This window comes from Xenopus laevis, chromosome 2S (genome assembly GCF_017654675.1).
Source record: "Xenopus laevis strain J_2021 chromosome 2S, Xenopus_laevis_v10.1, whole genome shotgun sequence".
Classification (NCBI taxonomy): Eukaryota; Metazoa; Chordata; class Amphibia; order Anura; family Pipidae; genus Xenopus; species Xenopus laevis.
Window position 1 is genome coordinate 168,208,471 of NC_054374.1, and position 72,089 is coordinate 168,280,559.

At 44.3% G+C, this 72,089-nt stretch overlaps 4 protein-coding genes across 11 annotated transcripts; 2 read left to right on the forward strand and 2 right to left on the reverse strand.

Moving 5' to 3' along the window:
• Positions 1–9,948: 9,948 nt before the first annotated feature.
• lamtor1.S (late endosomal/lysosomal adaptor, MAPK and MTOR activator 1 S homeolog) lies at positions 9,949–13,938 on the reverse strand. Its single transcript, NM_001086729.1, is given in 5 exon segments — positions 9,949–10,748; positions 11,400–11,526; positions 11,935–12,012; positions 12,168–12,316; positions 13,829–13,938. Coding segments are annotated over 5 exon segments (489 nt in total). The 5' UTR covers positions 13,871–13,938; the 3' UTR covers positions 9,949–10,655.
• On the forward strand, positions 13,846–27,695 carry sfrpx.S (secreted frizzled-related protein S homeolog). 8 transcript variants are annotated; one of them, XM_041582932.1, is made up of 5 exons: positions 13,846–13,983; positions 15,272–15,467; positions 24,045–24,560; positions 25,393–25,470; positions 26,393–27,695. In XM_041582932.1, the coding sequence occupies exons 2-5, from the start codon at positions 15,362–15,364 to the stop codon at positions 26,695–26,697; spliced, it is 1,005 nt and encodes a 334-aa protein (XP_041438866.1). In that variant the 5' UTR covers positions 13,846–13,983; positions 15,272–15,361; the 3' UTR covers positions 26,698–27,695.
• A 2,420-nt stretch (positions 27,696–30,115) lies between these two features.
• LOC108710088 (transmembrane O-methyltransferase homolog) lies at positions 30,116–34,662 on the forward strand. Its single transcript, XM_041584679.1, has 3 exons — positions 30,116–31,963; positions 32,228–32,424; positions 33,780–34,662. The coding sequence occupies exons 1-3, from the start codon at positions 31,702–31,704 to the stop codon at positions 34,098–34,100; spliced, it is 780 nt and encodes a 259-aa protein (XP_041440613.1). The 5' UTR covers positions 30,116–31,701; the 3' UTR covers positions 34,101–34,662.
• Positions 34,663–46,527: 11,865 nt separating this feature from the next.
• LOC108710089 (paired mesoderm homeobox protein 2A) lies at positions 46,528–56,813 on the reverse strand. Its single transcript, XM_018250488.2, has 3 exons — positions 56,248–56,813; positions 48,212–48,399; positions 46,528–47,984 (listed from the first exon to the last, which is right to left on the reverse strand). Exons 1-3 carry the CDS (start codon positions 56,468–56,470, stop codon positions 47,550–47,552), a joined length of 846 nt encoding a protein of 281 aa, XP_018105977.1. The 5' UTR covers positions 56,471–56,813; the 3' UTR covers positions 46,528–47,549.
• Between the last annotated feature and the right edge of the window lie 15,276 nt (positions 56,814–72,089).

Sequence of the window (72,089 nt, forward strand, 5' to 3'; positions counted from 1 at the left end):
CCCTTCATTTACTGCTGTGGATAGGAATTGTCAGACGGTCCCTAACTGCTCTGCAGGGAAACAATCATACTTATGAACAGCAGGGGGAGCCCCCACCTTACTTCCCAGCCATGCAGAACTCAAGCAGCTTTGTTTATGACGATCCCTAAGCAGCCCAGACCACACTGAGCATGTGCACAGTCTTAGTCTTGCAAAGATGTATAACAAAGTTACAAGATGGTGACTCCCTGTGGCCAACTTTGAAAGCATAAATCATTTGTTTGATTAGGCTTGTGGTGCAGTAAATTCATGTTTATGTTTAGTATACAAAATACAGCATTTCTAGCCTTATTCTATTTTACACTTTCCTTGTCCTTTAAGTAGGGGGACTGGATTCACCTAGTGATAGGAGTCGTTTCTGTGAGCCGGGGTCGTGTGGCATCTAATGGGCAACTGTATTGAGGAATTGATTGCATTAATTAACCCTTCCCTGGCTGTGAGGTAGAAACACATTGCCTCAGATGTTCTGTAGCCTAGGGGTTAAGTGATCAGTCTATGCCGTGGGATCTCCTGTTAGACACACTGCTTACATCCCTGTGACAACTCCCAGTGACCCTGCACAAGTCACTGAATCCCCCAGTGTCCCAGCATGCTTAGTGTGCCTGTAATGGCTGCCTTGTTTGTTGTAAAATTGATTTGAGTCCCAGGGGACTGAATGGGCCTCTCAATAGGCTTTCAGGAGCAACTTGTTATTCTGTGTCACATTGTGGCTTGTGAAGTGCAATTATTTCACTTACACCACTGCTGGTCACTTATACATGTTATATGATATTTGTGTGTATATATATATATATATATATATATATATATATATATAAAGATAAATAAATGTTATATACAGATAAAGGTTATATAGTGATAGATAAAGGTTATATAGTTACATGTTATATGGAGATAGATAAAGGTTATATACAGATAGATGTGGAGCTGATACAGATAAATATATATATATATTTCCCTACATGTGAATAAATTACCCCCTCTTGTAAAATATAAGGATATTATAAGTTACCGAGGAGTTTCATGACCATATAAAAGTACGAGGCCGAAGGCCGAGTTATACAGGTCATGGAACTCCGAGGTGACTTCTAATATCCTTATATTTTACAACTGGGGGTACTTTATTTATTATAATACACAAGTTTCAGTGAGTCATGTGACAGAAATGACATCAGAACTCACCGTTTATAACTGATGACATCAGAACTCACCGTTTATAAGGATATTATTTACAAGATATTCATGGCTTTTGTGTATTATTGTAGAGCTCAGCAAGTAGAAGGGTCTGTATCTCCTATGTGTACAGTTCATATGATAGGAATGGGCAGGTATGATGCAGGCAGTATGGCAGCACCCACAAATATGCATTTATATACAGACACAATGTTACTGGTATATGCAGGGCAGGAGGGTGCAAGGGGGTGGGTTACAAGCCAGAAAGCACTTGGACTAGTAAATATCATACTTACATTTTCCTTTCCTGGACTGGAACATGGCAGTGGGCAACAACAGGTTAATCCCCTCCCACCATGCAATGGGACAGGAAATACAACATAAAAACCTGCTTCCGCCCCCAGCCGCCATCTTTGTACTCCTGGAGTCTCCCTCAATGAGGGTGGGAAGCCGTGCCCACTGCCATGTCCCAGCCCAAGAAAATGTCAATTATGATTTGACCTATTCCTGTTCTTTACACACAGCAGTGAGAAACAACGGGATGTAACAAAGCCACAGAACATAAATGAGGGAGAAATTAGAAATTAAACAGAATAATGCCACGCACCCCCTAGTCTCGCCATTCCACCTTCACTTGCTTTCAGCTTATTTGCCAGAAATAAAGATTTTTTTTCCAATGACTTTCCATTTTTTTTAATGTTTTTTTTCCAAAATGTAAGTTTAAAGTTTCTGTTCCTGTCTCTGGTATGTGAGTGTCAGTGACAGCTCATTGACTCCCAATTGGCTGATCCATGAGTTGATCCATTGCTCAGTAGGATCTATGGGGAATATAAGTGTAACTATTGTATCAATTCTAACAGTTGCCTTTAATGACACTCAGGGATTCTGCTCAGCAGGGACAAACACATGGATCAACTCATGGATCAGTTACAGGGTCGCTGACCCCCATCCCACAGCTGCTTCAGAAACACATAAGAAGGGGAAATATGAAACTTTACACTTCTATATTAGAAAAACGGTCACAAATAGAAATAGAAAGTCTTTATTTCTGAAACCAACTGAAGTGAAAGGTTTGGAAGGGAACAAGTCCTAAATTTGTAAAGCTCCAGCCAGTGGCGTAACTACCACGGGTGCAAGGGGTGCGGCTGCACCAGGGTCCATGGCGTCTGCACTCCCTAGGGGGCCCGCATGCCTGGAGGGGGAAGAATGTTTTAAAAAGAAATCTACGGTCTATTTTATATTTAGTTAGGGCCCCATAGTTTAAACGTCTGTGATGGGCCCTTGGTGCCCCAGTTGACATCAAGTACTTTCATGCCAGGGGTTAATGTGCTACAAATCCATTTCCCACAATACAGGCATGCATGAGGTTAATTATGTGCTGGTCTATTTCTGTAATAACATGCTTTTATCTAGTGCTTGTATTGTATTGTAGTTCCACTATATTTATTATTGTTTGGCTTTTAGTTGTAAAGCTTCAACAGGAGAAACCAGGCAGCAGCAAAAATGAAGAGCAGAGTGGAAATTACTGTGTCAGAGCAAAGAGCAATATGTATTTAGGCAGTTACTCTAAAACTAATGTTTATATGCCGTGCTTATAATATTTACATATGTACATGTCACATCATTTGACAATTTGTGCAAGAGCCACTGGTGTTTGGGCAAAATCATGAAAACGATACAATTAATACATGTTAATTGGTAGTAAGTAGTAAGTAAATACATTGTTACTTAAATAGCTCATAGTACAAGTTGATGCAGGGAGTCATCTTGGAGTCAGGAAAGAATTGTTTCCCCTGTGAGGCAAATTGGAGAGGCTTTAATATTGTTTTTTTATATTCAATTTGGAAATCTGACATGGGGCTAGACATTTTGTCAATTTCCCAGCTTCCACTGGTCATGTGAATTGTGCCTGCACTTTAGGAGAGAAATGCTTTCTAGCAGGCTGCTGTTTTTCCTTCTCAATGTAACTGAATGTGTCTCAGTGGGACCTGGATTTTACTATGGAGTGTTGTTCTTAGATCTACCAGGCAGCTGTTATCTTGTGTTAGGGAGCTGCTATCTGGTTACCTTCCCATTGTTCTGTTTTAGGCTCCTGGGGGGAAAGGGAGGGGGGTGATATCACTCCAACTTGCAGTACAGCAGTAAAGAGTGATTGAAGTTTATCAGAGCACAAGTCACATGACTGGGGGCAGCTGGGAAATTGACAATATGTCTAGCCCCATGTCAGATTTCAAAATTGAATATAAAAAAATCTGTTTGCTCTTTTGAGAAATGGATTTCAGTGCAGAATTCTGCTGGAGCAGCACTATTAACTGATGTGTTTTGAAGAAAAAAAAACATGTTTTCCCATGACAGTATCCCTTTAAGGCTTTAAAGGTTGTCCAGATAATGGATCTTTCTGTAATTCTTCGTCTACTAGAAAATCGTATAAACATGAAATAAAGCCAATAGGCTGGTTTTGCCTCCAATAAGGATTAAAAATTATATCTGAGTTGGGATCAAGTACAAGCGAATGTTTTAATATTACAGAGGAAAAATTTAAATCATTAAAAAAAGTATTTGATTATAATGGAGTCTATGGGAGACAACCTCAATCCGTAATTCAGAGCTTTCTGGATAATGAGTTTCCGGATCATGGGTTCCAGATACATATTATGGGGCAGATTTATCAAGGGTCGAATTTCGAAGATAAAAATACTTTGAAATTCGACCATTGAATTAAAATACTTCAAATATCGAATTCGAAGTTTTTTTTCAGTGAATTTGGGTATCCTGCGGGCGTAGTAAAATCGTACGACTCGAAGGATTTCATCGATCGAACAAAAGTTTTTACTTCGACTTCCAAAAACGTAGAAAAATGCTCTAGAAGGTCCCCATAGGCTAATATAAGACTTCGGCAGGTTTCATTTGGGCGAAGTATTGAAATCAAAGTTTTTTTTTTAAAGAGACAGTACTTTGATTATCGAATATACGAACTATTTAACTTCGAATCAAAGTCATAGTATCCTATTCAATGGTTGAAGTACCCAAAAAATTACTTTGAATTCCCTTCGAGCCTTGATAAATGTGCCCCTATATGTATGGGGCAAACTTGCAGCTAATCGCCAGTGACTGGGGTAATGAGAATATACACAGCTTCCTATAGGATTAGACTTTGTAATTACTAAACTGAAGGAAATTGGCTCCGTGTATCCAGGTGAAATGTAACAGATTTGAGGCAATTATAGAACAAGTGTCAGTATCGCTGTTTTATGGCAATTTAAAGGGGTGATTTGCCTTTAAGTGAACTTAGTTTGTTATAGAACGGCCCATTCCAAAGAACTTTTCAATTCGTCTTTATTATTTATTTTTTATCGTTATTGAATTGTTTTCCCTCTGACTCTTTCCAGCTTTCACTGACCCCCATCTAAAAGCATATTATTATTATTACTACTTTGTATTACTTATGTCTCTAGTCAGCCCCTCTCCTGATCATATTCCAGTCTCTTATTCAAATCAATGCCTGGTTGCTAGGGGAATTGGTAGCCTAGCAACCACATTGCTAGAATTGTCAAACGGAGAACTGCTGAATAAAAAGCTAAATAAAAAAGTAAAAGCAATAGGAAATAGTCTCAGAATATCTCTCTGTACATCAGACTGACAGTTCATTTTGAAGTGTATAAACTGGATTTCACTTTCAATTTTCATTCCATTTTGGAATATTTATTTCCTGAGTTTCAGACTCTGGGATAACATTGAACTGGATTCTATTTTATCCTAATTTTATCAGTCCAGGAATTCATGTCTAGTTTAAAACCGAGTAATTAGGAAAGTTGTTTAGTGAAGTCATTTATTAAAGGACATTTCAGCCCCTCCCCCGAATGTGGGTGGGGTGTACATGGCGGCATGGAGAGCTGTAGAGCCTGCAGCACGACAGGAAGTGCAGGGGGAGGGGTATCACGTGTAACCAGACTGAGGAAGTGACGTAGCTATGAGCGCCTCTGCTGGTCACTAGGTGTTTATACACACACACACACACACTGACAATTCTGAGAGAACAGAGTTGTAGAACTTAGGACCCGGAGGCGCATAGAGGCTGGTGACGCGACGAGTGATGCCGGAGGTTTCCAGGAAGTGACGTCACAGGCGTCCTTAGAGCAGCAAGATGGCGCCCAAAGGTAAGTGAGATGCAAAGCAGCGGATAGAGTCGCCCCGGACTGTGCGGCTCATGTTACGACACTTACAGCTTCTCTCTGACTGGAACTAACTAGCTGCTCATTATTTATACTCCTGGCTGCCCGGACATCTTATACAACAGCTCCCTGTGATGAGCCGGACAACTCCCGGCATCCCTTCCTCCCAGACTCGGCTCAGTTGCTCGTCAGTAACACTGAATAGCGAATAAGGCGCGGGGCTGGTCTCCATGGCAACGTCTGTAACGCCCCCGGCACGGTAATGTGTTATAGGTCCAGACATCAAGGACCAATGAGGAGTCACTTCCTATTTACTGTCACTTCTCATTTACTCACTGACTCACTCCTGTATCACTTCTACTGTCCCCTCATTGTCTCTTTACTTCCCACCCACGGAGAAGCCGCCGACTTCTGTCCTTACTTACATCACTTCCTCTTATACACTGGCCCCGCCCACTCGTACACTATAACACCTCCCTCATTATTCTACCCACCCACTGACTTCTAATATCCTTATCATTTACAGTAGGGGGTACATTATCCCTTATAATACATGAGTGATACTCAGAGTTCCCTGTATAACTCAGCCTGCAGCCTTGTGTCTTTATATGGTCACAGAACAACCCCTCAGTGACTTCTAATATCCTTATTATTTACAGTAGGGGGTACATTATCCCTTATAATACATGAGTGATACTCAGAGTTCCCTGTATAACTCAGCCTGCAGCCTTGTGTCTTTATATGGTCACAGACCCCTCAGTGACTTCTAATATCCTTATCATTTACAGTAGGGGGTACATTATCCCTTATAATACATGAGTGATACTCAGAGTTCCCTGTATAACTCAGCCTGCAGCCTTGTGCCTTTATATGGTCACAGAACAACCCCTCAGTGACTTCTAATATCCTTATCATTTACAGTAGGGGGTACATTATCCCTTATAATACATGAGTGATACTCAGAGTTCCCTGTATAACTCAGCCTGCAGCCTTGTGCCTTTATATGGTCACAGAACAACCCCCAGTGACTTCTAATATCCTTATCATTTACAGTAGGGGGTACATTATCCCTTATAATACATGAGTGATACTCAGAGTTCCCTGTATAACTCAGCCTGTAGCCTTGTGTCTTTATATGGTCACAGAACAACCCCTCAGTGACTTCTAATATCCTTATCATTTACAGTAGGGGGTACATTATCCCTTATAATACATGAGTGATACTCAGAGTTCCCTGTATAACTCAGCCTGTAGCCTTGTGTCTTTATATGGTCACAGAACAACCCCTCAGTGACTTCTAATATCCTTATCATTTACAGTAGGGGGTACATTATCCCTTATAATACATGAGTGATACTCAGAGTTCCCTGTATAACTCAGCCTGTAGCCTTGTGTCTTTATATGGTCACAGAACAACCCCTCAGTGACTTCTAATATCCTTATCATTTACAGTAGGGGGTACATTATCCCTTATAATACATGAGTGATACTCAGAGTTCCCTGTATAACTCAGCCTGCAGCCTTGTGCCTTTATATGGTCACAGAACAACCCCCAGTGACTTCTAATATCCTTATCATTTACAGTAGGGGGTACATTATCCCTTATAATACATGAGTGATACTCAGAGTTCCCTGTATAACTCAGCCTGCAGCCTTGTGCCTTTATATGGTCACAGAACAACCCCTCAGTGACTTCTAATATCCTTATCATTTACAGTAGGGGGTACATTATCCCTTATAATACATGAGTGATACTCAGAGTTCCCTGTATAACTCAGCCTGTAGCCTTGTGTCTTTATATGGTCACAGAACAACCCCTCAGTGACTTCTAATATCCTTATCATTTACAGTAGGGGGTACATTATCCCTTATAATACATGAGTGATACTCAGAGTTCCCTGTATAACTCAGCCTGCAGCCTTGTGCCTTTATATGGTCACAGAACAACTCCTCAGTGACTTCTAATATCCTTATTATTTACAGTAGGGGGTACATTATCCCTTATAATACATGAGTGATACTCAGAGTTCCCTGTATAACTCAGCCTGCAGCCTTATGCCTTTATATGGTCACAGAACAACCCCTCAGTGACTTCTAATATCCTTATCATTTACAGTAGGGGGTACATTGTTCTACAGCCACAGATCAGTACCATTATTATGTAACAGTTGAACATTGGTTCTTTTTGGTTTTGAGTTTCCTTGTGTTTGTCCTTTGCTTTCATAAAATAATTTCTATATTTATACACTACATTGTATCATGAGTCGTGTTCATACAGTGCATTATAAGATTTTCACAAGCAGCTTTCCTGCACCCACTGGAGGTTCTCTTCTTGCTTAATGGGTGGTACTGTGCCTCCTACTTCCTCATTGAGACTCTCATTTTTATCTATAAAGGTGAGTTCCTATTGGTTGGGCAGATGCCGCAGGGAAGCAGTAAATGTGGGTGACGACATTAGGGTGACTATGCCAATAACAGAGTTATGTAAAAGCACAAATAGTTCTGTCTTTAGTAGCCCTGATGGGAGGGGAAGAAGTCTGTGACGCCAGCAGTGGGTGAGGCTAGAAGAAGGTTGGGAAGTCAGTGACTTGAGTAGTGGGTGGGACTAGAATGAGCAGTGGGTGGGGGCCCGTGGGGCTATAAAAAGGCGGGGAAGTCAGTGACTTGAGCAGTGGGTGGGGCTAGAAAAAGGCAGGGAAGTCAGTGACTTGAGCAGTGGGTGGGGCTAGAAAAAGGCAGGGAAGTCAGTGACTTGAGTAGTGGGTGGGACTAGAATGACAAGCAGTGGGTGGTGCTAGAACACTGATGATAGTTTACAGAGGGGACTGGAGCCTGTGACTTAAGAGGAGGTGGGATTAGGAAACTGATGGCACTTTACAGGGGGAGGGAGTGTGTACCAGACAGAGGATCATGGGAAGAATATGACCCTTTTGCACCCCACCATGTTGTTGGTTCCTATAGGTCTGATCCTGCCATACCCCACGTCTCATCTGATCCTTGAGTTGTTCCTCCTTTTCCTCTATGTGGGCACTGAGGTCTCTTGGCTGTTTCTGGGTGAATATGAAGGAAACTGAGGGACTTGTGTTCCTCCTCTACATGCCCATGTACTGGCACTGCCCATCCTCCCTGCACCCATCCAGTGCCATTCTCTGTTGCCAGGGTGTCGGGGGAACCTGTGTGAGAGGAAACTGCCCTTGGTGGTGAGTCTGGGCCTGACTGTACCCACCGGACTGCTAGCACTCTATTTCCTGTTGACTTATGCCCTGAGGCTGGAGACTGTGCTGAACTGCATCCTGCTGCTCTTCTATGGGCTGGAGTCAATACTGTACAGCCCTCATCACTCTCTGCAGGTAAGTGACTGAATCACACCCATCCTCATTAGTACTGCCCTGTACTGACTAACCTCAAGGGCATTTCTTCTCTAGCCCCTCCCCATGGAGCTCATTGATAGACAAGCTGCAGGTATTTATGTGACACTCCATTGGCTAGCTGCCCCTGTACTTGGCTTCCCATTGGGTTATGTGACCCACACAACTCTACCCCCATTGGTCAGCTGCCCGTATACCTGGGCTCAGGGTATGTGAATGGCGCCCCTAAACCTTTCATTGGAGCTTTGGACTGTGTATGAGCTGCTCCTGGCACTTATCTGCCCCATGTTGTTCCCACAGGGAACCAACGTACTGACCAATCCTGTGTGTTTCCCCGATGCCCCCGCACTCTCACATCTGTTTGCTGTGCAAATTGCCCCTAATCAGAGTGCGGTGATGCCCCGTTACTCTTCTACTCCGGAACCTCAGAGGGGCGGAGCTTCTCATTTTAATCTTTGTCACTGGGACCTGAAATAATAAAATGTATCTTTTTGTAAAAAAAAAAAAATAATTTTATTCCCTAATATTCTGATCTTGAATTCTCAGCGATCCTATAGGTGTGAAGTGCTCAGAGTTTCCTTTATTTACCATTAAAGGAGAAGGAAAGCTATGGAGGCTGTACCATTGCAGCTAATCTATTGGCAATAAACTATCTAGAATGCTATATTTATTCTGTAGAATGCTTTACCATACCTGAGTAAAAAGCTCTAGAAACTCTCTGTTTGTTTAGGATAGCAGCTGCCATATTAGCTTGGTGTGACCACTTCCTGCCTAAGTCTCTCCCTGCTCTGGGCTCAGATTACAGTAGAGAAAGGAGGGGAGGGGGAGAGGAGCAAACTGAGCATGCTCAAGCCCTAGCCCTGGAGGTTTAAGCAGAAAACAGGAAGTCTGATACAGAAGCCCATGAGTACACAATAGAAGGAAAGAAATGTGCTGTTTCTTTTGACAGAGGACTCAACATTACTTTGAGGGGTTACTGGTGTATTTATATAGACCTTTCTCATAAAGCTGACTTACTTTTAGCCTTTCCTTCTCCTTTAAGATTCCCTTTACTGCAAATCCCTATAATTCCCTTGATGTTGTGCAACTCCCAGCAGCCTTACTCACTGATACTGCAGCTCACATGGACCTGGAACCAGGGGCCCCACTCACTGCAATAATTAATTCTTAAAGACAAAGTAAAGCGCGGGGAACAGTTTGAGACAAGTAAGAATTTTAATGTTACAGAGATTTCCCACAATTTATATAAAAAAGAAACCGAATAGAGTTTGTTTAAAGTAAATCTTTTTCCTTGTAGGATGAGTCAGGGCACCCCCATTTCTCTGCGCAGATGCCCCCGCACGACCCATTAGCATTACCCCTTGTGTGATCATGTGTGCGGCACCCCAGGGTAACCCTTAGTAATGGCACCACCTAGGGGCAATAACATCCTCTGCTGTATGAGGAGCCAACAATTGGGCACTGCCACATTCACTCCCTCCTCTAAGTACTGGCAGGGCATTTGGGACCATGAAGGGTTAAGGAAACAGAACGTTATTGTTACTATAGGGGAGCCTCGTGTTGTACAGAAGCACAGACCCCCAAATGTGCCAAGTCTGCCCCTCAATCCTTCAGTGACAAAGAGAGAGTTAAATGTAAGTGACAAATCTAGATTTGCATTGGTGGGAATAATATGGACTCACCTGCAGGGGGCGTATTAGTCACAGCTGTAAGGTCTGGGCAAATAGTGCTGCAAATAGTGCTGCTAATGGCCAGTGCAGACATCCAGGACTGTACCAAGGTGGCGGGGGGAGGAGGGTGAGTGAGTCCAGAGCTAAGACAATATATAAAGAAATCTCTAAAGATAAATAAAGATGGAGGCGACGCTGCGTGAGTCCAAGAGAAGCACAAGTGCATCCGGGGGTTACGGGATCCCAAACTGTACAACTAAATCCTCTTTTGCATCCACTCGTATCTGTGAGAGCGCACTGAAGGCGTAAGCAGCGATCTTAGACACCTGCGGGGACAAACGGACAGGCTGGAATATTGGGGGGACACTGGCACCCTCATGTCTATCAGCACTAGTGCAGCCCCCCTATAAACCCAGTGCACTCAGCGCTGCTACTGACAAGCAAATAGATCCTCCCCCGGGGGCACATGTAGGCATTACCTACTGTATATAGTGAATAAAGTCCCCCCTCTTGTAAAATATAAGGATATTATAAGTCACTGAGGAGTTTCATGACCATATAAAAGTACGAGGCCGAGTTATACAGGGCATGGAACTCTGAGGTAACTTCTAATATCCTCATTTTACAATAGGGGGGACTTTATTCACTATATACAGTAGGTAATGCCTACATGTGCCCCCGGGGGAGGATCTTCTGTCACATGACTCACTGAAATTTGTGTATTATAATAAATAAAGTTCCCCCAGTTGTAAAATATGAGGATATTAGAAGTTACCTCAGAGTTCCATGACCTGTATAAAAACACTCGGCCTTCGGCCTCGTACTTTTATATGGTCATGAAACTCCTCGGTGACTTATAATATCCATATATTTTACAAGAGGGGGTAATTTATTCACTATATATATTTATTGAATTGTACTGCCTGGAGGAAGATTGTCTTTGTCCGAGTATCTGCTCCACACGTTCCTGTCATTACCTGCTGTATGTCTGTAAAGGGAACAGGGTCACTGGCGAGTATTTGGTGCGGCTGAGAGGTCAGTGAGGGGAGGGGGGGCACGTTCTTCCAGTCCATCAAATTGCTGCTGAGTTTTGCCAGCCTCGTGCTGTGTGGAGACAGGGAAGGGTTAATAAAGAGAGGGAATCACCATAAGCCCCAGAGCAAGGCACCCCCACCCTTGTTCATTGTGTGTGTGTAGGTGTGTGAGTGTGTTTATATGGGTGTGAGTTAGTGCAATAAACAAGATGTGGGACCCCCAGCTGTACCACTGGCCCCACAAATGATGTGAAGTGAAGAACAGTTTAAACTGAATGAAAGTCTGAGGTGTAACTGTAACACACACACACAGCTCTCAGGACTCTGCACATGCTGATTAGTAACAGGGTGAGGGCAGGGTGGGAATTATCCTGATTGTACATCTCATACAGGGGCAGCAGACTATTAGTCACTGAGTGTCAGGGCTATATATATATATATATATCTTATCTCTATCCAGCTCTATATCTGCACTCACCTGTACTGCCGGGCTCTGTCCATACATTCGTGCTGCTCCATCCCCTGTGACTCCACCGCTGACACATCAATAATGTTCCTGTAGGGGAAACACTGGCTTTTAGTTACACAATGGGTTAATATAGGGACATACCTGTGCCCCCCCTTGTTCTGACACAAAACCTACAGACATTGCTGCACCTCTGGGCCCCCCCATTGCAAGTGAAGCAGCCGTGCCGGGGGCTCAATACTCACTGCGCGGTCTTGGCCAATATGCGGGAGAGCATGGCCTGTTCATCAGTGCGAGCCGAGGGGTTATTTGTGGGGTTCTGTTCTGATCCATTCTGTTTATTGTTGGGAAGAGATTGGTTTTGGGGCAGCAGATGTTCCCTCTCTCCCTGATCCTGGTGGGTAGAAAAGACATGATCAGTATCAATATACGTCTATATCACAGCCCGACCCCTACATCCCCAGCAACTCCCTGCAGCCTACGCTAGCACTGGTGGGGAGTGAGTACAAAACACTGAGCAGCCAAGCAGGAGTCACTGGAATCCTCACGGCTCATTCCCATTGGCTGCTAATAGTGATGTGAGCAGCCAATCAGTTGCTTTGAGACAGAGGCTAAACTGATGAGTTCATACAGAGACAGTGGGGTATATCTATAGGGGCAATTACATCCACTGACCACAATTTACCTCCCTAACTGTTAACTAAAGGCAAGAGACATAGGGAACCTTTTAGCCACTCCCCCAATCTAAAGTAAAAGCTCAACAACTGCCCCTACATTGTGCCCCCAAGAGAGCACAGCTCCTGCCCCCACTCACACCAGTCTGGGGGTATAATGGCCAACACTACATCCCAAGAACAACAGAGAAGTATTCGCACACCCTGGCCTTCCCGAAAAATGGAGATCCCTGGTGCGCGGCAAAATGGAGGAAACGGCAACCTCAAATTCAAATGGCGACAAGAAATTCACCGGCACACAGGTAATGCAAGCAGGTTATACCTTGCTAGAAGTTTATTGCAGCATGCAACGTTTCGGGGTTACCGAAACGTTATGCTTGACAAAGGGGGTAACCCCGAAACGTTGCATGCTGCAATAAACTTCTAGCAAGGTATAACCTGCTTGCATTACCTGTGTGCCGGTGAATTTCTTGTCAACACTACATCCCATTAATACGACTGCTGCCTCTGTGATCTGGGAGCTGTAGTTGAACAGCAGGAACATGAGGGATCAGACCATGTGACAGTGTCACTATAAAGAGGATGTTCAGTTGCTCTTATTATGTGGCAATTGACGTGTTGTTGGGTTAGTTATATAATTTATATATAACCGTCTTTATGCTGAGAGTCTGAAAGTGGTTCTACTGCCCCTTCCTCTTTCTTGGTTGTTCTACCTGATCTTTCAGATTTTCACACAGTCCAGCCTTCTACTTACAGACTGTAAACTGCCATCTCTCTCCTAGTCCCACCCACTGCCCCTCCCCCTGTAAATTCCATCTCTCTTCTAGTCCCACCCACTGCCCCTCCCCCTGTAAATTCCATCTCTCTCCTAGTCCCACCCACTGCCCCTCCCCCTGTAAATTCCATCTCTCTTCTAGTCCCACCCACTGCCCCTCCCCCTGTAAATTCCATCTCTCTCCTAGTCCCACCCACTACCTGAGTCACAGACTCCCCGCCCCTCCCCCTGTAAGTTCCATGTCTGTCCCACCCACTAGCTGAGTCACAGACTCCCTCCCCTGTAAGTTCCATGTGTGTCGCACCCGGTGCCGCTCAGCAGGTGACTTTCTCTCTTTGCGCCTTTAAAGAGCAGGTGTCACGTGACGTGAGCAGTACAAGGAGGTGCCTCGTATTAACCCCACAGTGACAGTTTCACAACAACCAGCCCCTCCCTATTCGCTGCCCCGGTGTCTCACCCCTTTGCCGGTGTCGGTCTCTCCGCTGTAACAACAGCCCATGTCCGACAGAACAGGACCAGCCGAGCCAACTAATCACATGACCGGAGGAACCCGCAGTCCTCAGCGAGACTTCCGCTTCCGGTTGATGCCTGGGAACAAGCTGCGCACAGGAAGTAGGAAACTGGGGGTGTGGCGTAACCGGGGCAACGTCACTTGTTGTGTCTCTTCTCTTTAGCTTCTCTCATTTGTCTTCTTCCGGGAACTGACCCTGCTCCGGCCTCTCACTAATATCCCACAGCTCTCCCTGCCCCAGACTGACACTTCAGCTGAAATGTACAAAAGCAGCTCAGAACTAGGCCAATATGTGAGAGATAAGTCTCAATAGAAATGAATATGTGTGAGAATAGGTCTTTTTAATATGTCACAGATATTCCCTTGGGGTAAAATGTGACAGAGAGACCAGGGGAGATATAGGGGGGGGGGCAGGAGATATAGGGGGGCCCTGGAGGTCTAATAGAAATACAAGTTCAGTAAATATTGGTAAAACGGCTCAAACTCTTGGCATTTTGGTGACCAGCTGATTTTTGGCCCAAATTTGTGTGAAATTGAGGAAAGTGAGTGTAAAATGTGAGAATGTGAGGGGAGACTGGGGACAGAGGCCTAAATATGACAAGTACCATTGCATTGTGGGTATTATAACCCGGTCACTGTATCAGCAGCCAGTGAATATGATACTCGATATCAATGTTAATAACAATAGGGAAAACACAGCAGATACTTTATTTCCAGGAAAGCTGCTAATCCTAATTGTAGTCTTACATTCAACTTGCCAGGGGGCAAATTGTTACACAAAAACCACATTACCCAACATGCACTGGGAGACACAGGCACATCAGGGCAACAAAAAACAAACCAGCCATAAGCCCAAAATGCAGCCCAAATCTCTACCTTGTCTAGTTTGTACTTTCAAAACCCGCCTGGGCATTAAATTAGTAGCCCAATTTCTCTGGAAAACAGCCAACCTGGCAACCCTGGCCACTTTCTACTTCCGCTGCCCCCAGTCTGGCACATTTACTGGCAGTGCCATATGTGAGTCATTGAGAGATCCCTGACACCCCCTACTCACACCCGAGCCCATGTACATCCCCTGCCCAGCAGCCAATTAGAGCTGATATACACAGCTTGTGCATGGCTGCTTAGTAATCACTGCAGTCTGCAGCATATCTTTTCTAAACATTGCTACTGAGTCGCTTTTTGCTGCAGGGGGTGCAGTTCAGGGGCCCAGGCTAGTGGTGCAGGTTGGGTTGCCACTTGGCCAGTATTTTAAAGGCATGACCAGTAAAAATGATGGTTGATGCCTATTAATAGGAAAAAGTCTATATAGATGGCAACCCTAGAGGTGCAGGTTAGGGGCCCAGGTTTGCACTGTGGGGCTAATACATTGCTCTTTATGGCTAACAGGGCAGGGCTCAGCTCTTTGATCCTCCTGTAATAAAGGAATTGCCTTCAGCTTTGAAGAAGAGGAGAGACAGAGCCATAAAGAAGCTGTAAATGGGCAGAGACCCTGCGAGCTCAGCCGCTCACTCATCAATATTATTATTATTATTGCCCCCAGCGGGGCCACCAAAGATCTTCAAAATCCTTCCCGTGACTGAAGGTAAGTTCTTACACCCCCACGGGAATCTACACAACAATCTCATACTTGTCACTGAACTACAACTCCCATAGTGTCCACTTATCTATTTATTCTGGTCTGTGTGAGGCGACAATAGAAACCAGGGGGGATTTGGGGATGTTTAATGCTGAAGCTAAGGGCCATGGGAGTTGCAGATCCCTGCCATAAATATTACAAATATCTCATGATTATGAAAAAAACCTCATATTGTGTTTGTATTTTGAGACATGGTGCATGGCTTGCACAGAGCCAGTACAGGCTGCAGCAGGCATCCCAATGAACTCTGATGTAGGCAGGTGAGATGGGGATTTCACTGCATCTGCTTTTAAAGGGCCAGTGCAACAAGGCCTAGGCATTTATTAAGGGAGGAAAGTTGCCATGCAGTAAGAGCAGTATGGGAGGTGCAGGTAGTGGGTGATCCTGGCAGGGGGTGCACCTTGCTACTCATGGGGCCAATAAAAACATCCCAATAAGTTTCACTTGTGGGCCCCGGATTTACTACCAGTATTTGTATGGGACACCCACTGATTACTTGTCCTTTCTTTTATCTGCACTTCTGTCAATGTACTAAGCACCTTGTTCCCTGCACCTTGTTCCCTGTTCCACTGTCTGCACCTTGTTCCCTGTTCCACTCCCTGCACCTTGTTCCCTGTTCCACTGTCTGCACTGTGCACCCTGCAGCCTTCAGACTCCCTGCAAGCACCTTGTTCCCTGTTCCACTCCTGCACCTGTTCCCTGTTCCACTCGCCTGCACCTTGTTTCCTTCCCTGCACCTTGTTCCCTGGCACCTTGTTCCCTGTGTGTGCACCTTGTTCCCTGTTCCACTCCCTTCACCTTGTTCCCCTGGGCAACTGTTCCACTCCCTGCACCTTGTTCCCTGTTCCACTCCCACTGTCCAATGCAACCTTGTTCCCTGTTCCACTCCCTGCACCTTGTTCCTCTTTCACTCCCTGCGCACCTTGTTCCCTGTTCCAGCTCCTGCACCTTGTTCCCTGTTCCACTCCCTGCACCTTGTTCCCTGTGGCACCTTGTTCCCTGACTCGCCTGCACCTTGTTTCCCTGTTCCAACTCCCTGCACCTTGTTCCCTGTTCCACTCCCTGCAACCTTGACTGCACCTTGTTCCCTGTTCCACTCCCTGCACACCTGCACTTGTTCCCTGACTCCCATGCACCTTGTTCCCTGTTCCTCCCTGCACCTTGTTTTCCACTCCCTGCACCTTGTTCCGTGTTCTACCTCTGTTCAACCTTTCCCTGTTCCACTCCCTGCAACCTTGTTCCCTGTTCCACTCCCTGCACCTTGTTCCCTGTTTTTGCACTCCACCCTGCACCTTGTTCCCTGTTTCCCACTCCCCTGCACCTTGTTCCCTGTTCCACTCCCTGCACTTGTTTCCCTGTTCCACTCCCTGCACCTTGTTCCCCTGTTCCACTCCTGCACCTTGTTCCCTGTTCCACTCCTGCACCTTGTTCCCTGTTCCACTCCCTGCACCTGTTCCCTGTTCCACTCCCTGCACCTGTTTGTTCCACTCCCTGCACCTTGTTCCCTGTTCCACTCCCTGCACCTTGTTCCCTGTCTGCATCCTTGTCCCTTCACCTCCCTGTTCCACTCCCTGCACCTTGTTCCCTGTTCCACTCCCTGCTACCTTGTTCCCTGTTCCACTCCCTGCCCTTGTTCCCTGTTCACTCCCTGCACCTTGTTCCTGTTCCACTCCTGCACCTTGTCCCTGCACCTTGTTCCCTTTCCTGCACCTTGTTCCCTGTTCCACTCCCTGCACCTTGTTCCCTGTTCCACTCCCTGCCCTTGTTCCCGTTCCACTCCCTTGCCACCTGTTCCCTGTTCCCTCCCTGCACCTTGTTCCCTTGTTTCCACTCCCTGCACCTTGTTCCCTGTTCCACTCCCCTGCACCTTGTTCCCTGTTCCACTCCCTGCACCTTGTCTTCCCTGTTCCACCTTGGTTCCCTGTTCCACTCCTGCACCTTGTTCCTGTCCTGCATCCCCTGTTGCCACCTTGTTCCCTGTTTCCACTCCCTGCACCTTGTTCCCTTTCCACTCCCTGCAACCTTGTTCCCTGTTCCACTCCTGCACCTTGTTCCCTGTTCCACTCCCTGCACCTTGTTTCCCTGTTCCACTCCCTGCACCTTGTTTCCCTGTTCAGCACTCTGCACCTTGTTCCCTGTTCCCTCCCTGCACCTTGTTCCCTGTTCCACTCCCTGCAACCTTGTTCCCGTTCCACTCCCTGCTTGTTCCCTGTTTCCACTCCCTGCACCTTGTTCCCTGGTTCCACTCCCTGCACCTTGTTCCCTGTTCCACTCCCTGCACCTTGTTCCCTTTCCACTCCCTGCACCTTGTTCCCTGTTTCCACTCCCTGCAACTTGTTCCCTGTTCCACTCCCTGCACCTTGTTTCCCTGTTCCACTCCCTGCACCTTGTTCCCTGTTCCACTCCTGCACTTGTTTGCCTGTTCCACTCCTGCACCCTGTTCCCTGTTCCACTCTCCCTGCACCTTGTTTCCCTGTTCCCACTCCCTGCACCTTGTTCCCTGTTCCACTCCCTGCACCTTGTTCCCTGTTCCACTCCCCACCTTGTTCCCTGTTCCACTCCCTGCACCTTGTTCCCTGTTTCCACTCCCTGCACCTTGTTCCCTGTTCCACCTGCCCTGCACCTTGTTCCCTGTTCCACTCCCTGCACCTTGTTCCCTGTTCCACTCCCTGCACCTTGTTCCCTGTTCCACTCCCTGCACCTTGTTCCTGTTCCACTCTGCACCTTGTTCCCTGTCCACTCCCTGCACCTTGTTCCCTGTTTCCACTCCCTGCACCTTGTTCCCTGTTTCCACACCCTGCACCTTGTTCCCTGTTCCACTCCTGCACCTTGTTCCTGTTTCCACTCCCTGCACCTTGTTCCCTGTTCCACTCCCTGCACCTTGTTCCCTGTTCCACTCCCTGCACCTTGTTCCTGTTCCACTCCTGCACCTTGTTCCCTGTTCCACTCCCTGCACCTTGTTCCCTGTTCCACTCCCTGCACCTTGTTCCCTGTTCCACTCCCTGCACCTTGTTCCCTGTTCCACTCCCTGCACCTTGTTCTGTTCCACTCCCTGCACCTTGTTCCCGTTCCACTCCCTGCACCTTGTTCCTGTTCCACTCCCTGCACCTTTGTTCCCTGTTCCACTCCCTGCACCTTGTTCCCTGTTCCACTCCCTGCACCTTGTTCCCTGTCTGTTCCCTGTTTCCCTTCCACTTGTTCCCTGTTCCACTCCCTGCACCTTTGTTTCCCTGTTCCCACTCCCTGCACTTGTTCTGTTCCACTCCCTGCACCTTGTTCCCTGTTCCACTCCCTGCACCTTGTTCCCTGTTCCACTCCCTGCACCTTGTTCCCTGTTCCACTCCCTGCACCTTGTTCCCTGTTCCACTCCCTGCACCTTGTTCCCGTTTCCACTCCCTGCACCTTGTTCCCTGTTCACACTTCGCCTGCACCTTGTTCCCTGTTCCACTCCCTGCACCTTGTTTCCCTGTTCCACTCCCTGCACCTTGTTCCCTGTTCCACTCCCTGCACCTTGTTCCCTGTTCCACTCCCTGCACCTTGTTCCCTGTTCCACTCCCTGCACCTTGTTCCCTGTTCCACTCCCTGCACCTTGTTCCACTGTCTGCACCTTATTCCCTGTTCCAGTCCTTCACCTTGTTCCCTGTTCCACTCCCTGCACCTTGTTCCCTGTTCCACTCCCTGCACCTTGTTCCCTGTTCCACTCCCTGCACCTTGTTCCCTGTTCCACTCCCTGCACCTTGTTCCCTGTTCCACTCCCTGCACCCTTGTTCCCTGTTCCACTCCCTGCAACCTTGTTCCCTGTTCACTCCCTGCACCTTGTTCCCGTTCCACTCCCTGCACCTTGTTCCCTGTTCCACTCCCTGCACCTTGTTCCTGTTTCCACTCCCTGCACCTTGTTCCTGTTCCACTCCCTGCACCTTGTTCCCGTTCCACTTCCCTGCACCTTGTTCCCTGTTCCACTCCCTGCACCTTGTTCCCTGTTCCACTCCCTGCACCTTGTTCCCTGTTCCACTCCCTGCACCTTGTTCCCTGTTCCACTCCCTGCACCTTGTTCCCTGTTCCACTCCCTGCAACTTGTTCCCTGTTCCACTCCCTGCAACTTGTTCCCTGTTCCACTCCCTGCACCTTGTTCCCTGTTCCACTCCCTGCACCTTGTTCCCTGTTCCACTCCCTGCACCTTGTTCCCTGTTCCACTCCCTGCACCTTGTTCCCGTTCCACTCCCTGCACCTTGTTCCCTGTTCCACTCCCTGCACCTTGTTCCCTGTTCCACTCCCTGCACCTTGTTCCCTGTTCCACTCCCTGCACCTTGTTCCCTGTTCCACTCCCTGCACCTTGTTCCCTGTTTCACTCCCTGCACCTTGTTCCCTGTTCCACTCCCTGCACCTTGTTCCCTGTTCCACTCCCTGCACCTTGTTCCCTGTTCCACTCCCTGCACCTTGTTCCCTGTTCCACTCCCTGCACCTTGTTCCCTGTTCCACTCCCTGCACCTTGTTCCCTGTTCCACTCCCTGCACCTTGTTCCCTGTTCCACTCCCTGCACCTTGTTCCACTCCCTGCCTATTCCCTAAATCACATTATGCTGTAGATGGAGAGTATGGAGGAGATTGGATGTGTGTGACTCAGACCATGTATATATGTTACATATATGTATTAACCATGATTTCCTATGAAAGAGAGATCAATACGAGGCTGTGTAATCTGTGGCCCTCCAGCTGTGTTTGGCCAACTCCCAGCATCCTAAGGTATCAGGGAATCCGGAGGTGTGAGGGCTGCACATCAGGGAGAGTCAGCTAATACAAACAGTATGGCAGCTCCCGCTAGTATATGTGAGCACTGTATACAGATTGTGATTAATATAGAATGTACTAAGTCCCAGCAGTCTGTAGATTAGGGGTGCAGCTTCATGGGCTCTATTATTGCTAGGGGCCACATTGTGTGTAATTGTGTGTGTGTAATGGTGTGTGTGAGTGTAATTGTGTGTGTGTGTAATTGTGTGTGTGTAATGGTGTGTGTGAGTGTAATTGTGTGTGTGTGTAATTGTGTGTGTGTAATGGTGTGTGTGAGTGTAATTGTGTGTGTGTGTAATTGTGTGAGTAGAAGTCATGTGAGTGCGACTGTATCAGGGTCTCTCCCTCGGCTCATTCTGTTGTTTCACTCAAATTCCTTTGCCTGGAAATGTTTATGATCCTGATGCTGCCGGGGAATTCCTGTGCCTGTAACTCCCAGCCTGTAACTCCCAGCATGCAATGGGACACTAATTGCTCTACCCCCCCCTCTCCCACCCCCCCCCCCCCCAGCAGCTTCAAGACTGAACAAATCTCACACCCCCGGGCCTCCCCTCTCCAGTTCACACATGTCCAGGCCGAGCCCAAACTGCACCGCCGAGTGGTTGGAGTTGAAGTTAAACTTGAGCATTTGCTGTGTCTCTGCCTGTACGGGCATCTCTGTGCCACTCTTAATGGGCAGCTCTTCATTTAAAGGCTACTGAGGGGCACAATGGCCGGCACTTGCTGATGGGAAATATCTCCATTACTGACCCGTTACCTTCTATGGACTTCTGACTCTCTATTGTACAACAGCCTGGCACAACCAGGAGCACCCCGAGGCACTAATACAGGTAACGTGTGTCCTATGGCAGTTGTGTGGCTTTTATGTGGCAGTTGTGTGGCTTTTATGTGGCATGTGGGAGCTGCTCAGTTGTGCCATGTGCAGGGCCCCAGTATGAGTTGTACAGAGGGAAGTAATAGACTGGGGCAGTTATATAAGAGTTGCCATAAAGCTGTGTAAATACAAGGGGGCAGCAGACAAAGGGCACTAGCAGTGTTGGCTCTCAGAGAGGTCACATATCATTGCCCAAATGGCACTTCTCTGCGATGATTCCCCTCACTATAAATGCACATACCACCCAGACACATCTGTAGGGCAGAGGTTCCCAGACTATGGGGCCTCACTATTAGGATAGTGTAGTACAACCTGCCCATGAGAAACTGCCACTACCAAACATGAAGCACCCTGGGCATATTGCCTGCACCAACTGCCTCTTCTGCAACTGCATCTACTGCAACTATCCTCCTGCTACTGCAACTATCCTCCTGAAACTATCCTCCTGCAACTACATCTATCCTACTGCAACTGCATCTACTTCAACTATCCTCCTGCTACTGCAACTATCCTCCTGCAACTACTACTATCCTACTGCAACTGCATCTACTGCAACTATCCTCCTGCAACTACAACTATCCTCCTGCAACTGCATCTACTGCAACTATCCTCCTGCTACTGCAACTATCCTCCTGCAACTATCCTCCTGCAACTACATCTATCCTACTGCAACTGCATCTACTTCAACTATCCTCCTGCTACTGCAACTATCCTCCTGCAACTACAACTATCCTACTGCAACTGCATCTACTGCAACTATCCTCCTGCAACTACAACTATCCTCCTGCAACTGCATCTACTGCAACTATCCTCCTGCTACTGCAACTATCCTCCTGCAACTGCATCTACTGCAACTATCCTCCTGCAACTACAACTATCCTCCTGCAACTGCATCTACTGCAACTATCCTCCTGCTACTGCAACTATCCTCCTGCAACTACATCTATCCTACTGCAACTGCATCTACTTCAACTATCCTCCTGCTACTGCAACTATCCTCCTGCAACTACAACTATCCTACTGCAACTGCATCTACTGCAACTATCCTCCTGCAACTACAACTATCCTCCTGCAACTGCATCTACTGCAACTATCCTCCTGCTACTGCAACTATCCTCCTGCAACTGCATCTACTGCAACTATCCTCCTGCTACTGCAACTATCCTCCTGCAACTGCATCTACTGCAACTATCCTCCTGCAACTACAACTATCCTCCTGCAACTGCATCTACTGCAACTATCCTCCTGCTACTGCAACTATCCTCCTGCAACTACATCTATCCTACTGCAACTGCATCTACTTCAACTATCCTCCTGCTACTGCAACTATCCTCCTGCAACTACAACTATCCTACTGCAACTGCATCTACTGCAACTATCCTCCTGCAACTACAACTATCCTCCTGCAACTGCATCTACTGCAACTATCCTCCTGCTACTGCAACTATCCTCCTGCAACTGCATCTACTGCAACTATCCTCCTGCAACTACAACTATCCTCCTGCAACTGCATCTACTGCAACTATCCTCCTGCTACTGCAACTATCCTCCTGCAACTACATCTATCCTACTGCAACTGCATCTACTTCAACTATCCTCCTGCTACTGCAACTATCCTCCTGCAACTACAACTATCCTACTGCAACTGCATCTACTGCAACTATCCTCCTGCAACTGCATCTACTGCAACTATCCTCCTGCTACTGCAACTATCCTCCTGCAACTGCATCTACTCAACTATCCTCCTGCTACTGCAACTGCATCTACTGCAACTATCCTCCTGCTACTGCAACTATCCTCCTGCAACTGCATCTACTCAACTATCCTCCTGCTACTGCAACTATCCTCCTGCACCAAGAACGGAGTCCTGCTGTTACCCCACCATTGCACCAACTGCAGAGTTCAGCCCAACAACTGAATGTGACTTTTTTTTTTTGTTTGTTTAAAATTGATGCAACATTTCCATTTTGTGTTGGTTTTTAATATTCACTGCAATCTGCCTGATAAGGAGTTTTGGTCACTATTAAATAATAGAAATTGGGGATATGGGGGGGGAATTGTCAGTATCAGGGTGATGGTGCCGGAGAAATAGGAGCACAGGGCACCAGCAATGGGCACGGAGATAACAAATGTTCTGATGAATTAAAGGGGTGGTTCACCTGTAAGTTAAAAGTATGTTATACAGTGGAATGTTTCAATTGGTCTTCATTAGTTATAGTTTTTTAATTATTATCCTTCTTCTTCTGACTCTTTCCATCTTTTAAATTGGTGTCACTGACCCCATCTAACAACAAATGCTCTGTAACGCTACAAATGTATTATTATTGTTACTTTTTATTCCTCATCTTTCTATTCAGGCCTCTCTATTCATATTCCAGTCTCTTATTCACAATGCATGGTTGCTAGGGGGATTTGGATCCTAGCAACCAGATGGCTGAAAATTACAAACTGGAGAGCTGCTGAATAAAAAGCTTAATGTTGTGGGCCAGGGCTGCAGCCTCTCTGCTTCTATACGTCTGTATTGTTTCACCCCCATGCAGTGTGTTGCTTCCAGCCACATGGGGGCTCTCAGCTTTATTTAAGGGGATCCTTCTGGCTCTGGCTGGATTTGGAACGGACATGAAATCTTTCAGAACCATTTCATTTGTTAAGGTGCACAAATGAAGAGAAGTGTGACGTAGTGATGGGGGATCCCCAGGAAGGGGCATATTGTGTGACTCTGGGTGTGGTGCTTATAGTTTGGGGTGCAAGGCAGAATCTGCTAATAGTGGGGGGCTTATTGGAGGGGAGGGGTACACCGAAGATTTCACTTTCTTTCTATAAATACTAATCACTGTTCCATCTGTTCTTGTGTTGCTGCAGCAGAAAGTCCAGTGACCCCTCTTATTTCAGCCATGAGGTTCCTCCTATGCGTCTCTGTGTTCCTGGGAGTCGTGGGCCCCACACAGGCCTTACCCTTTATCCTCACCCATCTCAGTACCCGCAAGAGCAGCTGCAAATCCATCCCCGGCACTATGACCCTGTGCCACGGCGTGGGCTACACTGAGATGCGCCTGCCCAACCTGCTGGGACACGACACTATGAAGGAGGCTCTGCAGCAGGCGGGTTCCTGGGTGCCACTCCTTTCTAAACAGTGCCACGCAGACACCAAGAAGTTCCTCTGTTCTCTATTTGCCCCCGTGTGTTTGAGTGAACTAGATCAGGCCGTGTACCCCTGCAGGTCCCTCTGTGAGGCAGTGCGGGACGGCTGCACCCCCGTCATGTCTGCATTTGGCTTCCCCTGGCCTGATATGTTCAACTGCACCCAGTTTCCCCTGGGGAATGAGCTGTGTGTGCCCCCTGCTGGCAGTGAGGATAAACAGCAAGAGCTTAAAGAAGGTGGGTGCCCATCATTCATTTTCTACATATAATACATGTCATTGACTTCCTGAGCTTCTGCTATTATATAATGCAATAATCTGTGACTTCTGATATCCTTATCATTTACAGTAGGGGGTACATTATCCCTTATAATACATGAGTGATACTCAGAGTTCCCTGTATAACTCAGCCTGCAGCCTTGTGCCTTTATATGGTCACAGAACAACCCCTCAGTGACTTCTAATATCCTTATCATTTACAGTAGGGGGTACATTATCCCTTATAATACATGAGTGATACTCAGTGTTCCCTGTATAACTCAGCCTGCAGCCTTGTGCCTTTATATGGTCACAGAACAACCCCTCAGTGACTTCTAATATCCTTATCATTTACAGTAGGGGGTACATTATCCCTTATAATACATGAGTGATACTCAGAGTTCCCTGTATAACTCAGCCTGCAGCCTTGTGCCTTTATATGGTCACAGAATAACCCCTCAGTGACTTCTAATATCCTTATCATTTACAGTAGGGGGTACATTATCCCTTATAATACATGAGTGATACTCAGAGTTCCCTGACCTGTACATCACATCATTTAGGCTCACTGAGATTCCTATGGCTGTTCCTGCCCTCCATCTCTCGTTGGGGTGTTGAGTTGATAGATATTTATTGCTGATAGATATTAATTGCTGATAAATATTAATTGCTGATAGATATTAATTGCTGATAGATATTGAGCTGTGAAAGCCGGAGGGTCAGTGGTGCTCCATTACTTGGGTTACTATTGAGCTGTTGGATCTCTGGATTATTGTGCCTGGGGGTCACTGTATTTTCTTTCTTTCACCCAGAGGTGCCCTGCTCCGCCTGCCGTAACCGGGGTGACCCCGACAAGGATTTCCTACAGAATTACTGCTCTTCTGATTTTGGTAAGTGCTGCCACATGGGGATAGGGGGGTGTGAGGTCCAGGGCGAGACTGAAGGGATGAGCTTTAAGCCCCACTCTTGGGGTGCCCCGGGTATAGGTGAATACACTGTGAGGAAATGGCAGATAATGTTCCCCATGCTGTGAGGTCTGGAGCAGGTGATACTTTCTGTACATTGAGTCTGGGGCAAAAATTATATTCATGAATCTGCCCTTGGGATGTTGTTCCAGATGTTGTTAAACTACAACTCCCAGAATCCACTGTTGTGCCGGGCTGTTAAACTGGACTGGTGAGACTGGTAACAGCTGTGGGCAGCAGGGTGTTTGGAGCTGCAGGATAATAAGGATCAGATGGTGCTGATCCAGACTTTCTCATTGGGTGCAGTGATCCAGAATGAATGATTTCCCTGTCTAGACCCATGTGATCCCTGTGTGTAACCCAGCAGTGGGTTGGTGGTCTCCTTCTCTATGTAGAGTAGGGCAAGGGCAGAGACTGGCACAACTACTATTATTATGGGCCTTGCAGTAAAGCTCTTTATTCATGGGGCAGTTTCTGACCAGTGATTCAGTTCAGGGGCATTTGTGCAAATTGTCTATGGACATGAATTGATAAATATCTCTGATCTAATGGACAACTTCCCCAACTGGCCAATCAGTAAGATCTCTGTCTAGTTCCACCCATCTCCTGGCAAGCTGATGGAGCCAATCAGAGGTTGGTAATCATAAAACTCACACAAAGACTAAGTTCAGTAGGGAGTCCGGTGGTGGCCAGGTCAATGAGTGTGACTAGTTGGTACCAGCTCGGTGGGACTGAGGGGAGTCTTTATCTAATGCATATTGGGTAGAGGAGGGCACAAGGCAATTGGAGGAATATTCTGTATACCCCACTGTGGCCACTGTTCATATCCCCCCCTTGTGTCTTGTAGCTCTGAAGATGAACATCCGCTCAGTGTCCACCCTGGAAGGAGACATCATGGTGGTTCCAGAAGTGAAGAGCAGGACGGTGTATAAGAGCAAGGGCTGGAGTGATGATGAGCTGAAGAAGACGCTTCTCTGGCTGCCAGATGGAGACAACTGCCTCTGCCAGGACATTCATGAGCCGGGCACCACCGTGCTGCTTCTGGGCCACCGGGCAGACGACAGACTGGTCATCTCATGGGTCAGAAAGTGGCAGAAGAGTGAAAAGGAAACCAAGAGATTTTCCAGAACTGTGCGCAAGATGCATTGCTAGATGGGCAACGGGATGCGAGGTGGGTCCGGATGTGTTTCATTTATTTGGGTCCCTCCGGTTCCACCTGCTCTGATTGGATGGGACTGAGACTGTTCTCCTAAAATAATGGCGTCTCTCACATATAATGAGTGGGATGGATTTGCTCAGAGACCTCACCAGCTGCAGGTCTTGTTATGTCGGGTTTGTGGGTCAGAACATCCCAGTAACTGAGACTGTCCTTGCCCACTATCTCCTGATGTGTTGGAGACCCCCCCCCCGTGTGTGACATTGGCACTTGTACTGGGCATGGAGGTTGCCTGGTACCAGTGAGACCAACTGTTGGGTTTGGATCAGGTCTATGAGCAGAACTTGTGAAATAATGTGTCATCTCTGCCCAACAGCCCACCCCGAATCACTTCTTTTATTTCATTTTATCTCTGTTTCTCTGGGGGGGAAAGACTGACCCAATTGCAATGGTGACTGAACTCAGGGGGTCAGTAGTACCGACCCCACAAACCCCCCCACTGTGCTGATCCAGTCTGTTTCCTTATAGAAGAGGGACATTTGGGATTTGTAGTCACAGAATGGCCTCTTTATTTCGGCTGCCCCCCCTCCCGGCCCCCCATAAGCCTAGAACTTGTGGGTGCAGAGACCCTGTATATAATGAGCCCTCCCTGTATAAATAACCCCTTTGTCCTCTGCTCATTCATGAGTCGTGCCCCGGGGCTCAGCAGATCATTCTTTTCCCCCATTCCCATATTTGCTGCTTAATAAGAAACAGATGTTGAAACAAGTTCATACAGAGCCCAGAGCGGGGCCCCTGGGAGACTGGGGGGGTTTCATTACACACGGACTTACTGCTCAGCTATAGATCCAATTTGTCCTTTGTCTGGTACCAGGCGGGGAGGGGGGGTTGTTCAGCAAAATACTTTTATATTATCCCTGTACTTTTTATAAAGTATGTGCTTCAGTTTTATTGTTACATTAGATCTTCAGTCTCCATAAAGTGACATCTTGTAGATCAGCCGTGATTGTGGTTCCTCTGCTGCTGCTGAGCTTTCTCTTTCCTCTTCAGCCAATCAGTCTCTTTCCTCTTCAGCCAATCAGGCGCATGTAAGGGCTGCAGTGGTGTAAATAGTACAATTCCCATAATTCCCTTGCGGGTGGGCATTATTATGACAAGCTGCAGTATGGACGGTGCAACTGTCATGGGAAAACATGTTTTTTTTCAAAACACATCAGTTAATAGTGCTGCTCCAGCAGAATTCTGCACTGAAATCCATTTCTCAAAAGAGCAAACAGATTTTTTGATATTTAATTTTGAAATCTGACATGGGGCTAGACATATTGTCAATTTCCCAGCTGCCCCTGGTCATGTGACTTGTGCCTGCACTTTAGATGGAACTGCTTTCTGGCATGCCGTTATTTCTCTTACTCAATGTAACTGAATGTGTCTCAGTGGGACCTGGATTTTACTATTGAGTGTTGTACTTAGATCTACCAGGCAGCTGTTATCTTGTGTTAGGGAGCTGCTATCTGGTTACCTTCCCATTGTTCTGTTGTTTGGCTGCTGGGGGTGGTGATATCACTCCAACTTGCAGTAAAGAGTGACTGAAGTTTATCAGAGCACAAGTCACATGACTTGGGGCAGCTGGGAAATTGACAATATGTCTAGCCCCATGTCAGATTTCAAAATTGAATATAAAAAAATCTGTTTGCTCTTTTGAGAAACGGATTTCAGTGCAGAATTCTGCTGGAGCAGCACTATTAACTGATGTGTTTTGAGAAAAACATGTTTTCCCATGACAGTATCCCTTTAAGGTTGGGCTTCCACGGCATTATGGGAAATAAGGAAAGCGGATGGATAACGGCTCTCGGGAGAGAACAAGGAATTCTCCCCATTCACTTTCTGATTCATTACAGGCCACAGGTTGTATTAGGGGGCAGTATAAAGAGGGGGGGGGGTAAGATGACATTTCCGTATGGGGGAAAAAAAGGGCCACGTTAGCTCCAGTGTCTCTAAATCATTCACAGAAAACAGGTTCATTTCTGATTCATCCCCATCCAGCCGACCTTTGATTGCTTGAGCCGCTAATTCCACACTTTGGTCATGGTTTGGCGTGCGGCTAAGGAAATATCAGTTAGTCATTTGGGCTAACATCCCCTAAAATAATTGGGGTTGTCAATTTCTACACTTCGAGCAATTTTGTGGGAAGTCAAATACCACAGAATTTTTTAAGAGGCTTCCGGTAATATTGTGTTGACTGATAATGGACCAGTCCTCTGGGCTAATGGATCGACCAGGATCTGTTTCCCAAACCTCCACATAAGGCTGGTCCTGAGGACGGGTTATTGTACTAGAACTTCTGTATAACAGGGATATCATGTGATCATTTTATAGCTTGATATGGGAAGTGAGAGCTGAATGATCTTCTCAGATATGAAATCTAGTTCCATGTTTGTTGCTTAATGGGCTCATTCCCACTAGGACCAATCCAATCTCCCCCAGTACTTACCCAGGTACAGAGCTCTGATTCTCTGTACTTCCTGCTCCTGGGCTGTTCTCTTTCCCATGGTCAGACAGGAACCTCCCCCTGGGTAAGTGAATCCAATCTCCCCCAGTACTTACCCAGGTACAGAACTCTGATTCTCTGTACTTCCTGCTCTGGGGCTGTTCTCTTTCCCATGGTCAGACAGGAACCTCCCCTGGGTAAGTGAATCCAATCTCCCCCAGTACTTACCCAGGTACAGAGCTCTGATTCTCTGTACTTCCTGCTCCTGGGCTGTTCTCTTTCCCATGGTCAGACAAGAACCTCCCCCTGGGTAAGTGAATCCAATCTCCCCCAGTACTTACCCGGGTACAGAGCTCTGATTCTCTGTACTTCCTGCTCCTGGGCTGTTCTCTTTCCCATGGTCAGACAGGAACCTCCCCCTGGGTAAGTGAATCCAATCTCCCCCAGTACTTACCCAGGTACAGAGCTCTAATTCTCTGTACTTCCTGCTCCTGGGCTGTTCTCTTTCCCATGGTCAGACAGGAACCTCCCCCTGGGTAAGTGAATCCAATCTCCCCCAGTACTTACCCTGGTACAGAGCTCTGATTCTCTGTACTTCCTGCTCCTGGGCTGTTCTCTTTCCCATGGTCAGACAGGAACCTCCCCCTGGGTAAGTGAATCCAATCTCCCCCAGTACTTACCCAGGTACAGAGCTCTGATTCTCTGTACTTCCTGCTCCTGGGCTGTTCTCTTTCCCATGGTCAGACCGGAACCTCCCCCTGGGTAAGTGAATCCAATCTCCCCAGTACTTACCCAGGTACAGAGCTCTGATTCTCTGTACTTCCTGCTCCTGGGCTGTTCTCTTTCCCATGGTCAGACCGGAACCTCCCCCTGGGTAAGTGAATCCAATCTCCCCAGTACTTACCCAGGTACAGAGCTCTGATTCTCTGTACTTCCTGCTCCTGGGCTGTTCTCTTTCCCATGGTCAGACAGGAACCTCCCCCTGGGTAAGTGAATCCAAAACCCTCCCAGTTCTCTGTTCATCCTTATTCTGGGATGTTGTCTTTCCCCTGGTCAGAGAGGAATGTACCCCAAGGTAAGTGAATGTAATACCCTCCCTAATTGCTCACACTCTACTCTGGAACCTGCCTGTTTGCCAAGTGGAAGGTGATTATAATATAAATATCATGAACATCCAACCTGCAGCTGTCGGGTAATGCTGGGAAGTGTAGTTCTCCCCATCCCAACATACAGCACTGCTATTGAACTGTATCCCACAATGCACTGCTGCTCCTTCATAGAGAACTGGCCATTTTGCTTCCAGTAACCTGTTAAAGTGTCAGCAGCTCCCTGGGCACCATCTGTGAGACACAGGTAATCTGACCTCCCCCTCTCAGGTAACGTCAGCCTGTGACTGGCTGGGGCCCCTCATCTATAATACATGGTAATACATAGGCACTCAGCTGCCCCACAGAAACACAAGACAGGACTGGGCCCCTACCAGCCAACAAAGTTCTACAGGTAAATCTCTCTCCAGGTAAGTTTTGTTCTTTGTATTTAGGGATCTCTATTGCTAATTCCCTTTCCACCTTAATTCTGCTCTTTGTACTGAATCTCTATTGCTAATAATTCCCATTCCACCTTAATTCTCCTCTTTGTACTGAGTCTCTATTGCTAATAATTCCCATCCCACCTTAATTCTGCTCTTTGTACTGAGTCTCTATTGCTAATTCCCATTCCACCTTAATTCTGCTCCTTATACTGAGTCTCTATTGCTAATAATTCCCCTTCCACCTTAATTCTGCTCTTTGTACTGAGTCTCTATTGCTAATAATTCCCCTTCCACCTTAATTCTGTTCTTTGTACCGAGTCGCTATTTCTAATAATTCCTATTCCACCTTAATTCTGCTCTTTGTACGGAGTCTCTATTGCTAATTCCCATTCCACCTTAATTCTGCTCTTATACTGAGTCTCTATTGCTAATAATTCCCCTTCCACCTTAATTCTGCTCCTTATACTGAGTCTCTATTGCTAATAATTCCCCTTCCACCTTAATTCTGCTCCTTATACTGAGTCTCTATTGCTAATAATTCCTATTCCACCTTAATTCTCCTCTTTGTACGGAATCTCTATTGCTAATAATTCCCCTTCCACCTTAATTCTGCTCCTTATACTGAGTCTCTATTGCTAATAATTCCCCTTCCACCTTAATTCTGCTCTTTGTACTGAGACTCTATTGATAATAATTCCCATTCCACCTTAATTCTTTGTACTGCGCTTTGCACAGAGGGATATGCACTGATATTTGCACATAGACCCCTTGGAGCCCTCCTGCAGTTGCACTAACCAGAGCATTTGCCCCACGTTCTTAAAGGGACAGGATGGCTTTGCAGCCAGTTATACTGATCTAGATTTGCTTTACTACAGACTCAGTCATGTTGGTCGCACAGTTTGCCCATTTGCTAATAGAAATCCCCCCAAAATCCTATCAGTTTGGTCCTTAACTATTTTCCTGCCCCACCTCCCAGGCAAGATGGTGTCCCCCGCCATAGCGTTGGCCTTCATCCCCTTCATCATCACTCTGATAATCCGCTACCGTCACTACTTCCTCCTGTTCTACCGGGCGGTGCTGCTGCGCTGGTTCCAGGACTACACGACGGGGATCCCGAGGGAGGAGAGGGCCCTCCAGTATGTGCTGACCCACGGCATCCCCGGCGACCCCCAGCACCTGCTCAACACCTTCGACCAGTACTGCACCCACTGTGAGCACCTCAGCAACATTGGGCCCCACAAAGGTAGGAATAAAGTGCTGCTCCGGCCCCGGGGCCACAGCATGAGCCCAGTCTCCCATGTCAGTCTTGTACCCCCTGTTGTAAATAGAAGGTACCCCATACTTTCCTGACTCTAGTCTACCCTATAAATCCATCCCCTCTATGGCTGAACCCCCTGTCCTTAATTAATTTGTTGCCTTTCTCTGAACCACTTTCCATTGTATGGGCCCGAGTGCAGCAGGATGGCAAGTGCCCCCCAAAACTTCACTCTGTGATACTTTTCCCCAGGGAAGATTCTGAACCGGCTGATATATGAGAATGTGCCGCTCAATGTGCTGGAGTTGGGCACCTACTGTGGCTACTCCACCATCATCATCGCCCAGGCCTTACCCCTCGGTGCCCGACTCTACACCATCGACTTCAACCCAACAAAAGCAGCCGTGGCAGAGAAGGTCATACGATTGGCTGGTTTTGATGATGACACGGTGAGTGATGCAATTGGCAGCCATGATGTCATCCAGTGTGACATCACAGCTAGTGAGGAGGAGTCTGACTTTGATTGACAGTTATGTCTAATGTATCTTTTGGGTGGGGGGGTCCCTTCCCTATAAATGTGCTGAAAGGAATCCTGCCTCTCTACATGTAGGGTTTGTGCTGGAGTCAGTTATGTGAGTGACGTCTGATACATCTGCTACTGATTATTTCACAAACTGCTCACAATTTTCACCTGAATACTGAGAATTTCTTATTTCATTATAATGAAGTTTATATTCAAGTTTCATCTTTGTCATATTCTACTTAACTTCCCCTTTTCTGGTGATACCAGAGATGTGATCCCCCAGATAAAGGCACCCCTGATTTTATCACTGGAAACTATTTCCTACAGTGAGAACTGAGATACTATGGAGTATCACTCATGTATTATAAGGGATAATGTACCCCCTACTGTAAATGATAAGGATATTAGAAGTCACTGAGGGGTTGTTCTGTGACCATATAAAGGCACAAGGCTGCAGGCTGAGTTATACAGGGAACTCTGAGTATCACTCATGTATTATAAGGGATAATGTACCCCCTACTGTAAATGATAAGGATATTAGAAGTCACTGAGGGGTTGTTCTGTGACCATATAAAGGCACAAGGCTGCAGGCTGAGTTATACAGGGAACACTGAGTATCACTCATGTATTATAAGGGATAATGTACCCCCTACTGTAAATGATAAGGATATTAGAAGTCACTGAGGGGTTGTTCTGTGACCATATAAAGGCACAAGGCTGCAGGCTGAGTTATACAGGGAACTCTGAGTATCACTCATGTATTATAAGGGATAATGTACCCCCTACTGTAAATGATAAGGATATAAGAAGTCACTGAGGGGTTGTTCTGTGACCATATAAAGGCACAAGGCTGCAGGCTGAGTTATACAGGGAACTCTGAGTATCACTCATGTATTATAAGGGATAATGTACCCCCTACTGTAAATGATAAGGATATTAGAAGTCACTGAGGGGTTGTTCTGTGACCATATAAAGGCACAAGGCTGCAGGCTGAGTTATACAGGGAACTCTGAGTATCACTTATGTATTATAAGGGATAATGTACCCCCTACTGTAAATGATAAGGATATTAGAGGTCACTGAGGGGTTGTTCTGTGACCATATAAAGACACAAGGCTGCAGGCTGAGTTATACAGGGAACTCTGAGTATCACTCATGTATTATAAGGGATAATGTACCCCCTACTGTAAATGATAAGGATATTAGAAGTCACTGAGGGGTTGTTCTGTGACCATATAATACTTATATATAATTATAAGGGATAATGTCCCCAAACTGCAGGTGGAGCTGCTGGTGGGACCCTCTGATGAACTGATTCCGCAGCTGAAGGACAAACATGGGCTACAGAAACTGGACTTTATCTTGATGGATCATGGCAAGCGCTGTTACCTGCGGGACCTGAAGCTGCTGGAGGAACTGGGGCTCCTGCAGGAGGGAACCATTATTCTGGCTGACAATGTGCTGTTCCCTGGGGCCCCCCATTTTCTCCAGTACGTCAAGTCGTCGGGCAAATACAACTGCCGAATGCACAGGGGGAACCTGGAGTATTTCCGTTATATTCGGGACGCCATGGCAGAGCTGACTTACACGAAACTCAAATGAGCCCCTCACACCCCTCTAGGGCCCGGCACATGGACCCCCTTACTTAAAGCAGAGACACAAAGTCCTGGGGGGATCAGGGGCCATTGTAATGTATGAACCCCCCAGACTCCACTGACATTCTCATTTACCCCATTCTGGCCCATGTGCCCCCCCCCCCCGACACCCTTGGGTTCTGATTAGTTACAGTCAGAGGAAATGAAATGTATGGGGGCAATAAAGGGTTTGTCTCTGATACTGAACTGACTGTGTTTGTACATTACTGGCCCATGGGGCAGAGTCAGATCTATACAATATATTTATTTATATCACTGCTACAAGAACTGGGGCAATTATGCCTCCCCGGGGGCAGCTCATGTTCAGTCTCTGGACTGTCCCTCTGATTGGAGGAGAAGGTGCCAATCATACTCTATACACCAATCCTCAATGCATATAAAGGAGGCCATTGGAAAAGATCTTTCATTTCAATACAAACGTGTAGAGCTGAATTGTCAGATAAACTGATAGAAACAATAGAATTCTACCTGTATCTGACCATTGAATAGTAACAACAGTAACAACAGTAACAACAGTAACAACAGTAACAACAGTAACAATAGTAACAACAGTAACAACAGTAACAACAGTAACAATAGTAACAACAGTAACAATAGTAACAACAGTAACAACAGTAACAATAGTAACAATAGTAACTACAGTAACAATAGTAACAACAGTAACAACAGTAACAATAGTAACAATAGTAACAATAGTAACAATAGTAACTACAGTAACTACAGTAACTACAGTAACTACAGTAACAATAGTAACAATAGTAACTACAGTAACTACAGTAACAATAGTAACAATAGTAACAACAGTAACAATAGTAACAACAGTAACAATAGTAACAATAGTAACTACAGTAACAATAGTAACAATAGTAACAACAGTAACAATAGTAACAATAGTAACAAAGGCACCCGATCAAACGTTTCCATCAGGCCCAATCATTGAGCTGACCAATATCCAAGCTTTCTGCCAATATTCGGCTTTTTTCCCACCAAACGCACTGAATATCGTCCGAAAATGTATTTAATGCGATATTATCTGTGCGTCTATGGCCTCCTTTACTGGCACAACCATCACTATGTGGAAGCTTTGGCCTTAACAACCTCCGTATAATACAATCTATTCCCTTCCTTGTGTTTCTTTTGACTTTTTTGTTCTTTTTTTCTTTCATTCACCTTTTTATTTCCTATTTCCCAACTAGAGAACATTAACATTATGGCCGAACCTCTGATTTACACCAAGGGCCCAGTAGGGGCACAAATCATCTGCTGCAACTCTACATGCGCTTACTGCAACTACTTGCTGCATTGTGGTGTAACCCGACACACAGCTGTTAATCACTAGCACCAGTGCAGCGGGACAGACTGATTGTGCAAGGGATCCTGTATAGAACACTGGCGGGAGTCTAATATTCTCTATCCGTATCCGTGTCTCGTATCTATTGGTGGTCACAGGGCTGGACGGGGAGTGAAGAGAAGCCCAGGCAGATAATGAAAGTATCCCACATAGAAACAGTCACCTACTCTTATATTTCACCTCACATATATTGTCTGCTTAGGGCCCACATAAAAGTTTTTTTGAATTGGTGCTCAGTGGAACTTGACGGCTTCTTCTTCAGTGGCTTCCCGAGTGCCCATTAAATAAAGTGGCCACTTAACATTAAATAAAGTGGCCCATCAGGCATTTGCCCAAACCAACAGATTGTCTGACTGTGTCTGGATGTAACTTCGGCTTTATTCTGCCTTTTTCTCTTCCTCTTCTCTTCACACACTCCTTTGTTTTCAACCATTTTATTGAGTTCCATCTCTCTCTACCCACACGTATAGAAACCTTAATGCCTTTGAACCACAACAATTATCAACAGTATCAGCACAATCCATATCTCATATTAATACTCTCTCCTGTCCCAATATGGCAGCTTCTCTCTACAACGATGCCCTTTCAACAGCACTTGACTCCCTTGCACCTTCTACCACCCGTCACAGCCGGCCAGCTAAACCCCAACCCTGACACACTAGTGTAACTCGGTACCTCAGAAGATGTAGTAGATCAGCTGAGCGATGGTGGAGAAAGTCACAAACTGATCCTGACTTCATCCACTTCAAATTCATGCTCTCCTGCTATAACCGAGCTCTATCATTAGCCAAAGAACAATACTTCTCTTATCTAATATCTACTATGTCCTCCAAACCACAGCAGCTGTTTGCCACATTTAACACATTTAACTACTGATCCAGCATCTCACTCACAACTCCCTCCTCGACCCATTGCAATCTGGCTTCCGCCCATCACACTCGACTGAAACTGCACTCACCAAAGTAACCAATGATCTTCTATTGGCAAAGTCTAAAGGTCATTATTCTAATCCTTCTAGATCTCTCTGCAGCCTTTGACACAGTTGACCACACACTCCTCCTTGACATTCTACACTCAGCTGGCATTCGGGACACTGCTCTCTCATGGTTTACATCTTATCTGTCTGACTGTTCCTTTAAAGTTTCCTTCTCTAACTCTACTTCTACTACTTTCCCACTCTCTGTTGGAGTTCCTCAAGGCTCTGTTCTTGGCCCCCTGCTGTTCTCGCTCTATACAACTTCACTAGGAAAACTTATTCAGTCATTTGGACTTCAGTATCACCTTTATGCTGATGACACCCAACTCTACTTGTCTACTCCTGATCTTTCTAATTCTGTCCTTTCCCAAGTCACAGACTGTCTCTCTGCTGTCTCCTCCTGGATGTCACACCTGAAACTGAACCTTTCTAAAACAGAACTCATTATATTTCCTCCAAGATCTTCCCCTGTCCCTCAGATATCACTCACAGTAAACAACACCACCTTTCATTCCACCACACAGGCTGCCTAGGAGTTATCTTAGACTCTCATCTGTCTTTTTCACCACACATTCAAACACTTGCAAAATCTTGTCGTATTCAACTGCGCAACATTGCTCGAATACGACCCTATCTCAGCTCAGAATCAACTAAAACACTGATTCAGTCTCTCATCATCTCCCGCCTTGATTACTGCAACTTACTCCTCACAGGTATTCCAACAAGTCACCTTTCACAACTCCAATCTGATCTAAACGCGGCCGCTAGACTCATTCATCTATCTCACCGCTCAACATCAGCTGCTCCCATATGTATGTCCCTTCACTGGCTCCCAATCTCTTCTAGAATCAAATTCAAATTACTTACACTCACATTCATTAATAATGAAACCCCTCCCTATATTTCATCTCTAATCTCCAAATACACTCCTTCACGAAACCTACGCTCTGCTTCTGATCTTCCCTCACTTCTCCTCTGATCACTTCTGCCCATTCTCATCTACAAGACTTCTCTCAGGCTTCTGCTTTTCTCTGGAACTCTCTGCCACAAGCTGTCAGACTTTCTCCTTCCTTCCAAACTTTCAAGCGCTCCTTAAAGACCCATCTGTTTAAAGAGGCCTATTCGATGTACCTTAATTAATCATTGCTGCATCAAAAATGACAAAGTGTTTATATAATCCTAATGTCTCAATTGTACCCTAACCTTTTAGTTTGTAAACTCTATTGTACTCTGTAATCCTTGTCTGTTATCCACCATTTATTCCCTGTTTGCTATAACTGCAGTAAAGCACTGTGTATCTTGACAGTGCTATATAAATAAATGATGATGATGATGATGATGAGTTTTCCATAAACACAATAGAATATATTACGCAGATTGAGTATGTCAAGATAACAAAAGAAAAGAATATACAATGCTGTATAACATGCCAAAGATACAAACACATATCTATATATATATATATACTCAAAAGCACACACACACTCTTCTCTACACTCTTCCTCTTCTCTACACTCTTCCATCTCTCTATACTCTTCCTCTTTTCTACACTCAGCTTCTCTATACTCTTCTCTACACTCATCCTCTTCTCTACACTCTCCTCTACACACACTCTTCTCTACACTCTTCCTCTTCTCTACAATCTTTCTCTTCATCACATTCTTCCTCTTCTCTAAACTTTTCTCTACACTCCTCTCTACATTCTTCCTCTTCTCTACACTTTTCCTCTTCTCTACACTCTTCTCTATATTCTTACTTTTCTCTACACTCTTCCTCTTCTCTTCACTATTCCTCTTCTCTACACACACTCTTATCTACATTCTACATTCTTCTCTACACTCTTCCTCTTCGCTACACTCTTCTCTACTCTCTACTCTTAACTCTTCTCTACATTCTTCCTCTTCTCTAAATTTTTCCTCTTCTCTAGACTCTTCTCTACACGCTTCCTCTTCTCTACACACACTCTACACTCTTCATCTTCTTTATACTCTTCCTCTTTTCTACACTCTTCTCTACACTCTTCATCTTCTCTATAATATTCTTATTCTCTACACTCTTCCTTTTCTCTCCATAAGAGCCATAAATATCTTGTAAATTATATCCGTATAAACGGTGACTAGTGATGTCATCAGTTATAAATGGTGAGTAGTGATGTCATTTCTGTCACATGACTCACTAAAATTTGTGTATTATAATAAATAAAGTATCTCTTGTTGAAAAATATGAGGATATTAGAAATAACTTTGTGGAGTTTCATGACCTGTATAAAAGCATTGGGTGATTTTATATGGTCATAGAAATTGGTTACTTATAATATTCTTATATTTTACAATAGGGGGTATTTTATTCACTATATAATTTGTACAAGTACTGGGGCAATAATGCATTTCCAGGCCCAGTTTCTGAAATCTCCTTCAGGGCATGGAGGGCATTATCAGTCCAAGGAGGAGAAGCGACCCCAGAGGAGGAGGATGACGGGTTCCATGACGGGTGATTCAGCATCTCCTGGTTGGTGGGGGTGACACTCATCACTGGGTCAGCGAGACAGACCTCAGTTTACCTGTGAAGGTAGAAAGAGATTTCTGGTTAAAGGGCAACTCAGACTCAGGAAAGGTTCCCTCTCAGGTAAGACACCTCGGTGGTTTGGAGCCAGTGTCAACTACATTGTGTTCTTCCCTCAGAGGGACAGAGTCTTATGGGTGGAGTTCTTCACCAATTGTAAAGAGTCCAGCAAATTAATTGTAGGGGTCACTATAGACCCCCTAATGTAAGTGACGAGGAGGAGGCAAAGCTCCTGATGCAAATAGAAAAGGCTGCTAGTTTGGGTAAAGTATTGATAATGGGGGATTTTAATTACCCAGATATTGACTGGAGCAACAGTACTGCCAGATCAGTTAATGGGAACAAGTTTATAAACTGTTACATGACAATTTTATGGCACAGGTTGTTGAGGAGCCAACCAGAAAAAATGCTATTGTGGATCTAGTGATCTCTAATGAGCCAGAACTTATAGCAAATGTGCAAGTCATTGAACCCCTGGGTAATAGTGACCATAATGTTATATCATTTAATGTCTGGTGCAAAAAATTAATATACACTGGGGCCCCCTATGTTGGGTTTGGGCAACGTGTGACCTGTGTCTGTGGCTTATTCACTGGTCGGCAGAAGCCCCTATATCTCTATGTCCAGGAGTTCCAGAAAGACAGGGGGGCAGTTATGGGGCAGTGATTGGGCAGCTGGAGGGATTATGGGGCAGCAATGGGGGTGTCAGAGAGGCCTTGGCCAGACGGATGGAGGAGACTGCAGAGATACACACGGCTCTAACATTTTGGGATTGTCTCACCCCCATATTTTTTGTTGCCATGGAGATCAATGTGGGTGGAGCCCAGGGCTGGGGGACCGTCCCTTATAGAAATCGTAACCTTTGGTCCAACTCTGGGGAGGGAGGCAGGTCTGGCTAATTAATTGCTCCAGCGTTGGCTCTGAACAAATACCCCCACTGTCATTTTGGGCAGACGAGGGGGGGGGGGCACTGGCAGCATCTCAGTCATTTGCCTCTGGAAGTGACAATAATGAAACACAAACAGCAGAATCAGCAGATTTTGTTCTTAAAATCCTTGGCTGGCGGGGGCAGGGGTGCACAGAGAAACCACTGATCTGATCCAAACACACAGCTCCTAATATTAGTCAGAACCCTGCCCGGGGGGTCCACATGCACCAGACACCCAGCAACTAGGGGCCACACAAACACACCCCCAGGTTCTGCTCCTTGTGGCTCCACTTACTTTAGTCACTCGCTGGGCCGAACAGACTGGGGGAGGGGAATTTATTTGCCGCAGTACCACGTCTCACTGGTTAAAGCCAAACACCAATGTCCCACAGGACTTCAACAGAACAGCGCCACCATCTGGTTTGTACTGCAACAGACAGGGAATGATAATAAAACAACACAGGAATGAGGCCACAAACAACAGCAGGTGGCTTGGCCACGGCGCCAAATGATCAGGTGTAGGGGCCAAATGATCAGATGTAGGGGCCAAATGATCAGATGTAGGGGCCAAATGATCAGATGTAGGGGCCAAATGATCAGATGTAGGGGCCAAATGATCAGGTGTAGGAGCCAAATGATCAGGTGTAGGGGCCAAATGATCAGGTGTAGGGGCCAAATGATCAGGTGTAGGGGCCAAATGATCAGGTGTAGGGGCCAAATGATCAGGTGTAGGGGCCAAATGATCAGGTGTAGGGGCCAAATGATCAGATGTAGGGGCCAAATGATCAGGTGTAGGAGCCAAATGATCAGGTGTAGGGGCCAAATGATCAGGTGTAGGGGCCAAATGATCAGGTGTAGGGGCCAAATGATCAGGTGTAGGGGCCAAATGATCAGGTGTAGGGGCCAAATGATCAGGTGTAGGAGCCAAATGATCAGATGTAGGGGCCAAATGATCAGATGTAGGGGCCAAATGATCAGGTGTAGGAGCCAAATGATCAGATGTAGGGGCCAAATGATCAGGTGTAGGGACCAAATGATCAGGTGTAGGGGCCAAATGATCAGGTGTAGGGGCCAAATGATCAGGTGTAGGGGCCAAATGATCAGATGTAGGGGCCAAATGATCAGGTGTAGGGACCAAATGATCAGGTGTAGGGGCCAAATGATCAGGTGTAGGGGCCAAATGATCAGGTGTAGGGGCCAAATGATCAGGTGTAGGAGCCAAATGATCAGATGTAGGGGCCAAATGATCAGATGTAGGGGCCAAATGATCAGGTGTAGGAGCCAAATGATCAGGTGTAGGGGCCAAATGATCAGGTGTAGGGGCCAAATGATCAGGTGTAGGGGCCAAATGATCAGGTGTAGGAGCCAAATGATCAGGTGTAGGGGCCAAATGATCAGGTGTAGGAGCCAAATGATCAGATGTAGGGGCTAAATGATCAGATGTAGGGGCCAAATGATCAGGTGTAGGGGCCAAATGATCAGGTGTAGGAGCCAAATGATCAGATGTAGGGGCCAAATGATCAGGTGTAGGGGCCAAATGATCAGGTGTAGGGGCCAAATGATCAGGTGTAGGGGCCAAATGATCAGGTGTAGGGGCCAAATGATCAGGTGTAGGAGCCAAATGATCAGATGTAGGGGCCAAATGATCAGGTGTAGGGGCCAAATGATCAGGTGTAGGGGCCAAATGATCAGGTGTAGGGGCCAAATCAGACAGAGATTCACTTGAGGCTCTTTATGTTCCTGGGCAGCTTTACACTTAAACAGAAAACACACTGACATCTAGTGGTGCTTCGCTATGTCTGCACCCCCAGTTCTTCTAAATTAAAGGGCAAATATCCCTGAATTGAGACTGAGGTCTAGTCTGTAACAGGACCTGTCAGGAGTAATTATTGGAGGGGGAGACAGAAAGGCAAAACTAGAATGAGTGGATTGTGCTGCACCCAAGGACTGGCAGCTGGAGGCAACTGAAAGAGAGCACCAGTCTTGAAGATTTGGTAAAAAAGCCTTTATTGGAACTTCATGGCTTCATCTGAACAAGCGCAACAACGTTTCAAGCCACATGGCCCTTTATCAAGTTAAAGTTAACTTGATAAAGGGCCATGCGGCTTGAAACGTTGTTGCGCTTATTCAGATGAAGCCATGAAGTTCCAATAAAGGCTTTTTTACCAAATCTTCAAGACTGGTGCTGTCTATTGTGATTGTGGGATACTGAATCTGGTGAAAGTGGACACCTATTGACGCGCACCTGGTCGTTATAACCATATATCAAAGTGGTGAGTGCTGGCTGACTATTCGTATGGCAACTGAAAGAGACACATCACTCATCAGGATTTTAGAAACTCAACAGTTTCTGATAAAAAAACAAATGCTCTGTAAGGCTACAAATGTATTGTTATACCTACTTTTTATTACTCCTCTTTCTATTCAGGTCTCTCCTATTCATATTCCAGTCTCTTATTCAAATCAGTGCATGGTTGCTAGGGGAATTTGGACCCTAGCAACCAGATGGCTGAAATTACAAACTGGAGAGCTGCTGAATAAAAAGCTAAATAAGTCAAAAACCACAAATAATAAAATATTCAAACCAATTGCAAATTGTCTCAGAATGTCCATCTGTACATCAGACTAACAGTTCATTTAAAGGTGAACCCTAACCCCAACATTTTATGTCACATGGTGATAACATTTACTCCAGTTATTTTTTTACAAAGGGTCACGTAACTTGCCCAGGGCTAATGAATGTCCCCTGCCCACTAGATCCCTCAGATTGACCAATCAAGTAGCAGGAAACTGTTATATGAATTTCCCATGCTGCCCCAGTGACATTGCGCCTATTTGCCCATAAAACATTATATATATATATATAGTATAGTATATGTAGATGACTGGGGCAGCAATGGGCTTGGGGGCAGATCCGCCATTAGGGGCCACAGGGGCAACTGTTCACCTCGCCCAGGTAATTTCAGTTTGTAAGGGGGGGGGGGCTGGCCATGCTGCAAAAGATGAATGATGAAAAAGAATGAAGAAGCCATGGCAGAAAAGAATTAAAGGAGAAGTAAAGGCTAAAACTAAGTAAGCTTTATCAGAAAGGTCTATATAAATAAACCAGTAACCCCTCAAAGTAATGCTGCTCTGAGTCCTCTGTCAAACAGCACATTTCTTTCCTTCTATTGTGTACTCATGGGCTTCTGTATCAGACTAACTGTTTTCAGCTTAAACCTCCAGGGCTAGGGCTTGAGCATGCCCAGTTTGTTCCTCTCTCCCTCCCTGCTGTAATCTGAGCCCGGAGCTATCAGTGAGCAGGCAGAGACTCAGGCAGGAAGTGATGTCACACCAAGCTAATATGGCAGCTGCTATCCTAAACAAACAGAGAGAGTTTCTGGAGCTGATTACTCAGGTATGGTAAAGCATTCTGCAGAATAAATATAGTGTTATAGCTTGTACTATTGTGGCTAATCTATTGGCAATAAACTGCATTGGTAGCTTTCCTTCTCCTGTAAGAAGCCCTGAGGGAAAAGAATGAAGTTGAAGGCTCGTTGAGGAGAATATAATAATATAAACCCCCCTATTATATTCTGGAGGGGGTCCCACACCTCATGTTGCCACCTGAGGGTCAGGCGCAGGCAGTTGCCCCCCACAAAAACAGATAAACAGTTGTACGTTGCCTGATGAGGAATGTGGTGACCTGAATGTGCCACCCCCAGACTTCGCTCCCCCCCTCCTCTGCCCAAATGTGAGGGACCCCCCGTTGTACATGAGCCCCCCGAGCTGCACCCCCACATGGGCAGGATGACAGTCAGAAACCTAATATAATGGACACACTTGCTAGCAGCAGTCCAATGGTTAATCAGCACACAGAGGGTTAAGGGCGCACAGTTACTCTCAGGATTCTGTTAGAGGATCAGGGACACGACTAGTTAATGGTAGAGATAATATTTTATCATTTACACTCAATATAATAACATAGAAAACTCGTCATTCCACCCAAAGTCCTGGAGACAAATGGGATGAATTGGGGTAAGTCCAAATCCTGAACTGGTTCTGGTACTGACACAATGAACTGCTCCTGTAATGAAATGCTATATGTTTCTGTAATCCTGAATAAGCCCCACCCACAGCCTGAGTCACAGACTCCTGGCCACTACCATTGTGTGAGTGTGAATACTCAGAGCTGCCACTAGAGGGTGCCCTAACCCCACCCAGTAATCCCTCCTGTAATGCAGCCTGTGTTTTAATTCAACAGTGGGGCCAATGTGCTGAGAGGGGCCACAATGAACTTTCCACTTGCCCACTCAGTTTCCCACTCACAACTGATACTGACCTTCACCCTGCGCCACTGATTCTCTGCTTCTCCCCCCCAGTGATAAAGTGGAGGAAGACCTGGAGGAGGTGGGGGTGCTGGATCCCACCCACAAGCAGATCCCACTGGAGAACCTGCAGAGAGCCAGCAAGAAGCCCACTCACAACTTTCCCAGCCGTGGCCTTAGCACTGATTCCGTGGCCTTACCCTGTACTCTGCGTGGCCTTCCTCGGTGTTTACACAAGTTCTTTGCACAACTCTGGGAGTTTCTGTACCTTGTGTGGTCTCAGCCCCCAGGGACCCCCATCCTTCTCCTCCTCCTGTTAATGGGGGGTCGTTGGTGGGGGGCAGCTGAGCATGTCAGAAGCAGGAGGAAAGGGCACATGGGATTGGCAGTGATTTATGGAGAGAGAACTTTGTGTAATTGCACAGTTACCCCCCAGTATGGAGATGAGGTCAGAGACCCCAATATTCCTCCTGCACCGGCAGCACAACGGGGCTCTCATCTTCCATTTAGTAAAGGGAGTCTGTAACTTTGGGCAAGATCTGAGCTCACACTAACACTAACTGCACTTTCTACTCCCTGTGCTGCTCTCTTTCCCATGGTCAGACAGCAGAAGTGATTCTTCATCCTGGTGTATCGATGTGGATGCCCAGAGTAATGGAGCGGACCACTGCTGCTGCCCCCCAGACAAATCACTACTGTGGGAAACTCTTTCAGGCAAGTGCGAGCTCTGCTGATTGGCCATGGGAAAGAGAGCAGCCCAGAACCAAGAAGAAAAGAGAATGGGAGCTGTGTAGTAAAATACTGGGGAGAGAGTGGATTCACTTACCCAGAGAGGGAAGGTTCCTAATGGGGGGCTAATGTGGGTGGGCCCAGGACTTCTCCCTAGCAGGAGGGGTCTTGTTGCTCCCCAGGATGGGAGAAAGCCCCCAGTGCCTCAGTACAGAGTTAGTGTGACGGCATCGGAATGCCTGACTTCTAGGCCAATCACATTCATTTGCTCCCTGCACTCCCTTCTGGCACCCACGTGTCTGTAAGTCTCCTGCACCCACGTGTCTTTCAGTCTCCTGCACCCACGTGTCTGTAAGTCTCCTGCACCCACGTGTCTGTAAGTCTCCTGCACCCACGTGTCTGTCAGTCTCCTGCACCCACGTCTGTGTCTCCTGCACCCACGTCTGTAAGTCTCCTGCACCCACGTGTCTGTAAGTCTCCTGCACCCACGTGTCTGTCAGTCTCCTGCACCCACGTCTGTGTCTCCTGCACCCACGTCTGTAAGTCTCCTGCACCCACTTGTCTGTAAGTCTCCTGCACCCACGTGTCTGTAAGTCTCCTGCACCCACGTGTCTGTAAGTCTCCTGCACCCACGTGTCTGTAAGTCTCCTGCACCCACGTGTCTGTATGTCTCCTGCAACAAAGAAGAATTTCACAAAGGGGTTTACCCCGAAACGTTGCACCTTCGCAAAATAAAGTCAGCCAGGGCTTGTACCTGCTTGAATGAACCTTCGAGTGCCAGTGAAATTCTTCTTTGTTGCTACAATTGAGGTTGCCAAGGCCTCCTTCACTGTCCCCCGGCTTGTCATGTCCTGGAGAGCCAGGGTGTGCAAGCGTGGTAACCTTGTACTATGGTAAGTCGCCTGCACCCACAGCACTGCCCCGTGTAACTTGTGTATTTGTTGCAGCACTCACTTTGATAAAGGGACACCCGATGCTGTGAGACCCCCAGGCCTGTAGGGGGAGCTGCAACTGCCATTGAGTAGGAGGGTGTGGGTCGCCCCTTTTTTATATTTTTTTTATTGGTTTGCTTTGTAGATTTTGTACTTAATTTGACATCTGTCTATAGGCAGCGCTCGGGGGTCAGACCCGGGTCTGAGCCAAATTCACTCATCTCCTAGTGGCCTCCTCACTTTTCATTTAAATGGGGCCCCTCTGAAGGTTTTTGGGGGGGCACCAAACTCAATAACCTTATGTCTTGAGGAACATGTGTATCCTGACAATAAAATCCTATGCTGAGACCTGTCCTGCCCTCTTATTGGCTGCTGGCTGTGTATTTGCAATGGCAGCTCTCATTGTCTCTTCCACAGGCCAGAACTTTAATTGTGAGTCTCAAATCACTGCCATAAAGCAACACTGGGCTGCTGTGTGTTTGGCAGACAGGAAGTAGCAGCAGGAAGTGGCTGTGACCCTCAGAAGGGAAGAAAATCAACAGTAAATATTCTTCCTGTGACCCATCTTTCCTTTAACCCTCACTGACCATTTTCTGTTCTGTAAAGGGAAATGAATGAGACACAATACGTGTGTGTATGAGACAGCCATGTTTAATCACGTACGTTCCTATACACGAGTACTTACATACAGTCTGACTTTATTCATCTTGTGTCACATTTCAGACTCTGATATGAAGAGAATTTACACACAGCCAACAGGATCAAGTTCATGTGTTTCCTTTCCCACAGGCTATGGAGGCGGCCATTTTGTGAGAACTTTGTTACTTCAGGCGGCCATTTTGTCAGAGCTTTGTCAGTACTTCAGGTTACAGAGGGGCCGTTTGTGGCCGTTTGCAGCCTTAATACTGAAGGTGACAGAGGCAGCTGTTCTAAGAGAGGAATCTCTAAACCTCAGGCTACAAGAGGCGGCCATTTTGAGAGAGGAATCTCCACACCGCAGCCTACAAGAGGCGGCCATTTTGAGAGAGGAATCTCCACAGCTCATGCCTGTAGTTTGAAACCTGTCACTGAGAGAGAAGAAGCTCTCGTACATCTTGTATAGTCAGTACTACCCATACAGGAATATATATATATTTAAAATAAAACAAGTTAAATACAATAAATATTAAATAAAGTAAAAGTAACAAAAGCAAAGTGTGTGTGGCCTGTTGACAGGAACAGGAAGAGGTGGGATTATGAGGGTGAAGAAACTGGATTGGTTGAGAGGAGGAAATCAAGGTCTGGAATAGGCAGAGCAGGGGGGCCCAGTAAACATGGCAACTCTATGTAAAGTTCTTTATATTTTGTCACAATCATAAAACATTTGGTCCTTCTTCTGAGTCAAGTCTATTGTACCTCAAGGGTGTCCCTCAAGTTCCCTAAAGCCCCAGCTCCCTGCTGCTTACAGTCATCTCAGCCGGGATACCTCAGGCCATGGGAATGAGCCAAACAAGTCCACAGCTTCCCAAGCAAAATGGCGTCATGGTGGGACAGTTACTTGTTCTTACTGGCTGCTGCCTAATGTTGCTGTTCTTTCCTTGCTTGGGATGTACCTGATGGGCACAGTAGGGCTTAAAACAGATTTGCCTTCAGGTTATTGGGCTTTCTATGAAATGTCGAGAGGACGCCAGCGAATGGGCTTGGCACTGCGTCGGCGGGTTGCCAGGCTTTGAGGAGCTCAGCTGTGCTGGTGCTGTGGCTACTTGGGACTCCAGGCCAGATTGGGCCCTTGAGGGTCTGCACCGTGTGGGTCGGCACAAGACCTGAAACTGCACCAGGGCTGGGGCTCAAGCTGCCCCCAGGGCTACTGAGGTTTCCTGCGGTTGGCAGAGAAGCGGTACTGTCTGGGGTTGGACTGCAGTTGGACTCCTTGGATTCATCATCCTCTGAAGAGGAATGTCCATCGGACTTCTTATTGCCAGATCCTCCATTGTTGGAACTTCCACCCTTGGAGTTGGTTGCCCTCTCCAGCTTGCGGAACTTGGCCCGTCGGTTCTGGAACCAGACCTGGTATTTCAATGAAAAGCAGGAGAAATGGGGACGTTAGAATGGGCAAGTGAGAAGAGAACAGGGACCCATTGTGGGTCATTATACCCTAATAACACGGGATGAGTGGGTATGTCTGTGCCAGGAGTAATGACATAGAGTGAGTGGGTATCTCTGTGCCAGGAGTGGGTCATGATCCCCCAATTACACAGGGTGAGTGGGCATCTCAGCAGTAACAGGTCAGATACCTGGACTCGGGCCTCCGTCAGGTCGATCTTGAGTGCCAGCTCCTCTCGGGTGTAGATGTCAGGGTAGTGAGTCTCGGCAAATACCCTCTCAAGCTCTTTGAGTTGGGAGCTGGTGAAGGTGGTCCGGATCCTCCTCTGCTTCCTCTTCTCATTAATGCTCGACGGGTCTGAGAAGAACTTGTAAGGGACTGGGGGAGAAGAAAGGAAATAGTGGTTATTGTCAAGGAACCAATATAGAGCAGACAACCCACTGTATGACATCATCAGTTCTTATATAGTGACACAAGAGAACATCATCACAGGCACATACCAGACCATATGTATTTGAAGAACCAGGAAGTATATCATTAATGTCCTCTGGTGACACAAAACGCGTCAGGCTTTTTTGTTTTAACTATGGAAAATAAACCTATTCTTTTAAATGTTAATAATTTTGTGGTTCTTCAACTACATATGGTCCAATATGTACTGTGGTTATCGATAAGCATTTACCTTGTTACCCAATAACATTGGCTATTTTGTATTAGTTCTTATATAGTGACAGACCTAATGGCAAGTCATTCTGTGTCTGGACCAATCAATTTGTTGTATAATCTCATATAGAGAATAGTCTGCCCAGTATAGAGGAACAGTTGGGTGGCCAATTTACATTCATTTCATAGGAATGCTCATTGCGCTTTCAACAGTCACTTAAAGGACAAATAACACCAAGAAATTAATATGTTCTACTGCCTGCCAGTTATTCCTATCCAGTCCCCCTCCGGCCCTGATTTCACTGCAGAGAAGAGAAAGGGACAGACACAATGACAGTTACACAGAACTATAAACCCAGTGAGAATGAGGAATGAATGGATATTGGGAAGTTGTATCAGGAGTCAGAAGCAGCAGTGCAGAGAAGAGACAGACACAATGACAGTTACACAGAACTATAAACCCAGTGAGAATGAGGAATGAATGGATATTGGGAAGTTGTATCAGGAGTCAGAAGCAGCAGTGCAGAGAAAGGGACAGACACAATGACAGTTACACAGAACTATAAACCCAGTGAGAATGAGGAATGAATGGATATTGGGAAGTTGTATCAGGAGTCAGAGGCAGCAGTGCAGAGAAGAGAAAGGGACAGACACAATGACAGTTACACAGAACTATAAACCCAGTGAGAATGAGGAATGAATGGATATTGGGAAGTTGTATCAGGAGTCAGAAGCAGCAGTGCAGAGAAGAGAAAGGGACAGACACAATGACAGTTACACAGAACTATAAACCCAGTGAGAATGAGGAATGAATGGATATTGGGAAGTTGTATCAGGAGTCAGAGGCAGCAGTGCAGAGAAAGGGACAGACACAATGACATACACAGAACTATAAACCCCGTGAGAATGAGGAATGAATGGATATTGGGAAGTTGTATCAGGAGTCAGAAGCAGCAGTGCAGAGAAGAGAAAGGGACAGACACAATGACAGTTACACAGAACTATAAACCCAGTGAGAATGAGGAATGAATGGATATTGGGAAGTTGTATCAGGAGTCAGAAGCAGCAGTGCAGAGAAGAGAAAGGGACAGACACAATGACAGTTACACAGAACTATAAACCCAGTGAGAATGAGGAATGAATGGATATTGGGAAGTTGTATCAGGAGTCAGAAGCAGCAGTGCAGAGAAGAGAAAGGGACAGACACAATGACAGTTACACAGAACTATAAACCCAATGAGAATGAGGAATGAATGGATATTGGGAAGTTGTATCAGGAGTCAGGGGCAGCAGTGCAGAGAGTGAGGAGGATATTGGGAAGTTGATTAGAATTAGATTTCATTTCATGATACAATTTCAGGTGGAGTTGCCCTTTATATGCTGCTGTATAAGGCTATGGAGGTAACATGACTGCTGTTGCCCGGGGGGGGGGGGAGTAACTGTGGGTTTGGACATCATTTCAGCCCCCACTTGTCCTGCCTGTGGGACACAAATCTATTAAAGGGGAACTGTCCCTGTGATACAATAACATAGTAGAAGTTGACTGGCTCAGTCAAAGATCTGATACCGATGTTCCTGTAGTTAATCCCAGACTCATGTTGTGCCGCACTGGCAGCAGGAGCCATAGAGTTGGTCACTGGCGGTTCTGACTCTCGGAGATGTACAGCGAGATGTGTAACTCAGCCTTGTGGGAGAAACCAGTATGACAGCTCCTACTCGCATTCCTCTGCTTGAGCGTTTTATACTGATCTTTTTATACTGAGCGTTTTATACTGAGCGTTTTATACTGAGCTTTTTATACTGAGCTTTTTATACTGAGCTTTTTATACTGAGCGTTTTATACTGAGCGTTTTATACTGAGCTTTTTATACTGAGCTTTTTATACCGAGCGTTTTATACCGAGCTTTTTATACCGAGCGTTTTATACCGAGCGTTTTATACTGAGCTTTTTATACTGAGCTTTTTATACTGAGCTTTTTATACTGAGCTTTTTATACTGAGCTTTTTATACTGAGCTTTTTATACCGAGCGTTTTATACCGAGCTTTTTATACCGAGCGTTTTATACCGAGCGTTTTATACCGAGCGTTTTATACCGAGCTTTTTATACCGAGCGTTTTATACTGAGCGTTTTATACTGAGCTTTTTATACCGAGCGTTTTATACCGAGCTTTTTATACCGAGCGTTTTATACTGAGCTTTTTATACTGAGCGTTTTATACTGAGCTTTTTATACTGAGCTTTTTATACTGAGCTTTTTATACTGAGCGTTTTATACTGAGCTTTTTATACTGAGCTTTTTATACTGAGCTTTTTATACCGAGCGTTTTATACCGAGCTTTTTATACCGAGCGTTTTATACCGAGCGTTTTATACCGAGCGTTTTATACCGAGCTTTTTATACCGAGCTTTTTATACCGAGCGTTTTATACCGAGCTTTTTATACCGAGCTTTTTATACTGAGCTTTTTATACTGAGCTTTTTATACTGAGCGTTTTATACTGAGCCTTTTATACTGAGCTTTTTATACTGAGCTTTTTATACTGAGCGTTTTATACTGAGCGTTTTATACTGAGCTTTTTATACTGAGCGTTTTATACTGAGCGTTTTATACTGAGCGTTTTATACTGAGCGTTTTATACTGAGCTTTTTATACTGAGCGTTTTATACTGAGCTTTTTATACTGAGCGTTTTATACTGAGCGTTTTATACCGAGCGTTTTATACCGAGCGTTTTATACCGAGCTTTTTATACCGAGCTTTTTATACCGAGCGTTTTATACCGAGCTTTTTATACCGAGCTTTTTATACTGAGCTTTTTATACTGAGCTTTTTATACTGAGCGTTTTATACTGAGCCTTTTATACTGAGCTTTTTATACTGAGCGTTTTATACTGAGCGTTTTATACTGAGCTTTTTATACTGAGCTTTTTATACTGAGCGTTTTATACTGAGCGTTTTATACTGAGCTTTTTATACTGAGCGTTTTATACTGAGCTTTTTATACTGAGCGTTTTATACTGAGCTTTTTATACTGAGCGTTTTATACTGAGCGTTTTATACTGAGCTTTTTATACTGAGCTTTTTATACTGAGCGTTTTATACTGAGCGTTTTATACTGAGCTTTTTATACTGAGCGTTTTATACTGAACTTTTTATACCGAGCGTTTTATACCGAGCTTTTTATACTGAGCTTTTTATACCGAGCTTTTTATACCGAGCGTTTTATACCGAGCTTTTTATACTGAGCGTTTTATACTGAGCTTTTTATACTGAGCTTTTTATACTGAGCGTTTTATACTGAGCTTTTTATACTGAGCTTTTTATACTGAGCTTTTTATACTGAGCTTTTTATACCGAGCGTTTTATACCGAGCTTTTTATACCGAGCGTTTTATACGAGCGTTTTATACCGAGCGTTTTATACGAGCTTTTTATAACCGAGCTTTTTATACCGAGCGTTTTATACCGAGCTTTTTATACCGAGCTTTTTATACTGAGCTTTTTATACTGAGCTTTTTATACTGAGCGTTTTATACTGAGCCTTTTATACTGAGCTTTTTATACTGAGCTTTTTATACTGAGCTTTTTATACCGAGCGTTTTATACCGAGCTTTTTATACCGAGCGTTTTATACCGAGCGTTTTATACCGAGCGTTTTATACCGAGCTTTTTATACCGAGCTTTTTATACCGAGCGTTTTATACCGAGCTTTTTATACCGAGCTTTTTATACTGAGCTTTTTATACTGAGCTTTTTATACTGAGCGTTTTATACTGAGCCTTTTATACTGAGCTTTTTATACTGAGCTTTTTATACTGAGCGTTTTATACTGAGCGTTTTATACTGAGCTTTTTATACTGAGCGTTTTATACTGAGCGTTTTATACTGAGCTTTTTATACTGAGCTTTTTATACTGAGCGTTTTATACTGAGCGTTTTATACTGAGCTTTTTATACTGAGCGTTTTATACTGAGCTTTTTATACTGAGCGTTTTATACTGAGCTTTTTATACTGAGCGTTTTATACTGAGCGTTTTATACTGAGCTTTTTATACTGAGCTTTTTATACTGAGCGTTTTATACTGAGCGTTTTATACTGAGCTTTTTATACTGAGCGTTTTATACTGAACTTTTTATACCGAGCGTTTTATACCGAGCTTTTTATACTGAGCTTTTTATACCGAGCTTTTTATACCGAGCGTTTTATACCGAGCTTTTTATACTGAGCGTTTTATACTGAGCTTTTTATACTGAGCTTTTTATACTGAGCTTTTTATACTGAGCTTTTTATACTGAGCGTTTTATACTGAGCCTTTTATACTGAGCTTTTTATACTGAGCTTTTTATACTGAGCTTTTTATACTGAGCTTTTTATACTGAGCTTTTTATACTGAACTTTTTATACTGAGCGTTTTATACTGAGCTTTTTATACTGAGCTTTTTATACTGAGCGTTTTATACTGAGCGTTTTATACTGAGCTTTTTATACTGAGCTTTTTATACTGAGCTTTTTATACTGAGCGTTTTATACTGAACTTTTTATACCGAGCGTTTTATACCGAGCTTTTTATACCGAGCTTTTTATACCGAGCTTTTTATACCGAGCGTTTTATACCGAGCTTTTTATACCGAGCGTTTTATACTGAGCTTTTTATACTGAGCTTTTTATACTGAGCTTTTTATACTGAGCTTTTTATACTGAGCGTTTTATACTGAGCCTTTTATACTGAGCTTTTTATACTGAGCTTTTTATACTGAGCTTTTTATACTGAGCTTTTTATACTGAGCTTTTTATACTGAACTTTTTATACTGAGCGTTTTATACTGAGCTTTTTTATACTGAGCTTTTTATACTGAGCTTTTTATACTGAGCGTTTTATACTGAGCTTTTTATACTGAGCTTTTTATACTGAGCTTTTTATACTGAGCTTTTTATACTGAGCTTTTTATACTGAACTTTTTATACTGAGCGTTTTATACTGAGCGTTTATACTGAGCTTTATACTGAGCGTTTTATACTGAGCGTTTATACTGAGCGTTTTATACTGACGTTTTTATACTGAGCGTTTTATACTGAGCTTTTTAATACTGAGCTTTTTATACCGAGCTTTTTATACCGAGCGTTTTATACCGAGCTTTTTATACCGAGCGTTTTATACCGAGCTTTTTATACCGAGCTTTTTATACCGAGCTTTTTATACTGAGCGTTTTATACTGAGCCTTTTATACTGAGCTTTTTATACTGAGCTTTTTATACTGAGCTTTTTATACTGAGCTTTTTATACTGAACTTTTTATACTTAGCGTTTTATACTGAGCTTTTTATACTGAGCTTTTTATACTGAGCGTTTTATACTGAGCTTTTTATACTGAGCTTTTTATACTGAGCTTTTTATACTGAGCTTTTTATACTGAGCTTTTTATACTGAGCTTTTATACTGAACTTTTATAACTTAGCTTTTATACTGAGCTGAGCTTTTATACTGAGCTTTTTATACTGAGCTTTTATACTGAGCTTTTTATACTGAGCGTTTTATACTGAGCTTTTTATACTGAGCGTTTTATACTGAGCGTTTTATACTGAGCGTTTTATACTGAGCGTTTTATACTGAGCGTTTTATACTGAGCGTTTTATACTGAGCGTTTCGAGGAAGGTTTTTTTCCCAGCCAAGAAAAGCTCTGGGTTCCCTCTCTGTCTGACCCCCTGTGTGTGTCCTGCTGGGGCCCCTTATATTATTATCTTGCCCTTTATTATATTTATTCTACACGAGACGCTTATACCGGTCACTAGACTAAAGTGAGACACAGAAATGAGAAATGATCAGAAATTCTAGTAAATTGCCACAGGGAACCCCCAGGAACAGACAGACAGTTCTCTCTATAAATAATATGTAACCCCCACAAACGCTGAAGAGAACAAGTGATTTGTTTTGGGCTCAATAATGGGTCAGAATCAACTGAAAAGCCCCATAGAGCTGTTTGTTAAAGGGAATTAACCCCAAACATTTAGATAAAATACATTTTTGCATCATTACATTTACATTTATCCCCAAATTCAATTCTAAGCAACTTTCCAATATCCATCACTTGGTTTATATAGATATATATATATAATTATGTGCTACTGTCTGAGTCTGTTGGGCTCTTTGCAGTCACTGCTGGTTCTGATTACTAAAACAATACAGACCAAGGTAGCTGAGGTTTTGGTACAATGAGTGAAGAGTCGGAAGCAGCAGTGCAGGGAGGGACAGACGGACAATGACAGAGCCACATAATTATAAACTCTTATAAAGAAAGAGGAATAGATGGATAGTGGAGAATTACAGAAGGTAAATACGGATGTGTTGGTGTTGGGTTTATATTCCCTTTAAACAACCAGTAGTCGCAGGCAGGACCGCCATCAGAAATCACAGGGCCCCATACGACAAAATTCCCTGGGCTGTGCCCACCGCAAGCCCCACCTACAGGTCCGCCCCCCACCACACAGTAAAAAAACAAAAAAAATATTGGTGGCTAGGGTTCCCACATGTTAATAAAAAATAAAAAGATATTGGGGGTCAGTGCCCCCCATAAAAAAACATTTGTGGCCAGGGCCCCCCCATTAAAAAATATTGGTGGCTAGGACCCCACATGAGAAAAAAAAATTGGTGGCCAGGGCCCCCCCTCCACACATTATAAGAAAATTGGTGGCCAGGGCCCCTTAAACGTCTATGCCTTCCCGAAGTCAGCAGCTCTCAGAAAGATGGGGGGCCCAGCTAATCAAGTAAGTGTGGCGTGCCTGGGGCCCCCTTACCCTCGGGGCCCCCTACAACTCTCCCCCCTGTCCCCCCCTGATGGCTGCCCTGGTCGCAGGGGTTGGTCCCTCCCCATGTGGATGAGTCAGTTGCCATGTGGAAGTGTTATTAGCCATGGGCTTCTTATTCCCAACATTCCATCACTGCGCAACCAGCTCCGCACCTGTGGCCCCACCAATGAAATGTCCCAAAGCCCCCAGTCAATACATAGATAGATACATAACTGAGAGATACACAGACAGACAGACAGACAGACAGACAGACACAGAGAGACAGAGAGAGATAAACAGCGAGAGAGAGAGAGAGAGAGAGAGAGAGAGAGAGAGAGAGAGAGAGAGATACAGTAGATAGATAGATAGACAGACAGACAGACAGACAGACAGACAGACAGACAGACAGAGAGAGAGAGAGAGAGAGAGAGAGAGAGAGAGAGAGAGACAGACAGACAGACAGACAGACAGACAGACAGATAGATGATAGATAGATAGATAGATAGATAGATAGATAGATAGATAGATAATAGATAGATAGAGGGGGAGAGAGAGAGAGAGACACAGAGAGAGAGAGAGAGAGAGAGAGAGAGAGAGAGAGAGAGAGAGAGAGAGAGAGAGAGAGGTACATAGATGATTGATGATTGATAGACAGACATAGAGAGAGACAGAGATGAGAGACAGACAGACAGTCCCGGGTGTGTGAGGTTCTACTAAATTGTCCCCATTTGTGTAGTTTGTGTATTTTGTGTAGTTGTTGTTGTTGTCAGTGTGTCGGTACCTGTAGAGTAAGGGGGAGGCTGGTGGTCTCTGAGGGTCCCCAGGGAGCAGTTGGAAGGAGTGAGGGGGGGACAGGCCGGGTTGGCCCCAAAGCTGCTCCTCATGGGATTGTACTGGAAGCTGCTGCTCTGACCGCACGAGCTGAAATCCGCATAGGCGGAGGCTTCCATTGCCGCCATACACGAGTCATACGAGTTGAGGTAAGAATAATCCATTTTGTACATAGAGGAACAGCTGGGCCTTGTCTGGGGGAAGGAGCGAGAAATTCGGGAGCTTCACAACTTGGATTCCCACAAAGTCAACTGGGGAGCGCGGAGCGGAGTTACGCGGATACTTCCTACAGCTGCGGAGCCTGACTCACGGGAAAGCGTCTGATTGGTTCTCTGTGTCCCCTCAGCTGTGAGTCTGTGTCCGGACTCGGGTTATAATGTTACTGGCGGGGAGTCTGATACAGACAAGGCGGTGTCTCTTTACTTCACAATAACAACTGAGACTATTGGGGCTCCTCCCACTCATTGATCATTCATATTAACCCCTTCAGAACACACCCCTCACAGCTCCCCACTTCTTTCTTTTATTTCTCCCCTTTATCCCATTAGCGCTAATGAAACGCTCCCGAGACCAAGAAACCCGAAACATTATTTTTATTTATTTATTTTATTTATTTAATTTAATTTATTTTATTTATTTTTAATTGATTAATTAATTAATGTGTAATTATTTTCTATTTATTTATTATTTGTTTATTTATTTATTTATATATTTCTGTACAATCGCTGCGGGTTTAGTGATGTGCGATGGAATAAAAAGCAAAATATCAAGAAATAATTCAATTAATGCGGAATGAGGAGAAAGCGGAGACTTTTAGCTGCGGATCCGATTGGATCGGAAACAATTCATCTTATAACGGAACAAATCATTTCACTCCATTTCCGCTTTTATTTCCGACACATTTAGTTTCTCTCGATTCCTCTTCGATATCAATGAGTTTTTTCGTTTAAAGAGAAAATGGAGATTTGGCTTTGGAAATTATATTTAAACATTTCCCCCTCAACGAATTAAAAACATAAATTGATACAATCAAATCAAACGATTTTCTCCAGCCACATTATAAGATATTTTGTCTGTGCAACAATCGCAACGAGATGCAGAACCGAACTCCGATCTGGAGGTTTTATCCCCCCAACCAGCAGTTTCATACAAATTGAATATTAGATTTTCCCCACAAATAAATCCCTTGAGGAGGAGGTTGTGCCATTTACCGATACAATTTCTCAAATCTCAACGATACAGTTTGGCCGATCAAAGCAGAGGTTAGTTACAAATTAGCAACCACTGAATAATAAGAATTTCGGGGGAATTTCACATCTGCGAGGATTGTGGGCAGTGACCCCCCCATATCTATAGTAATGGAAATAAATAGGGGGTGAGACAGGGGATTGGATGGAGGGGCCACACACACAGGAGACTGAGGGAAGGGAAGAGACACAAACAGACAAATGGGAGAGAAATAAAAGCTACAGGGAAATCATTCTCTGTCTGTATCATAAATATTTCTTTATCCATCTCTCTGTTGTATCTCTGTTATATCTCTGTTATATGTCATATCTCTGTTATATCTCTGTTATTTCTCATATGTCATATCTCTGATTTCTGTTATATCTCATATCTCTGTTATATCTCTGTTATATCTCATATCTCTGTTGTATCTCATATTTCTGTTATATCTCATATCTCTGTTATATCTCATATCTCTGTTACATCCCTGTTATATCTCATATTTCTGTTATATCTCATTTCTCTGTTATATCTCTGTTATATCTCATATCTCTGTTACATCTCTGTTATATCTCATATCTCATATCTCTGTTATATCTCATATCTCTGTTGTATCTCTGTAATATCTCATATCTCTGTTGTATCTCTATTATATCTCATATCGCTATTATATCTCTGTTATATCTCATATCTCTGTTATATCTCATATCTCTGTTATATCTCATATCTCTGAAGTATCTCTGTTATATCTCATATCTCTGTTATATCTCATATCTCTGTTATATCTCATATCTCTGTTGTATCTCTGTTATATCTCATACTCTGTTGTATCTCTGTTATATCTCATATCTCTGTTATATCTCTGTAATATCGCATATCTCTGTTATATCGCATATCTCTGTTAAATCTCATATCTCTGTTGTATCTCTGTTATATCTCATATCTCTTTATATCTCTGTTATATCTCATATCTCTGTTGTATCTCTGTTATATCTCATATCTCTATTATATCTCTGTTATATCTCATATCTCTGTTATATCTCATATCTCTGTTATATTTCATGTCTGTTATATCTCTGTTATATCTCATATCTCTGTTATATTTCATATGTCTGTTATATCTCTGTTATATCTCATATCTCTTTTATATCTCATATCTCTGTTATATCTCTGTTATATCTCATATCTCTGTTGTATCTCTATTATATCTCATATCGCTATTATATCTCTGTTATATCTCATATCTCTGTTATATCTCATATCTCTGTTATATCTCATATCTCTGAAGTATCTCTGTTATATCTCATATCTCTGTTATATCTCATATCTCTGCTATATCTCATATCTCTGTTGTATCTCTGTTATATCTCATATCTCTGTTATATCTCATATCTCTGTTATATCTCTGTTATATCTCATATCTCTGTTGTATCTCTATTATATCTCATATCGCTATTATATCTTTGTTATATCTCATATCTCTGTTATATCTCATATCTCTGTTAAATCTCATATCTCTGATGTATCTCTGTTATATATCTCATATCTCTGTTATATCTCATATCTCTGTTATATCTCTGTTATATCTCATATCTCTGTTGTATCTCTGTTATATCTCATATCTCTGTTATATCTCTGTTATATCTCATATCTCTGTTATATCGCATATCTCTGTTAAATCTCATATCTCTGTTGAATCTCTGTTATATCTCATTTATCTATTATATCTCTGTTATATCTCATATCTCTGTTATATCTCATATCTCTGTTATATCTCATATATCTGTTATATCTCTATTATATCTCTGTTATATCTCATATCTCTGTTGTATCTCTGTTATATCTCATATCTCTGTGATATCTCTGTTATATCTCAGTTATATCTCATATCTCTGTTATATCGCATATCTCTGTTAAATCTCATATCTCTGTTGAATCTCTGTTATATCTCATATATCTATTATATCTCTGTTATATCTCATATCTCTGTTATACCTCTGTTATATCTCATATCTCTGTTGTATCTCTGTTATATCTCATATCTCTGTGATATCTCTGTTATATCTCAGTTATATCTCTTTTATATCTCATATCTCTGTTATATCTCATATCTCTGTTATATCTCTATTATATCTCATATCTCTGTTATATCTCATATCTCTGTTATATCTCTGTTATATCTCATATCTCTGTTATATCTCATATCTCTGGTATATCTCTGTTATATTTCATATTTCTGTTATATCTCATATCTCTGGTATATCTCTGTTATATTTCATATCTCTGTTATATCTCATATATCTATTATATCTCTGTTATATCTCATATCTCTGTTATATCTCATATCTCTGTTATATCTCATATCTCTGTTGTATCTCTGTTATATCTCATATCTCTGTTATATCTCATATCTCTGTTATATCTCTGTTATATCTCATATCTCTGTTGTATCTCTATTATATCTCATATCGCTATTATATCTTTGTTATATCTCATATCTCTGTTATATCTCATATCTCTGTTAAATCTCATATCTCTGATGTATCTCTGTTATATATCTCATATCTCTGTTATATCTCATATCTCTGTTATATCTCTGTTATATCTCATGTCTCTATTATATCTCATATCTCTGTTATATCTCTGTTATATCTCATATCTCTGTTGTATCTCTGTTATATCTCATATCTCTGTTATATCTCTGTTATATCTCATATCTCTGTTATATCGCATATCTCTGTTAAATCTCATATCTCTGTTGAATCTCTGTTATATCTCATTTATCTATTATATCTCTGTTATATCTCATATCTCTGTTATATCTCATATCTCTGTTATATCTCATATCTCTGTTATATCTCTGTTATATCTCATATCTCTGTTGTATCTCTGTTATATCTCATATCTCTGTGATATCTCTGTTATATCTCAGTTATATCTCATATCTCTGTGATATCTCTGTTATATCTCAGTTATATCTCATATCTCTGTTATATCGCATATCTCTGTTAAATCTCATATCTCTGTTGAATCTCTGTTATATCTCATATATCTATTATATCTCTGTTATATCTCATATCTCTGTTATACCTCTGTTATATCTCATATCTCTGTTGTATCTCTGTTATATCTCATATCTCTGTTATATCTCTGTTATATCTCATATCTCTGTTATACCTCTGTTATATCTCATATCTCTGTTGTATCTCTGTTATAGCTCATATCTCTGTGATATCTCTGTTATATCTCAGTTATATCTCTTTTATATCTCATATCTCTGTTATATCTCATATCTCTGTTATATCTCTGTTATATCTCATATCTCTGTTATATCTCATATCTCTGTTGTATCTCTGTTATATCTCATATCTCTGTGATATCTCTGTTATATCTCAGTTATATCTCTTTTATATCTCATATCTCTGTTATATCTCATATCTCTGTTATATCTCTGTTATATCTCATATCTCTGTTATATCTCATATCTCTGTTATATCTCTGTTATATCTCATATCTCTGTTATATCTCATATCTCTGTTATATCTCTGTTATATCTCATATCTCTGTTATATCTCATATCTCTGGTATATCTCTGTTATATTTCATATCTCTGTTATATCTCATATCTCTGGTATATCTCTGTTATATTTCATATCTCTGTTATATCTCATATCTATGATTTGGTGCTCAGAAACATCGAAACATTATTTATGTGCTACATTTGTATTGGGCCCAAGGGGCTGATTGGGTGACACAATAGTTTATAGGCACTGGATGAGATATAGATATATACTGTATATTCTATATCAGTGCAGGCCAAGGAATAGACTGATACATTTCAAGCGATACATAGAGACAAATAGATAGACAGAGACACAGACGGACAGACAGATAATAGATAGAGACAGACATAGAATAACAAACAGTGACGTAAATAGAGGGGTGCGGGCCCTGGCGCGGGACGTGCTGCTGGGCCCCCTGCCCCCCTCCGTACACCTAGAACCACCCGGGAATCGTGGCGTGTGAGCTGTTGGGGGGGCCCTGAGGGGGTGCGGGCCCTGGCCCAATCGGACCCCCTGCTCCCCCAGTAATTACGCCACTGATAACAAAAATAATATATAATTGGATAGATAAAAAGACATACAGATGGATAGATAGAGACAGCCAGCCATAAAATGAGAGAAAGATATAAATTGGCAGATATCTTTTAGATATTAGAGATGAATGTTGATATATATATATATAATACACAAAAGCCATGAATATCCTGTAAATTATATCCTTATAAACGGTGAGTTCTGATGTCATCAGTTATAAACGGTGAGTAGTGATGTCATTTCTGTCACATGACTCACTGAAACTTGTGTATTATAATAAATAAAGTACCCCCAGTTGTAAAATATGAGGATATTAGAAGTTACCTCGGAGTTCCATGACCTGTATAAAAACACTCGGCCTTCGGCCTCGTACTTTTATATGGTCATGAAACTCCTCAGTAACTTATAATATCCTTATATTTTACAAGAGGGGGTACTTTATTCACTATATATATCACAGTCCAGTGAGTATCCGCACTCCAAGGCACACACTGTTGCATCTTGTATAGCCGGGGTGCACGGTTAGGATATATATAACATTATATTCAAGAGAACCAGCACTCCCATGTAAAAAATGTATTTCTGTTGCATCAATGTCCAACGTTTTGGTCCTTGTTAGGTCCTTTCATGCTTGAGAAAGGGTCCCATGTGGGTCCAAAACGTCAGATTGAGAATCCAGAGCAGAATGATTGAGGAGGGAAAAGCCAAGCGCAGGAGCTGCCATGTGGGCAGGAGGGAAGGTGCTCATATCATTTAGTGGATAATAGTCCCATTAACTCGTATTGAAAGCAAATCTTTCATTCATTGTGTGTCTGGCAGTCTCCCCTCCCCACTAATTTAATCACCCCTCCCCCTTCCTAGACCTGAGGCTGTATGGACAGTACCACTGGGATACAGGAGGGGGTGGCCTGACAGAACTACCATTACTACAGTAGGGGGATATTGTGATGTGGCAGAGGAGTCAGCTATAGGGTTAACCCCTCATTTTCTGCTGATAGGGGTCTGACCCTGGTTTTGTAGTGATAAGTGATCAGTGAGGTGCATCCTGGGAACAGCAGCAAGTGGCTGTTGGCTAATGAAGAGAGTTGTAGTTCAGTGCAGGAGGGATGGTTAATTTGGGGGCACAAACCTCTCTTTAGTAGATTTTAATTAATGAGATGATTTTATGGGGTTGTCAGTTTATTATATAACAGGGAGGCTGATGGGTGGAGGTCTGTCCTGTTGTCTATTCCCTGGGGGTGAGTCTCATTATCTGATCTCCTGGTGAAGCACCTGGTGCAGGTGATGTGGATCCTGGGGGACCCCTCTGGGCTCTCTCTCTCTCTCTCCTGGGGGACCCCTCTGGGCTCAGGGCAGCTGATCCTCTTCCCAGACCCCCCCCCTCCGCAGCTCATTTCTGAATTACTCAGGTAGCCCTACAGCTCTGTGGCCCTATAAGTGGCCCCTATCCATTGTAACCAGCCCCGGGGCTGTATTTGCTCCCATTACACTTGCAACTAAGTATCACACTGGGTTGGAAAGCTGCAATAAAATGAGACTTGATACAATTTGCTCCCCAGTAACACAATGAGCTCGCAGGTCTTGTCTTCATTAAAGTGGACTGAACCCACTTGCCATATTTCTACATGTAAAAACCAATATGGCAGCTCCCACCTGCCTGTATAAATAGAAATATACAGAGAAAGCCCGGCCTCTGCTCAGAGAATTTAATACCCAACAAACAGGGAATGTTTCCTTTAAGCAGAGCCCTGTAATTCTCGGAATCACTAACCTCCCCTTTAAGTGACTGCTCTTTCCCTGCCATTCACTCATTAAGGGCCAAATGTTTTCTATTCGATTTATCTGCGTCGCCCCCATTAATGCAGAAATAGTCTCGTTAAAACCCCACAGAGTGGCAATGAATGGAAGGGCCGAGTTAAAGCAGCTCCATTCAGAGACATCAGAGGGGGAATTATGCGGATTAAGAAGCAAAACACTTTTACTAAAGAGGATTTAAAAGTCTAATTGCCCCAAACAGTGTCTTTGCCTTTGTGAGTCCTCGGCCGGTGCAGCTCTCCCAGCCCAGCGGGGCCCTTTGTTTTCATCCCACCTCAAATGTTTCCCCTTTTGTCTGATGTTCTGTTTCGTGTTGGGGGAGCTCAGTATGTGGGGCAGAAACTGGGAGCAAAAGGAGCCCCAGAAATACTTGCAAAGGGCCACATACCAGGAGTCCAACACAACAGGAGAGAGATGGGAATCCCCACAAACCAGGAGCAGCGCAGGGGGAGGGGATATCTAGAAGTTAATCCATATTTACCTAAACAGGGGGACAGGACCAGTCCCTGGATCAACTTTCAACTAAGAGTTAATACCAGTAACCCTGTATTTTCTCCCTTGCTAAAAAGGCACCCGACCCTTCCTTGAAACAATATAATATATCTGCCAGTACAGCTTCTCCAGGGACAGAATCCCACATCTTCCCAGTATGAGACTCCTCCTAATTACTGTGTTACTAATTACTGCTCACAGCTTATATTTAGGCTTATATTATACAGGGTTACTGATATTAACTCTTAGACAAATGAAAGAGAGAAGAAGGATTGGAGGAACAGAAAGAGGAAAACAAGATCAGGATTGGAAACAGAAGTAAATAAGTAGAGAGGGGGAAAAATAGAGAGAAAAAGAGGAGAAGAATGGAAGGACAGAAGGGAGAGAAGCCCAAAGATAGACAGATGGTGAGTATGTACAGACTGAGTGGCCACAACTTGGAGACAGAACTGGGACAGACAGACCTACAGACCCACAGAGAACAGACTGTGCCAGCGATGGAGCCCCAAATACTCAGCACTGAGGGACCCCCACTTCCACAGATTCCCCCCTCACATCCCAGACTTCACATCCATAAAAGAGGAAACTCCACTTCCTACTGGGAGAAGAGACACTGACAGTAACAATAGCTGCACAATATGTAAGAGACTGTCATAGACTGAGAGAGACCCCACTTTCCCCTATTCCCATAAACTGCCCCCCCTAACCCCACCCATTTCACCCCTCTACCTGCTTTGGCAATGCTTAATGTATTTGCTCCTGTCAATAAAGCTCATTTGATTTGTTTTGAGAGAGAGAGAGAGAGAGAGAGAGAGAGAGAGAGAGAGAGGGAGAGGGAGAGGGGGGGAGAGAGAGAGAGAGGAAGAAATAGAGAGAGAGAGAAGGAGAGAGAGAGAAGGAGAGAGAGAGAGAGAGAGGGAGAGGGGGGGAGAGAGAGAGAGAGGAAGAAATAGAGAGAGAGAGAGAGAGAGAGAAGGAGAGAGAGAGAGAGAGGGGGGAGAGAGAGAGAGGAAGAAATAGAGAGAGAGAGAGAGAGAAGGAGAGAGAGAGAAGGAGAGAGAGAGAGAGAGAGAAGGAGAGAGAGAGAGAGAGAGAGAGAGAGAGAGAGAGAGAGAGAGAGAGAGAGAGAGAGAGAGAGAGAGAGGAGCAGAAGGCACTCTTTGTGTGCTGGTGGTACATTGTTGGATAGGACTGTGACCCCTTGGTGTGTGTATTTCGGGGGCCCATCTCCAGTTCACAGTGACCTGCAGCTCTCAGGGTTCATGTGCAGGAGGTGCAGAGACATTTGGAAGGGCCCCTCTCCCCCAGCTGTCGGCCCAGGGCTTGTGCTCTTACAGCGGAGCAGGTTGTTAAACAAGTTAATTAGATCACAGGGATGGGAAATGTCTGGTGAATGAGAGGAACCAACTGTCAGTCTGCTGGACTTGTGAAGTGCAGGAAACTTAATTCAATTACTTTCCTTCTCCCTCTCCTTAAACTAATTAGCCCACAATCTGCCACAAGAGCTTCTCCTGCATGAGAGTGTGGGGGGCTGCCCTGTCATTAACTTGTGAGTAATGTACAGCCTGGGGCTCCATCCTAGTCATCCAGCAACATATACTGTAGCGTAGTACAGCTTTAGGCATTATATGTATTATGTGTGTGTCAGACCCAGAGATCTGTAATTATCTGCACTGTCCCCCTACTCTCTGCCCAATGCCCTTACTCCCTGTGGTACTGACACAATAGCAAAATAATATCAATCCTTTCACCTCATAACTCAAATAAGCACTCACCCCAAATCTCCCCTAACTGACCTTCAGACTGGGCCCCCTTAGCTCATAACAAGGTTACAGATATATAGAAACATTGGGGTGTCGCCCTGCTATAGTTCCAGGGGTACCCAGGGCACAAATTAGCACTCACCCCAAATCTCCCCCTAACTGACCTTCAGACTGGACCCCCTTAGCTCATAACAAGGTTACAGATATATAGAAACATTGGGGTGTCACCCTGCTATAGTTCCAGGGGTACCCAGGGCACAAATTAGCACTCACCCCAAATCTCCCCCTAACTGACCTTCAGACTGGACCCCCTTAGCTCATAACAAGGTTACAGATATATAGAAACATTGGGGTAACAGTCACCCTGCTATAGTTCCAGGGGTACCCAGGGTACAAATAAACACTCACCCCAAATCTCCCCCTAACTGACCTTCAGACTGGGCCCCCTTAGCTCATAACAAGGTTACAGATATATAGAAACATTGGGGTAACAGTCACCCTGCTATAGTTCCAGGGGTACCCAGGGTACAAATAAGCACTCACCCCAAATATCCCCCTAACTGACCTTCAGACTGGGCCCCCTTAGCTCATAACAAGGTTACAGATATATAGAAACATTGGGGTAACAGTCACCCTGCTATAGTTCCAGGGGTACCCAGGGTACAAATAAACACTCACCCCAAATCTCCCCTAACTGACCTTCAGACTGGGCCCCCTTAGCTCATAACAAGGTTACAGATATATAGAGACATTGGGGTGTCACCCTGTTATAGTTCCAGGGGTACCCAGGGCACAAATAAACACTCACCCCAAATCTCCCCCTAACTGACCTTCAGACTGGGCCCCCTTAGCTCATAACAAGGTTACAGATATATAGAAACATTGGGGTGTCACCCTGTTATAGTTCCAGGGGTACCCAGGGTACAAATAAACACTCACCCCAAATCTCCCCCTAACTGACCTTCAGACTGGGCCCCCTTAGCTCATAACAAGGTTACAGATATATAGAAACATTGGGGTGTCACCCTGTTATAGTTCCAGGGGTACCCAGGGTACAAATAATCACTCACCCCAAATCTCCCCCTAACTGACCTTCAGACTGGGCCCCCTTAGCTCATAACAAGGTTACAGATATATAGAAACATTGGGGTGTCGCCCTGCTATAGTTCCAGGGGTACCCAGGGTACAAATAAACACTTACCCCAAATCTCCCCCTAACTGACCTTCAGACTGGGCCCCCTTAGCTCATAACAAGGTTACAGATATATAGAAACATTGGGGTGTCGCCCTGCTATAGTTCCAGGGGTACCCAGGGTACAAATAAGCACTCACCCCAAATCTCTCCCTAACTGACCTTCAGACTGGGCCCCCTTAGCTCATAACAAGGTTACAGATATATAGAAACATTGGGGTAACAGTCACCCTGCTATAGTTCCAGGGGTACCCAGGGTACAAATAAACACTCACCCGAAATCTCCCCCTAACTGACCTTCAGACTGGGCCCCCTTAGCTCATAACAAGGTTACAGATATATAGAAACATTGGGGTGTCACCCTGCTATAGTTCCAGGGGTACCCAGGGTACAAATAAACACTCACCCCAAATCTCCCCTAACTGACCTTCAGACTGGGCCCCCTTAGCTCATAACAAGGTTACAGATATATAGAAACATTGGGGTAACAGTCACCCTGCTATAGTTCCAGGGGTACTCAGGGTACAAATAAACACTCACCCCAAATCTCCCCCTAACTGGTCTATAGGTTGGGCTGGACAAGATGGAGGTCATTGAGAAATGTCTCTATTACAGCCCCAATCAAAGTTAAATGCTACAAGAGGATTCTGGGAGTTGAAGTCTAACAAGATTCTGTTGAGTACTGGGCTGGGGTCACAGCGGGTGAAGATTTCATTAAAGGACCAGTAACATCAAAAAATTAAATTGTTTTAAAGTAATAAAAATATAATGCAGTGTTGCCCTGCACTAGTAAAACTGATGTGTTTGCTTCAGAAACATTACTATAGTTTATATAAACAAGCTGCTGTGTAGCCATGGGGACAGCCATTCAAGCACAGGATACACAGTAGATAACAGATAAGTACTACTATAGTTTATATAAACAAGCTGCTGTGTAGCCATGGGGGCAGCCATTCAAGCACAGGATACACAGTAGATAACAGATAAGTACTACTATAGTTTATATAAACAAGCTGCTGTGTAGCCATGGGGGCAGCCATTCAAGCACAGGATACACAGTAGATAACAGATAAGTACTACTATAGTTTATATAAACAAGCTGCTGTGTAGCCATGGGGGCAGCCATTCAAGCACAGGATACACAGTAGATAACAGATAAGTACTACTATAGTTTATATAAACAAGCTGCTGTGTAGCCATGGGGGCAGCCATTCAAGCACAGGATACACAGTAGATAACAGATAAGTACTACTATAGTTTATATAAACAAGCTGCTGTGTAGCCATGGGGGCAGCCATTCAAGCACAGGATACACAGTAGATAACAGATAAGTACTACTATAGTTTATATAAACAAGCTGCTGTGTAGCAATGGGGCAGCCATTCAAGCACAGGATACACAGTAGATAACAGATACGTACAACTATAGTTTATATAAACAAGCTGCTGTGTAGCCATGGGGGCAGCCATTCAAGCACAGGATACACAGTAGATAACAGATAAGTACTACTATAGTTTATATAAACAAGCTGCTGTGTAGCCATGGGGGCAGCCATTCAAGCACAGGATACACAGTAGATAACAGATAAGTACTACTATAGTTTATATAAACAAGCTGCTGTGTAGCAATGGGGCAGCCATTCAAGCACAGGATACACAGTAGATAACAGATAAGTACTACTATAGTTTATATAAACAAGCTGCTGTGTAGCCATGGGGGCAGCCATTCAAGCACAGGATACACAGTAGATAACAGATACGTACAACTATAGTTTATATAAACAAGCTGCTGTGTAGCCATGGGGGCAGCCATTCAAGCACAGGATACACAGTAGATAACAGATAAGTACTACTATAGTTTATATAAACAAGCTGCTGTGTAGTCATGGGGGCGACCATTCAAGCACAGGATACACAGTAGATAACAGATAAGTACTACTATAGTTTATATAAACAAGCTGCTGTGTAGCCATGGGGGCAGCCATTCAAGCACAGGATACACAGTAGATAACAGATAAGTACTACTATAGTTTATATAAACAAGCTGCTGTGTAGCCATGGGGGCAGCCATTCAAGCACAGGATACACAGTAGATAACAGATAAGTACTACTATAGTTTATATAAACAAGCTGCTGTGTAGCAATGGGGCAGCCATTCAAGCACAGGATACACAGTAGATAACAGATAAGTACTACTATAGTTTATATAAACAAGCTGCTGTGTAGCCATGGGGGCAGCCATTCAAGCACAGGATACACAGTAGATAACAGATAAGTACTACTATAGTTTATATAAACAAGCTGCTGTGTAGTCATGGGGGCGACCATTCAAGCACAGGATACACAGTAGATAACAGATAAGTACTACTATAGTTTATATAAACAAGCTGCTGTGTAGCAATGGGGCAGCCATTCAAAGGAGAAAAGGCTCAAGTTACACAGCAGATAACAGATAAGCTCTGTCTGTCTAATGGTGTTATCTGTTATCCATTAGTTATCCTGTGCCATTTAGCCGTTTTTCAATTTCCACCATTGCTACACAGCAGCTTGTTTATATGAACTATAGTAGTGTCTCTGAAGCAAACACATCCGTTTTACCAGTGCAGGGCAACTACATGATATTTTCATTACTTTAAAACACTTTCAGTTTTTGGTGTTACTGTTCCTTTAAGGAGCACGTCAGCAGTTTGTACCTTTCTATGTCGCTCTTTATTCTCATTAGAACCACAAGAACTCACCCTCCCATTATCTCAGCAATTTATTGTATCAAACCCCAAAATATTGCAAATCCGATAGAAAAGTGATTAGTGGGATGAATCAGATGCTAATTGGATGGGGCTGGTGGGTGTGAGAGGGTCGGTGCCTCTGGGGTCAGAGAGAGCAGCTGTCTGTACAGATCAATATCACATTGGCCTTGCTAACAAGTTCTAGATTGCAAGCTTTTCTGCACAGACCTGTCACAGCCTGGTAACTCCCATGTATAATACACTGGTACCTCCAGGCACATTATTTATAGGAAATAAAGAAACCAACTGGGCTGAACTTGCCTCCAGGTCAGGACTTTGTCCCAGGCCACAGACACTGGTTTAGGAATTGTAACATAGTAACTTAGTAACTTAGTAACATACTAATATAGTAACACAGTAACAAAGTAACAGTAACATAGTAACAAAGTAACACTGTAACACAGTAACAAAGTAACATGGTAACATAGTAACAGTAACATAGTAACACAGTAACACAGTAACATAGTAACAAAGTAACATGGTAACAAAGTAACATGGTAACAAAGTAACATGGTAACAAGGTAACACAGTAACAGAAACAAAGTAACACAGTACCAAAGTAACATAGTAACAAAGTAATATGGTAACAAAGTAACATGGTAACATAGTAACAGTAACATAGTAACACAGTAACATAGTACCAAAGTAACATGGTAACAAAGTAACATAGTAACAAAGTATCATAGTACCACGGTATCATAGTAACATAGTAACAAAGTAACACAGTAACACAGTAACATAGTAACATAGTAAGACACTAAGTTAGTAACTAAGACTGAAAGAAGACCCTAACATATAACTGATGCACGGGGGGGGGGCAGAACCCCACTCATGGGCCCCTAGCTCAGGCCCACTCCTCCCCCACAGTCTCAACACAGTCCCTCTTACTTTTCCATGAATCAGATAATGAGCTCTGTATAAACAACCCTCCACCCAGCTTCAGTTGGGACTAAAGTTTTCCTATAAGGAGGAGTTGATTACACAGGGTGTATATATGGAAAGAGTAAGTAGATGAATTCTCCTCCTTCCACTATAGCTCTGAAGAACCAGGGACGTGGGATCCAGTGGAAAATGAAAGTGATTTTAAATGTTTTGCAACAATAGCAGAAAGTATTACTGTAGTTCAAGCAGACAATGGGGGATGGTATAATGGATGTTACAATTTGGCTTCAAGCTGGAAACAAGTGTATATTAACCCTTTGTGACATGATATGGGGCAGTTTCTCACCAGCAGGGTCTGAACCTTCACACAGACTAATAACTGGGCAATAAACACAAGATATAGACTGTATCTCAGCCCTCGCTAATGTTATTTAATGGGGAGACAAAAGGGCAAATCGTCTACAGCAGATTCTGCAAATTTGGTCTGATTCAGGGGTATAAGAACGTCCTACACCCCAGTGTAACCCCCCAGTGCACAGGGACAAATGATGCAGATAAATAAGGTACAGCGGGGCGGGGGGGGGTTGTGATATCAGTTCAGAGGAATAAATCTTGGGGAGAGATTTGTGCAGCAGAGATTTACTCTCTCTCTCTCTTCAATCACTCGCTGCAAATAAACCTCAGTTACATATTCAGCCCATGGGGGGGTCTGTCTCTGCTTCTCCTTTAATTCACTCTGTAAATCACCAGCCCTGGGTCATTCCTCCCCGGGAAGCATCTAACTGGGGGGCTGCCGGCACCATAACTCTCTTACTGGGCCCAGGAGAACCCTCCTTCCCTATAGCTTCTGTCTTCCCCTTTAAAAATAAACTGTCCCCCCTATAAACCCCCTGTCAGGATAATTGAATCTGGATGTGAGGGAGACAAACCTTTTCTACATAATACAAATATATATTTATACTCTGTCACTGTAGGTTACGACTCCAGACTCCACATTCACCCCAATCTGTAAGGTGAAATAATACAGAACCCTAATACACAAGAGCCATAACGATGATCAGCTCAATCTGTGCTTAGTGATGTCATCATTTATAATTGGGGCTTTGTGATGTCACATAAGAAATAATGCAGCTCCTTTGCATTGGGCGTCACTAAAGGGCCAAATATCTATAAATACAGTTGTGTTCAGAAGAATAGCAGTGTGGGGTACAATTAGTGATCTCAGTCATTCTGGGATAAAGACAGGAGTCAATTATTATTATAGTTATTTATGGAAGGAGCGAATGTTGTGCTGCTGGTTATAGTGAATTTCTCTCTGAAAGATGACAGATTCGGGAAGATTTAGTTGCCCGGCGACAAAACGCCTCTTCTTCGGGCGACTAACCTCCCCAAACTGCCCTCCCATCGGCTAGAATCGAAATCACCGGCGGGATGGCACTCGGATGGCTTTGTTTTCTGAAGTCGCCCGAAGTTGCCTCACGAGGAAACTTTGATCAACTTCGGAAAACGAAATGCTCCGAGTGCCATCCCGCCGGTCAT

Bases quoted from the DNA above. Each gene is read 5' to 3' on its own strand.
- LOC108710089 (XM_018250488.2), bottom strand. From the start codon at position 56,470: ATGTACAAAATGGATTATTCTTACCTCAACTCGTATGACTCGTGTATG. The intron at 48,400-56,247 runs GTACCGACACAC...CTTCTCCCCCAG, and splicing joins GCCTCCCCCTTACTCTACAG to TCCCTTACAAGTTCTTCTCA. The intron at 47,985-48,211 runs GTATCTGACCTG...TTGAAATACCAG, and splicing joins TGACGGAGGCCCGAGTCCAG to GTCTGGTTCCAGAACCGACG.
- LOC108710088 (XM_041584679.1), top strand. From the start codon at position 31,702: ATGGTGTCCCCCGCCATAGCGTTGGCCTTCATCCCCTTCATCATCACT. The intron at 31,964-32,227 runs GTAGGAATAAAG...ACTTTTCCCCAG, and splicing joins CAACATTGGGCCCCACAAAG to GGAAGATTCTGAACCGGCTG. The intron at 32,425-33,779 runs GTGAGTGATGCA...CCCAAACTGCAG, and splicing joins CTGGTTTTGATGATGACACG to GTGGAGCTGCTGGTGGGACC.
- sfrpx.S (XM_041582932.1), top strand. From the start codon at position 15,362: ATGGGCAGAGACCCTGCGAGCTCAGCCGCTCACTCATCAATATTATTA. The intron at 24,561-25,392 runs GTGGGTGCCCAT...TCTTTCACCCAG, and splicing joins ACAGCAAGAGCTTAAAGAAG to AGGTGCCCTGCTCCGCCTGC. The intron at 25,471-26,392 runs GTAAGTGCTGCC...TGTGTCTTGTAG, and splicing joins TTACTGCTCTTCTGATTTTG to CTCTGAAGATGAACATCCGC.